The sequence below is a fragment of the Pelophylax lessonae genome, assembly GCF_965119305.1.
Source record: "Pelophylax lessonae genome assembly, chromosome: 3".
Lineage (NCBI taxonomy): Eukaryota > Metazoa > Chordata > Amphibia > Anura > Ranidae > Pelophylax > Pelophylax lessonae.
In genome coordinates, this window is record NC_138770.1 from 69,225,213 (window position 1) to 69,297,301 (window position 72,089).

The 72,089-nt window shown below is 43.6% G+C and overlaps 1 protein-coding gene across 2 annotated transcripts; it reads right to left on the reverse strand.

The window, feature by feature from the left end:
• Positions 1-1,737: 1,737 nt before the first annotated feature.
• On the reverse strand, positions 1,738-38,646 carry LOC309549329 (cytochrome P450 2G1-like). Of its 2 annotated transcripts, XM_082249525.1 has the most exons (10): positions 38,538-38,646; positions 38,271-38,380; positions 31,824-31,986; positions 24,417-24,566; positions 19,711-19,871; positions 18,434-18,610; positions 13,139-13,280; positions 10,111-10,298; positions 2,078-2,219; positions 1,738-1,988 (listed from the first exon to the last, which is right to left on the reverse strand). In XM_082249525.1, exons 1-10 carry the CDS (start codon positions 38,629-38,631, stop codon positions 1,759-1,761), a joined length of 1,557 nt encoding a protein of 518 aa, XP_082105651.1. In that variant the 5' UTR covers positions 38,632-38,646; the 3' UTR covers positions 1,738-1,758. The 2 variants fall into 2 exon arrangements, with proteins under 2 accessions (XP_082105651.1, XP_082105652.1); XM_082249526.1 differs by lacking the exon at positions 38,538-38,646 and having other exon boundaries at positions 38,271-38,453.
• Positions 38,647-72,089: the final 33,443 nt, after the last annotated feature.

Sequence of the window (72,089 nt, forward strand, 5' to 3'; positions counted from 1 at the left end):
TTTCAGCAGCCCCTGAACTCTCCTCTATGTTATCTTACCTGTCCCTGTACCCTGAGACTTTTATAGTCAATTAGAGGCAGTTGAGTTTGGTGGCATTTTTTTTAAAGCAAAAAAATGCGTTCAGACGGAAGTTTATTGGCATTTGAAAAGCCAAATGCTTGTAACAGCATGCAGACGCATCTAAACGCAGTAACTCGTGTTTATAAGCGTTTCGTTTTGTAGGTGTTTTCAATGAGGATACATTTCTGACCATTTTACAATGTGAAAATGCTTCTAAATGCAAACGCTGCTTAACGCACATAAACGCGGCATGTAAACACGGAAAAACTGATGTTTTTTTACCATCGGTTACTATCTGTCAAGTTCCAGCATTCAGGAGAGGTTTTCAAACATCCCGTTTACATGAAGACTAATAGTGCCTTCACACTGCCGTGCTGATGTTTGGTCACATTGCGGATGCAGCGCAGCATACCCATGGTTCTATAGGCTCTGAGGAAGAGGTACGGCCTCGAAACGCGTCAGCCCTCTGCTTTCATGAGATATCGGACTCCTGCAATGAGGCGGCTCTATGGAATTGATGTGCTTGATTTTCGCGAATGTTTGTGAGTAGCTGATTTTTATCTTAATATTATCAATAAACTCGCTGAGGATAATGCGCTAGGCTGGTGCGCCCTTTCTTTGTTTTGTATCTACAGTGTCTGGTCGACCGCCCCGGTCGTAAGGGGCAGCAAAGCCTAGCCATAACGGATGCCAAGTATGAGTACGAGTTCCGGGATTGAGGCAGCCTGAGGACCGGGTTCTGAGCGCAGGAGTGGGGTGCTGAATAGCATTTATCTCTTTTTTGGAATATACCCATGGTTCTAGTATGGGTCTCCCACTCTTTCCCTTAGACGTCTTAAGATCGAGCCTTTTTCTGAAAGTGCACCAAAGATGCAGCATGCAGAACTTTTGGTGCAATTTCTGAAAATGTGCTAAAAACACCCAATCTAATAGTTTTAGTAAGATCTAGTAAGTTTTTGGGAATGCGCAGGTAACCCTCACAAAAACCGCGTGTACACTGCACTACACTGCACTACACCTGTGCTGTGACCAGCAGTGTGAAAGCACCCTAATGCTAAAGTGTTTGAGCATGAGTTCAGTGGGACCATTCACTGCTAGAACTCAACCTGTAGTGTTAAGCCTCGTACACACGCAACGAATTTCCGCTGACCGGTCGTCCGTCTTTTGTCCAGAGTGGCGTCTGTTGGTTGGAATGTGCTCTAAACTGCACACAAATTTTCCCGTACGACAGAATTCTATTTTAGAAGTGATGTCATGTGTTGGATTGCTTTCTATGTGTTTTTTCATCTCTGAGCATGCCTAGTCTTGCTCATAAGATTTTTCCCCATCGAAATCTGTACTAATGAGACGAAAATCAGACGTGTGTTGACGGACAACAAAAATTATATAGTATGCACACCAGATTTTTTTCGGCCAAAAAGTCGGAGTCGGTTGTTGGAAGCACCATACTAACAAGTCAAAAATCGGCAGATCGGTCGTCGGACGAAATTTCCCAGCCGAATTTCTTATTGTGTGTACGTGGCTTTAGGCTTAGACAAGCTACAAACTACAATACTGTAAATTCATAGAATTATTAGCAATAAGACTTCTAGAGAAAGGTGAGGGAGTGGGAGTGTCCGTCTTCCAAGTAAAGCGTTTAAGATGTCTACAGAATCAAATGACTTTTGGAAGCGCTGGAAAAGATAATGTTCCGTTTTACTAGAGTGTGCCCTTGAATCTATGATTTGTGTGTCCATTCATTTTCTCCATTCTGGGATTGGCTCTTAAATTGTAGGAGAGCCCCTCTTTTCGGGTAGCACATCGTAGCACGTTCAGATCGAATGTATCAGTTGGGTTTTCAGGGTGGAAGGAGAACTTCTGGAGCAGAGCGGTGAGGAAGAGAAAGATCTCCATCCGAGCCAGACCTTCCCCAGGGCAGATCCTCTTTCCTGGAACAACCAGAAAGCAGCAGATAGAAGCATGAGCATATTACATGGCAGAGGAAACTACTACGATTATTTCTCTTTCAGTTTCTTACCTGCAGAGAAAGGAATGAGAGCTTCCTGTGGACAGAACTTCCCATTCTCATCCAGGAAATTTTCTGGATTAAATTCATAGGGTGACTTCCAGTATTCTGGGTCTGATAGTGCAGAACCAATCAGAGGAATCACTGTTGTCCCCTGTGACACAATGACATGAAAGACATTGATAGTATCAGCACATTTTGCTAACAGCACATGCAACAGATGATTTTTACACATTTGGCCCACTTAAAGATCTGAGTCCTGGGAACAAAGTCCTCAATTCTTATGTTGTATTTAGAATTGTGAAAATATAATAGTTTTGTATTCTTATGTGGCTTTGGTGAGGAATCTTGGGAGGTAATTTTGGATTCCCCTAGGAGAAGGCTTTTTCTAACATATGAGAAGCCCTGACCTTTGGATGGTAACCTGTAACAGGGATGGTGCAAGGTTGGTCTTTCCTGCTCAATTTCAGTCTATCCCAAAATACATATATGGTGGTCTGACTGAATGCAACAGGGCTGGCAGCCTACTAACAGGCAGGACAGATGCTATTGTGGTATAGGTTCTTAAAGAATCCCTTCTCGGCTTTAGTATCTGTTCTTATCAGTGCTCAGTAGGGGTGCTCCACTGTCATTGTGACATTATGGTCTGAGATGATCTGCTGGTATGATGGGGTCCTGATGGATCTTACATTGGAAACAGAAATTGGTGCACCCAATTGGTGAGATGGGAGCTGTGAGTGATTCCATTGTGGAAGATTCCAAGGTGCCATGTGCCTCCTGATTTGACTGTGCTACCTGGTCTGGGGCAGAGAAGGCAAAGAGGTTGCTGTGTTAAGCGCTCCTGGGAGTGGTGCCTTGGGGGTGCTGGAGTAGCACTATGGGTGTGGGACCATACTTTGTGAAACAGCACTAGGCCATGTCACCCAAGCTTGTATACTACACAACACATCATTGACTGGGCCCTTTGGCCAAGATTGGACCAATTTTGTTACAAGGTTGCAAGGCCTGGCAAATGCACATGCACTGGCACTTTGTTTTTTTTTTAATATTTATTTTCTATCCACGTGTGTCACTCACACTTATGGTTTTTTTTTTTTCCTTTCACTCTGGATTGTACGGTATGGGTCTTGGGGCCTACCTTGAGGTCTAGGGGGAGGATCGGTTCCCGTTATGTTCCTTCCTCCTTTGCCCTGGGGAGTCTCTTTTGGGAGAGGCCCCCGCCTAGTACTCTTTGGTTGGCTTAAGGAATAGAGGAGTCTAATGGGCCATTTGGCTAGGTGTACCTGAGTGTGCTTAACCCATGTCAGGATTCTTGCACCCCAGGAGCGTAGAGAAGGATCCTTACTTTTTGGAAGGGGAATATAAGACACATCCTACAGTAAGTGCATTTTTTTATTTGTGTTCACATGCACTTTTTTGCTCACTTCATTTTTATTTTTCGCACTGTGGGCTAAAAGAAGAAATTTTATAGAAAAAGAACAGGCTGCTGTGGGGGCACTTGTGCAGGCATGCCCCCCACTGTTAGAAATCATGGGGTCCCGTACAGCCTACCTGACAGACCCCTCCCCCGAAAATATCACACAATATTTTCAAAAAAATAAATTAAAATCATTATTAGCGGACACAAACATAGCATAACTTACAAATTTCCTGCTAAACCTATGACATGCAGTTAATAAATTAACTTGAGTGTAAATTAGATCTTGGGGCTCATTCACATAGGTGCTGTGTCCTGTACAGTGTGAATCAGTTTTTTTTTTAATGTGGCTATTGTTGTGCGCAGGCAGCCTTTGTTACTATATAGGGTCGTACCTAGCACCTCCCCATCCACAGCTCCCAACCCTCTGCACCTAGCACATCCCTCCCCATCCACAGCTCATGCCTCTGCACCTAGAATACCCCCCATCCACAGCTCTTACCCCACTGTACCTAGAATACCCACATTCACTGCTCTCACTCCTCTGCACCTAAAATACCCTCCCCATCCACAGCTCTCATCCCTCTGCACCTCGCACCCCATCCCCCCCTCCACCCTCATCCACAGCTCTTGTCCCTCTACATCTAGAACCCCCATCCACAGTTCTCACTCCTTTGCCCCTAGAATACCCCTCCATCCACAGCTCTTACCCCACTGTACCTAGCACCCCTTATCCACAGCTCTCACCCCTCTGCACCTAGAATACTCCCATCCACTGCTCTCACCCCTCTGCACCTAGAATACCCTTCCCATCCACAGCTCTCATCCCTCTGCACCTAGCACCCCATTCCCCCCTCCACCCCCATCCACAGCTCTTGTTCCTCTACATCTAGGACCCCAATCCACAGTTCTCACCCCTTTGCTCTTAGAATACTCCCCAATCTACTGCTCTCACCCCTCTGCACCTAAAATACCCTCCTCTTTCCTAGCTCTACTCCTTTTAACAGCCCTCCATCCACAGGTCTTACCCCTCTGCACCTAGCACCCCCTATCTACAGCTCTCACCCCTCTGCAACTAGAATACCTTCCATATCCACATCTCTCACTCTTCTGCACCTACATTACCCCCCCTCCCCCATCCACAGCTCTCACCCCTCTGCACCTAGAATACCCTCCATAATATCCACAGCTCTCACCCTTCTGCATCTAGAATACCCCCCCATCCACAGCTCTCACCCCTCTGCACCTAGAATACCCTCCATCTCCAGCTCTAACCCCTCTGCAACTAGAATACCCTCCATATCCACAGCTCTCACTCTTCTGCACCTGCAATACCCCCCCCCCCACCACAGCTCTCACCCCTCTGCACCTAGAATACCCTCCATATCCACAGCTCTCACCCTTCTGAACCTAAAATACACCCCATCCACAGCTCTCACCCCTCTGCACCTAGAATACCCTCCATATCCACAGCTCTCACCCTTCTGCACCTAGAATACCCCCACCCCCAGCTCTCACCCCTCTGCACTTAGCAGCCTCCTTACTTCCTATCCATAGCAATCCCTCCTATACCCATCATTCCTCATTCACTGCTCTCACCATTGGTGCTCACACATATGGCAGCACACTCCCTGCACTGCTTCCCATATGCAGCGGCAGTGTGCAATGGACCATGGCCAGCAACTGGTCTCGGCATCTGGAGCTCAAGTCAAAGGGGGTACACACACAGGGGGAATCAGATGTCAGCAGAACAGGGAGGAGGACCATTACCAATTACAGAACGATAACCTGTGTCTGTCTCTCCCTACAGCAGCTAAAAGCCGTCAGGAGGGAGAGAAAGCGGCTTTCATCAGCAGCTCACCATTGCCAGTGATATTGCAGCTCACCATCCGATTCCACACATCAACTAGTCCACTCTATACTCTGCACTCAGGTGACTCAGCATATGGGATTCTGCTCAGGCCGCCATTATGCAGCAGTAGTGGTGGACACTGAACAGTGATGTCCACTTTTCAAGCCCCCCATTGCAAGAGGAAGCTATTTCGTGTACACAGGTTCCCTTTCTTCTTCTGCAGGGTCTGGTGGGGACTGCAGTTCAGGCTCCTGCCCCTTCTCCCCCACCTGACCCCCCCCACCCTGTGATATCAGACAGGGTTTCTTCTCCCCGCATTCGCTGTCACTTTTTAAAAACAGTCCAGGCTATGCCCATACAGCCACATCATTCATTCACAGATTCCTGTGAATGAATAAACTACAAGTACCTTCTTTCACAATGGCAGATGGATTTGTAGTTTAATTGGGCTGCAGGGGTGCTAATGTGTGCATTAATAGTCCATTGAAATGCCCACTGGCTTAAAAAATGAAAGCCTGTACAGAGGTATGGGCTGAAAGTTGGAGGACATGTCTACAGGAGCCCACATTACACCCATGATCTACTGTTAATGGGTGCAATGCTTTCCAGGCTCTTGCAGGAAAAAAATAATAAATGTACATTTTTTTTCTGCAAAAATATGTACATTTATTATTTTTTCTGTAAAGATGAACTTAGCCTCTTAATTTGTTGTGCATTGCTGTTTTGTCATTTCTCCTGTCTGCACCACTCTGTATGCTGTATCATACATTAAATATTCCTAACCAACCCTGTCTGCAGATAGGGTATACCTTACATACATTGTATTGGCCCACTCCGTACTCTGAGCTGTATGTTAGCTACAGGTTTGATAAAAATGTGTGCAAATATCATGCAGCCTGAGGTTGATGTCAGGACTGGTGCGCAATCATGTTGGAACAGCAAGGGGCCATCCCCAAACTGTTCCCACAAAGTTGTCCAAAATGTCTTGCCCAACCCCTAAAAAACAACCCCACACCATAATCTCCCATCCACCAAATTGTTTGGAGCAGTGCACAAAGAAAGGTCCATAAAGACAAGGATGAGCAAGTTTGAGGTGGAGGAACTTGACTGGCCTGCACAGAGTCCTGACCTCAACCTGGTAAAAGACTATCAGGATGAATTAGAGCGGAGACTGCGAGCCAGGCCTTCCCGTCCAAAATCAGTGCCTGACCTCACAAATGTGGTTCTAAGGGAATGGTCAAACATTCCCATAGACACTCCTAAACCTTGTGGACAGCCTTCCCAGAGGAGTTGAAGCTGTTATAGCTGCAAAGGGTGGGCCAACTCAATATTGAACCCTACAGGCTAAGACTGGGATGTCATTAAAGTTCATGTTTGTATAAAGGTTATACAATAAAATCATAACATTATTGACCAGCAAGTAAAGCAATTAGAGAGTTCCTTCTATTAACCACTTTACCCCCGCTTACTGTGCCTCTACTGCGGCACAGTGGCTCGTTCCTGTCCAGCGACGTAGACCTACGTCGCTGGACTCCTCCCCTTGTGGGCGGCGCTCGTGTGCCGCCGGAGGCTCGCTCCCGCTGTATTCAGTCACCGCGGGAGTCGGGCCAGGCGAGGAGCGGCGGCGATCGCCGCTGCTCTTCCCCGATCGTTGGGGAATCGAGTCTGGAGATCCGCCCGCTTGTGTAAACAAAGCGGGCGGATCTCCTAAGTGACAGACAGGGTCAGATTGCAGTGTTCAGCATAGCTGAACCTGCGATCTGTCCTTGTGTCACTCAGTCACCTCCCCCCACACACGTTAGTAAGTACCAGGCATACATTAACCCCTCCCTCTCCAATAAAAATTAACCCCTTCCCGGCCAGTGTCATTTTTACAGTAACAGTGCATATGTATAGCACCGATTACTGTAGTAATGTCACTGGTAGCCCCAAAAGTGTCAAAAATGTCAGTCAAGGGTCCGCTCTGTCCGCCGCAATGTCGCAGTCCCGCAAAAAAATCGCAGATCGCCGCCATTACGCGTTAAAAAAAAAAACACCAAAAATGACAGAAATCTTTCCCTTAGTTAGTAAACGCAATAACTTTTGCGCAAACCAATCAAAATACGCTTATTGTGATTTTTTTTACAAAACATAGGAAGCAGAAAACAAATTGCATTTTTTGGGGGGAATTTCATATAAAAAAATGTGAAAAATATTGTTATTTTTTCAAAATTTACGCTATTTTCTCGTTTATAGCGCAAAAAGTAAAAATCGCACAGGTGATCAAATATCAAAAAAGGACGTAAATTTAGTTTGGGTATGGCATCGCACGACCGCGCAATTGTCAGTTAAAGTCGCACAGTGCCAAATCGCAAAAAGTGGCCTGGACGTAAGACAGCAAAATCCTCCGGTGGTAAAGTGGTTAAATATTACAAAAAATAGTCATGCACAGAAAACACATTAGGGTTTCCTTTTTCCTCTCGGCTGGTCAGTTATACATTACATTTAGATAGGCAGGTAAATTCTATCTTTTTTTTTTTTAAAGGTCAGATTGTTTAAAAGTTCATTGTTTACTAGAACATTCAGTATCCATATCCCGTACAGAGATACAACATGTTGACCGAGTGGTTTACCATATCTCAAGCCCTGTCCTTATTTATATAAAATCATCTAAAATTACACATACCTCCAGTAGATGATTCACCTTGTTAAAATGAATATAAAACCAAACCATGAACTTCTCTTATTTGCTCCATTTTGGTCAACTAAATATACTGTAGCATTGAAAGTGTTTTGTTATATCCGTTCATTATAAATGAAAAAAAAAAAAAATTAAGAAAAACTTGCCTGGTAATCTGTAGACAAATAACGGCTCTAAGGGTCCTTTCACACGAACGATCCGATCAGATTTTAGGCAGATCTGATCGGATTCTCCATGCTACCCTATGGAGCAGCGGATGTCAGCGGAGACATGTCCGCTGACACCCATTGCAATCCGCATCCGATCCTGTCCGTGAAATCCGGACGGATGGAAACCCTATTTTCCATCCGTCCAGGGGAACGAATCGGATGGGATCGGATGTGAGCGGACAGGCGGTCCATTCTCATCCGATTCCCCATATAGAGCAGCAGGGCTCTGACACCTCCCTCTCCGCACACAGTGCGGAGACGGAGCTGTCATCCGCCTGCTCAGCGGTGATCGGCGGATCGATCCCCGATGAGCAGAGAACGGACTGCAGCACGCAGCGCAGCGTGTGAAAGGAGCCTAATGCTCCTATCACTGGTATCAGCCAACATGATATGTAATGAACAGGTGCAGACTATAGAGAACAGCTTGTCAGGCTACAATATGCTGCAGATAAATGGCAACTGATCACACACAGGACAGCAACTCACTTAGACCAAGACTAAACTTACAGTAATGTAAGATGACTTCAGCTCTGCCCTCCCTCTGTAGGAGAGGTCCCTCAGATGCATTTTGTCCTTTAGTGGAAGTGCCTCATCAATTAAGCCCACTAGGAGGCAAAACACATCTGAGGGACCTCTCCTGTATGTGGAGAACAGAGTTGAAGCAATCTTTCATTATTGGTTTAGTCAGGGCTTTTTTTCAGCGGGAACGCGGGGGAACGCAGTTCCGGCACCTCCAGAACTGAATGTATGTAATGGCAAGGAGTGCTGGGGTGTGCTGGAGGGTCTATTGATGCTGGCTAATAGGGAATCTATTGCTGCTATTTTTGCAGAGGATGGGGGTCTATTGTTGTTGGGGAGGTTTTCTGTTGCTCATGGGGATGTATTGTTGCTGGGGTGAGTCTTTTGTGGCTGGTGGGTCAGTTGTTGCTGGGAGGGATTTATTGTTGAGGGAGGGATCTTTGTTGCTGGCTGCTGGAGGGTATATTGATGCTGGCTACTGGGGAATCTAGAGTTGCTGGAGGGGATCTATTTGCTGCTGGAGGGGATCTATTTGCTGCTGGAGGGGATCTGTTTGCGCAGATGGTCTATTGTTGTTAGGTAAGTCTGTTGTTGCTGGTGGGGTATCATGTTGCAGGGAATCAATCATTGCTGGGAGGGATCTACTGTTGAGGGAGGGGTCTAATGCTGCTGGCTGCTGGAGAGTCTATTGATGCTTGATGTTGGAAGTCCATTGTTGCAGGGGTGGATCTATTGTCGCTGGGGTGTCCATTGTTTCTAGATCTATTATATTGCCTTTCTTATTATCGGTAATTCTCTAAAAGGGGTGGTACTGGGAGGTGGGTAGGAGGTGAAACCAAGGAACGGTGCTCGGGGGTGGTAGGGGACGGAGTCAAGGGGTGACTCAGAAGGAAGGAGTTCCTGCACCTATTCTCTGAGAAAAAAAGCCCTGGGTTTAGTTTTGGTCACAATGGGGTTGATTTACCAACACTGGAGAGTGCAAAATCTGGTGCAGCTCTGCATAGAAACCAATCAGCTTCTAGGTTGTTTAATTAAGCTTTGACAAAAAAGAAATCTGTAAGCTGATTGGTTTCTTTGCAGAGGTGCACCAGATTTTGCACTCTCCAGTTTTAGTAAGTCAACCCCAATGAGGCGACATCCTGTTTGTGATCGGTTGCTTTTTTTCTCTTGCCTGTTGACATATTTATAAAGTTCCCAGTTCTCCTCTATCAACTACAGAACCCTCCCTCTGCCAACCCATGTTATACAAAAAAGTAGGGGGTATTCTGTAGTCTGAACATGCTTCCTGTTCTTCAGTGACAATGCTTTTGTCACCTTGAGACAGGAAGTATGTTATTGGCAGGATCAGAAAAATAAAATGGGTCTTACCTTGGGAAGGGTGAAGCCTCTGAAGTTTGTATCCTCGGTGACCTTATGTGGAAGTGCCATTGGGACGAGGTCTAAGTATCTCATGATTTCATGGATGACAGCATTGGTGTATGGCATTTCTAAGCGATCAGCGATACTGGGTAGTCTGTCTGGCCCAACGACTGAGTCTATTTCCTCCTGTATTCTCTCTAAGAAAAGAATAGAATATTCCAAAATGCAACATTACTTCAATAAAAATGTGCACCCTTAAAAATTCTCTATTTCCCTGTAAAATAAATATTTGGTAATAGAGAGAAAAGATTTAGGAGAATGTCACATGGTTGAGGAACAATTGTGATTGCTGAATGGCAGGATTATCTGCAGAATAAAAAAAAAAAGCTATTTGCCTATCTGTTATTGTGGTCAATGTGAAGTCACTTTTACGCTTTCATTTTCACTGTTGTCCATCAAGTGCTTCAAGTTTGAAGGACAGCAAAACCTTTTTGTGACTGGAGGTCGTTGATGCCTAGATGCTCAAGCCAAATTTAGCTTAACAATAACTTTATAACAAATCTGCGTAATTAAATTATATGTACTTTTAGGGACAAAAAAAGGCTTTTATTTTGGTACACTGTTTTATCATTATGATTATTAATAATGTAATTGTATCTGACAGTTACACTATTAAACATACACTGCTAAGCCATGACATTATGACTACTGACAGGTAAAGTAAATAACACTGCCGTGGTGATGCTGGCCTGAGTAGTCTAATCCAATAGAAGAACTACTGAAGCCCAACTAGCTGAAAAAGTGAACACTGGTTCCAACAGAAAGGTATCAGAACACACAGTGCATCACAGTTTGTGGTGCATGGGGCTGTGTAGCTGCAGGCTGGTCAGGGTGCCCATGCTGACCCATGTCCACAAGCACCATGGAACAATAGAAGAAGATGGCCTGGTCTGATTAATTTAAGAATGGTTTTAGAAACACAACAATAGGTTTGAAGTGTTGACTTGGCTTCCAAATTCTCCAGATCTCAATCCAATCGAGCATCTGTAAGATGTGCTGGAAAAACAAGTCCGAGTCACCTCAGAGCTGTGGATTTGGGTATGTTTCTACTTTAACATATACTAATTCTCTGCATTGCTCCATCCAACATTTCAATAAGAGACACTGGGATTGATTTACTAAAGCTAGAGGGTGCAAAATCTGGTGCAGTTGTGCATGGTAGCCAATCAGCTTTTAATTTCAGCTCGTTCAATTAAGTTTGACAAAAACCTGGAAGCTGATTGGGTTCTATGTAGAGCTGCACCAGATTTTGCACTCTCCAGTTTTAGTAAATCAACCCCAACGTGTCTGATAAAAAGGAGTTGATTAAATCTGCTCTGGCTCTTTAGCTAACCCAAAGTTCTCTGGAAATCCTTTGTCATGTATTAAATGTTTACTTTTATGTCAAATAATCTGTATGTATAAAAATCAGCATCAGTTTTAGGTCTCATTTACACTTGAATCTGGGGTGGCAGTAAAAATATGTGGTGGAACTGCAGTTTACCGTTCCCGATCGCCCACCTTATGCTAACTAGTGTTGGGCAAGCGCTTCGGACCGAGCATAAGTTAACCTGGAACATCACCTGTTTACCCGTTTAGCGAACACCTGAATTTGCGGGGTGCTGGGCGGGATGTTCGCCCACACAGTGCATTTTATGCCCTAATTGGGCAAAGCCAGGGCACAGTAAATTGCTGGTTGTTATGGAGCAGCCTGGGAAGCCGGCTGCGGCTTCCTTAACAACGAATGAGTCATCAGCTGTCAATGTGCTTCCCCACTGACAGCTTAATTAAAAAAAAAAAAAACATTGACGGCAATAGAAAAATGTGGAAAAAACAGCGTGGGGGTCCCCCCCAAAATCCATACCAGACCCTTATCTGAGCATGCAGCCTGGTCAGGAAATGGGGGGGGGGGCAAACGAGCACCTCCCCTTCCTCCTTCCTGAACCATACAAGGTCACATGCCCTCAACATAGGGGGGTTGCCCCTCCCCATGTGACGTCACCGACCTAGCATGCATCGATCAGTGACGTCACATGGGGGCAGTGCCATCAGGTGACAGTACCAGCTGGCTCTGTCCCTTACCTATTTAAGAACTGTCAGAAGGCAGAGCAGGCATTCAATGGTTAGCCTTCGTTGCAGGCTATTTTTTTTTTTCGGGTCCGGGGGTGGTGGCGTGCGTCATGATTGACGATCAATCTACATCAAGGGACAGTGTTTTTTATTTTTAACAAAGGAATTGTCAAAAACTGTGCGTATGTTTTTATTTCTTTTTGACACTTTTTTGGTAAATGGGTAGGGGTATTATGTACCCTATACTCATTCACAAAAAGAGGGGCCAAGATCTGGGGGCCCCCCTTGTTAAAAGGGGCTTCCAGATTCCGATAAGCCCCGGCCTGCAGACCCCCACGACTTCAGCCCAGGGTTGTCAGGAAGAGGCCCTTGTCCCCGTCAACATGAGCAGAGCTCCCCCATCCCAAAGCACCCTGCCCATCTTGAGGGCCTGGTATGGCTCAGGGGGGCTCACTCGTCCCCCTTCCTTTCCTGACCTGCTAGGCTGCATGCTCAGATATGGGTCTGGTAAAGATTTTGGGGGGACCCCACGCAGTTTTAATTTTGGCATGGGGTTCCCCTTAAAATCCATACCAGACCCCAACAACGTTTTTTTTTTTTTTAAACATTTCTGTATTGCCAGCAATGGTAATTATTGCTAGCAATTGAAACTCATTTAAGTGCAAAGCACATAAGAGAGCAACACAAGTGTAAACAATCCCCTAAACACCTGTAAATGTTAAACAAGAAACTACTAGTATAAAACTGATTCAAAAATATTATAATGTTTCTTATCAGTATAGATTGACAACGGCCACAGAAAAAGTGGACATTTCCCTGAGAGTTGAGTAGAGGGAGACAAATAGGTTGGCATTTGCTTTTGTTCTTCAATTCACCGATGTTTTGAACACCCCGTTATTGTTCCTCTGCTGATCATTGATCACCTTACCTTGAACCTTCTGGTGTTTTATCATCACCAGCAAGCTGAATTGTAAGGTGCTGGATGTGGTCCCGGTTCCGGCAATAAAAAGTTCAAAAACAGTAACCAGGAGATTCTCCTGGCAGAATTCGCTGTGCTTCATATCTTTTTCCTGCAATTTAGAAGAAGAATTGTAAGTTTTAGTCAGTTTGAGGCTCATTTATGGACATTTCCAGCAGTGGTATGCAGTGCCTCAAAGACTCAAAGACTCCCTGCCAGAGAAGTTTAAAGCTGGGAGACTAGTAGAACTGGGTAGCAAATGGAGGCATTAAGCATTAGGCTAATTGAATGCATGCCAAAAAAACTATTTTTAAAAGTTATAAAGGCCTGTTTTGAGTGTGAGAGAGGCCTTAGATTACCAGCAGCAGACCTACCTCCATATCAGCCCATGAGTTTGTAATAGGGCCTGGGTGGGTAAAGGGATAAAGTGACCCGGTGGAGCCCAGATGGAAAAAGGTTTTGGTTATTCAAATGGTGAGGAAAATGTGTTCAATAGGGGTACACTACTGTCATTCTGGCCCTCTGAATCTGTATAGTATCCCTACTGGTAAGATGGGGGCCTAAGGGATCTTCTCCTTGAGAATAGAAACCAAAGTGCCTACTGAATGAGGCAGGGGTCAAGAGTAATTCACTGGCATGGAGGATTTTGAGGGGCACAGTGCCCCCTGATTTGAACTGTGCTACTTTGCTTAGCTGAAGGCTGGGAAGGCAGAGCGCCTGCACTGTCAAGTCAGTGCCTCCTGGGAGTGGCGTTCTGGGGATACAGATATTTTTTAATGCACATGGGCTAGGTTTTTTGGCTGAGACTGGGGCAATTTTTTGTTACCAGGCCACAAGACCTAACCTGCATTGGCACCTTTTTTATTTTCTCTTATTTATTTTTTCTTCACATGTATGTCAGTTTGCACTTATATCTGTAATTTTTTTTTTCACCTGGATTGTAGAGTGTTTCTTCTGAACTACTCTGAAGACTAGATGAGGATGTGTGTCCCTTAGGTAGCCTCCTCTTTTGTCTCAGGGGGTCTCTTTTCAGGAGAGTCCATCCCCCTAGTACTCATTCAGCTTTAGCCGCTTAGTCTTAAATCTAGGTGGACGTAAGTGTGTCTTGCCCCCATCACTAGTCCAGTATATCCTGGGGGGTCAGGGAATTGTCCTTCCTCTTAAGAAGTGGACCATACAGTATGGCCCACCCTAAGAGCCTTTTTTTATTTTTTTAGTGTTTTGTCAAAAAAATTGTCACCAGAGTTATACTCAGTGTGCAAAACAATGTACCAGACCTCATCAAACATGCCCTTTTACTTCTTCTGTAATACAAGTACATGTTTAGGACATATTTCTGAGAGGTGTGGCAACCCACTATATGAGATGTAGGAGTGAACCATAATTCACTCTGTCAAAAGGACGTCGGTATACCTTTACTCAATGCCTCAGAAAAGATTTGAGCCGGCGCACTCCGTCTTGCAAGCCAGCTGGTTAACAGTGCAGAGGAAGAACTTGACTGCCATTTTACCAGGCTGTGTCTCTGGCCAAAACTATAGCCACACTTTTTTAATAGGCTATCAAAGGCGAGTGCATATTTGTTTTTAATAATTATTTGTCAAATAAATGTTTTTATTGGGCTAGTGGCACACGTCTGCTGTGGCCCTTTTTGTTTTGAATAAAATGCTCAAAGTTTCCCCCAATTTATTCACGTTCAAAACATGTATTTTACCATATTTCCAAGGAAAAAAACTGTCACAAATCATGACTTGTAAGGGATACAGGACTATGAAGAGATAAAATGGTTTGAGAGACCTCAACTGGGCTTTACCATAACATTATCTTAAAGCGGTAATCTGGCAAGGGACCCTCCCCATTAACTTTTGCATATTTTCTGTTAAGTGTCCCCTTAATTAAATACAATTTAAAAAGCCCACTTTCTAACCTTAGTCCATGGTGTAAAAGAAATTGTAAATTCTGTATATAACTGTATTTTATTTTGTATGCTTTGCCTATGTATTACACACTGCACTCATTGTGCACATGGCACAAATAATGTTTTATTTATGTTACATTTTTTCGAGTCCTTATAAGAAATTAGCCTGCCTACGTTACGCCCCCTTGTTACCATAAAAGAACAATTGTAATATATATGTGATCCCTACATAATCATGTGTATAAAAAAAAAAACTCAAATGCACCGAATAAACAGAACAGTTTTTTTGGAAAGATGCTGAGTGTATCTTTTGTGTTTCTTTCCTACTGCAGTAGTAATTAATTTTGAACCTCTAAACAATATGATAGAAGTTGTCTAGCTATAAAATTTCTAGAACAATGGTCATGTCACATGTTTAGTTACAATCCCCCTTTCTTCTGGACTACAGAGTGGTAAGGTCTTTCTTCAATTGCCTCCATTACTGTTTGGTGACATGTACGCTTCCCATTGGCTGCCTATTATTAGGTAGGCAATGGGAAGCGTTGCCTACCAAAAGGCTTAAAATTCTAATAATAGAAATAAAAAAGTGAGCAGCAATAGAGTTATATCAGAGTTTGTTTTCTGCAGAGGTCATACAAGTTGAATTGCTTTCCATAATTCTCTTTTTAAGTTTTTAATAGAGTTTGAAGGGTTAGGTAATCTACCATCTTTTTTTTGGCCATACAGAAAGTAAGGCCAGACAGACTATACAGAGTTCAAAGCCCGAATCAGGTTTTAACTCTTCCTGCCTGTCCTGAGCTAAAAACATATTGGCTGGAGTTTCACTTTAACTTATTTTCAATTTGACATTTATAACAATGTTATTTAACCAGAGATCCCTACAGTGTACACATGACTGTACCACATGAAATATATGTTACCCGCTAATAAAGTTGTGTGTTGGGGTACCATTCTAAATAAATAGCATAGCAATTTGCTGCAGGTTGTGTACATTTTCTAGATAGGCCCTCAGCATTAGAATATTAACTGATATCCTATGCTACTGCCTGATGTAAATCCAATAGAGAGAAAGGCACTCATGGGTCTAGAGAGGTGAATGCACAGTAAAGATTTTATTTGAAGTCTCAACGAGGCACAAACTCGTCTTCTTCAGGACAACAAATAAGTCAAGTAACACAACATACACTATATTACCAAAAATATAGGGGCGCCTGCCTTTACACACACACATGAACTTTAATGGCATCCCAGTCTTAGTCCGTAGGGTTCAATATTGTGTTGGCCAACCTTTGCAGCTATAAAAACTTTAACTCTTCTGAGAAGGCTGTGAGAATGTTTGACCATTCTTCCAAAAGCACATTTGTGAGGTCAGGCACTGATGTTGGAGAGAAGGCCTAGCTCGCAGTCTGCTCTAATTCATCCCAAAGGTGTTCTCAGTGCAGGTCAGTCAAGTTCCTCCACCCCAAACTCACTCATCAAGGTCTTCATGGACCTTGTTTTGTGCACTGGTCAAAATAATTTGGTGGAGGGGGGATTATGGTGTTGGGTTGTTTTTCAAGGGTTGGGCTTGTCCCCTTAGTTCCAGGGAAGGAAACTCTTAAGGTGTCAGCACACCAAGACCTTTTGGACAATTTCATACTCCCAATTTTGTGGGAACAATTTGGGGATGTCCCCTTCCTGTTCCAACATGACTGCACACCAGTGCACAAACAAGGTCCATATAGACATGGATGACCAAGGGAGGAACTTGACTGGCCTTCAGAGAGTCCTGACCCCAACCCAATAGAACACCTTTGGAATGAATGAGAGTGGAGACTGCGAACTAGATGCTTCTCCTCCAACATCAGTGCCTGATGTGCTTCTGGAAGAATGGTCAAACATTCCCATAGACACACTCCTAAAACTTGTGGACAGCCTTTCCAGAAGAGTTGAAGCTGTTATTGCTGCAAAGGATGGGCCAACTCAATGTTGAACCCTATGGACTAATGCCTTGTACACACGCATCGATTATTGGCTGGGAATTTTTGGCCAATGGCCGATTTTCTGCTTGTTAGTATGATGCTTCCGACAACCAACTCCGACTTTTCGGCCGAAAAAAATCTGGTGTGCAGGCTATAAAATTTTTGTTGGCCGTCAACACAACGGCCGATTTTCCGTCAGTCAGTACAGATTTCGGCAGACAAAAATCTGATGAGCAAGACTGGGCATGCTCAGAGAAGAAAAAACACACGAAAAGTAAACCAGCACATGACATCACTTCTGAAGTAGATTTTTATTGGCCGAGAAAATTTGTGTGCAGTCTAGGCACATTCCAACCAACAAAACACCACTCTGGACAAAAGTCGGACGATCGGTCGGCCGATAATCGTTGCGTGTGTACGAGGCATTAGAGTGGTATGCCATTAAAGTTCATGTGTGTGTGTAAAGGCAAGCATCCCAATACTTTTGGTAATATAGTGTATATACCCTAAAACCCCTCCCATCATTACTATCCATATGTGATGACATCAATAAGTGCAAATGTCAAGGTTCCAGCTAAACCCAATATTGGGCAAATGTCAAAATTTGGGACAACAGAAAAACAACAAAATAGCATACACAGTAGACATAAATAAAGGAAAAGGGAAAATCCAGGCACTATAAACAGATGTCAGAGACAGAAGAACTACATGACAGAGTACCATGCTGCCTAAGCAAGATGGGCACCCAAGCTAAGTCAGAACTGGAATAGAAGAACATGATGAACATGCTGTACAGTATGTATAGGAAAAAGTATAAAGGGGGCAATGCTGAGCAGCCTGCAGCACCAGGAATGTAGATTATGAGACAAGTCCAAAAAAACAAACATAAACCCAGTGTAAAGTCACCAAATGAGTGTGCTGAAGGTGGAAATAAACAGAAAAGTCATCCATTAAAAACACAAAAGAGTTTGAACTCTGAACAGGGAGAGCACAGAAGATGCCAACACCCATAGCAGAGTATTTCCACTGGTTGCAGAATAGTACATAGGGATGATAAGGAGGAGAAACTCCACAGACCTGTGACAGGTAACATCAGAAAGGAGATCCTGGAGAAAGTGGAGGCTGGACCCAGGGCTGGAGGGAAGGCTCCAAGGTGGACAGCAAGACTTACATCCCCAGGTACAGCCTTCAATCCTCACATGGTTCTCGGTTGTAGAAAGAAGGAAGAAATGGGTGGAAACAAAGTGTGAGACATAGTAAGGAAAGCAGAAAAATGCCTGCAAAAAAGTATACCGATCACATAGTAAAGGTACATAAACATATTAAACACAGTCAATAAACAGTATATACGACCTCTTCATAGAAAATCCAATGTATACAGCCCATTACCTTGTTGGCCTGAATGAGGAAGCAGTCTATTAAGTCTCGAGGGGACTCTGGGTCCAGGGATCTCCTGTGAGAGTTAATTTCCTCACTGATGAAAGATTTCACATGCTCACAGTCTGCAAACACCTTCTGATGGGGACCTGGAAGACGCTTCATTAGACTGTTAAATGTAGAATATGCCTGAAGAGGGAGAAGAGCAAATTTATATATAAGTTCTCTCTTTTTACTTACTGTACTTACTTACTCTTACTCCCAAGTGAACTTGTGCGCAGACTCAGAATAGTAAGGAATTTATACATTTTAACAGTAAAAGAGCTTTAACCACTTAAGGACCGCCCCACGTACATTTACCGTGGCAGGGCGCCCCTTAAGCGCGAAATCACATACCTGTACGTGATTATCATTGGCGGCCCTGGGGGGCGTGCGCCCGCTGCCGGAGCCACGCTCCCACTGTGATTGGACACAGCGGGAGCCAATCAGCGGGACCAGTGGATGCAATGGCCGCAGGGACCCTCCGATCATTCCTAGCAGAGACCGAATGGCGGTCTGCCTATGTAAACAAGGCAGACCGTCCTTCTGTCACAGAGGCAGAAAGAGATCTTCTTGTGTTCCTGCTAATCAGGAACAGAGATGACTCTCTTCCTCCAGTCAGTCCATCCCCCACACAGTTAGAAAGCACACCCAGGGAACACAGTTAACCCTTTGATTGCCAAAACAAACAGAGTAGAGAGCCGCTCAGGTGCAAGTTCAAAACCTGGTGCAGGTCGGATCCGCCGTCCAAGCACAGAAACTTCCAAAAAATAAAGACCACACTCAAGGTAGTTTAAGATGAAAACAATCTAACTCCTTTATTCTTCATAGATGAAGCAGACAGACAGTGCAATGCACAAACAGACGTGTCGGGTTGACGTGTTTCACAATGTAAATCGCTTACTCATAACCACACACGCGCCCTTGTCTTGCAGGTTTCCTCTACCCTTTGCTGTTTACAACAGCAGACCGTCGTTCTGGGGAGTGATCGTGGGTGCCGGGCGGCAATCACGGCTGCCTGCCCCGTGGATCGGCTTCCCCGCTGGCTTCGCAATTCGTGGGAACCTGCCGACCTGTTATACGGTGTCTGGTTGGCAAGTGGTTAAAGCAACACAGTCAAGAAGAGGGTAAAACCTTCCAGGGCTGAAGTAGTTAAAACAAGTCCTCACTGACCTATTTAGCTGAAGATGTACAATTTCTTTTGAACCCAGTAAAACTTTAAATAAGAAAAGAAAAAAAAATGCACTCACCACTCCTAGAGGCTTTCGGAGAAATTGTAACAGATTGTTGGAGATGCAGAGAAATTTCAGGAAGGTCTCGTCTTCATAGTCCCAGCGTCGGCCGAACACCACTAAGTTTATTACATTGTTTACTGCACGACTGAGAACCGTGTGAGGATTGAATACTTTTCCTGGGGAAGTAAGGAATAAACTTTAATACAATACGGGACCTTATTGCTTCTCAACATTTTGGCTAAGTTCAAGTATAGTATCTGTCATTATCAGTGCCAAGTAGGGGTACTCCACTGTAATTCTGGCCTTTTGGCAGGAATGGCTGACACAGGTTGAACTGGATGGACTGGTGTCTTTTTTCAACTTTCTGCTGGTATGGTGGGGTCCTGAGGGAACTTCATCAAAATCCAAATTAAGCATCCACTGGATAAGGTGGGAGTCAGTATTACTTTCCTAGTGTGGAGAGACTTGAGGGACTCAATGCTTTCTGATTTAAGTGGTGCTACCTGGTCTGTCTGAGGGTTGAGTATCAAATGTCCTCTGGTAGTGGCAACTCTGGCATGCTAGAGTAACACTGTGGGTGCGAGACCCCACTGTGTGAAACAGCACGTGGTCACAGACCACTCTCTTTTTGTCTGCACTATACCTCATAAGCTAGGCCTTTTGTCTGAGATTAGGGCAAGTTTGTTACCGGGCTGCAAGGTTTAGCCATTATATTATACAATGATGCCTTTTATTTTTCTCTCTACGTGTCACTTCACTGTTGATATATGTGCCTCCACTCCATAATGATGGTAGACTGTGGCCAAACCAGGCCTGCCCTGAAGTCTAGGTGGTGTAGTGTGGTGTAATGTAATGTATTGTAATGTCATATTGTGTCATATCTCATGTCTGTTTGGGAGAGACCCTAATACTTGATGATCAACTTTGGCGAGCCGTAAGGATAGGAGTATGCCAGGCCTTTTGGCTAGATGGCCTAGGGTGCTATTGTCTTTGCCGGGAATCTTGTCTCTTGGGGGGTCAGGGAAGTTCCATTCACTTTGGGAGATTCTCGGCCCCTTGACTAAGATTAGGTGTAGTGTCCAGTAGAAGTGCTCTGTCATCATACTGGCTTTCTTGCTGGGGTAAATGACTGTATAGTATCCCTGCTGGTGTGATGGGTGTACTAAGGGCGGGGTACTCAACCCCTGCGATGCTGACCGGTGCCTGTCTGTGGCCTGTTGGGGGCTGGACAACGGGGATGGGTGTGGGCGGCAGGCGAGCTAGTCAGCACAACCTGCACTGTCACCCTTCCACCACCAGAGGGTGCCCACTTCCCTTTTTCTAGCACCAATACTTCCTTTCCTCTCTGTGGTGACCTTACCTACAAGAGGAAGAGAGAGAGAGAGGAAGAAGGAAAATCATGCTGGCCCATAGGTGACAGGCTGCACATGCCCACAACCTCCGGAGGTGACAGGTTGTGCCAACACACGCCCTTCCTCCAGGTGACAGGCTGCATACACACCTGCCCATTGGAGGTGACAGGCAGTGCTCACACAAGGGAGGTGACAGGCTGCACACATCACCCCTTCCTCCCCGGAGGTAAAATGCAGCAACCACCCCCCCTCTCCTGGAGGTAACAGTCTGCACGCAACCCCCAAAGGCCCCCTCCCCCCCCAGAGGTAAAAGGCTGCACAGACCCCCAAAGGTAACAGCAGCATCAACCCCCTGGTCAGTGAAGGGGTTGTTGTTACTGAGGCCGATCTCTGGTGCCAGGGAGCAACAAAAAAAAAAAAAAAAAAAAAAGAAATTGAAAATACACAATTGAAATTGAAAATTGTAAATACACAAAAAGAGGAAAAGTCACAAATGCAATAAAACCCATTAAATTAAATAAACTAAACAGCCTTACATACACACAAAAAAAGCTAATCCTAATCTAAGCAGCTCAATAAGTGCAACTGATGGTTTCTACTTTGCAAAGTTTAATACTGTGAAATTGATAATATTTAGAATATGATATAATATAATATTGATAATAATTGATTGTATGCAATATTTGTACAAAGATTTATAAAAAAAAAAAAAAATACATGTTTCAATGGTTTTGGAAGCACCTAGTTCTTAAAGGTTGTAAAACTCTTTTGGGTGGTTTTGTCCTGTATTGGTAGCATGTAGGCAGGTGTAGCCTGCTGTCTCCACTGCAGATGGCGCTCAACTGCAGCGGCAATGAAGAGAGAGAGAGAGAGAGAGAGAGAGAGAGAGAGAGAGGAAGCCAAGAGAAACATGGTTCCTCTATGGTTTCCCGATTTACTTAGGCAGTGATCTGATTGGATGCTAGACGCCCACGTGACTCTGGCAGTCATCTTGGGTTTGGCAGAGTCTATTTAGGACCCTAGCTCCTGGGATTGGTGGACAGGTTAGGGATAGATCTCCCATCTGTCAGGGAAAGTGTCTAGTAGTAGCGAGAGGTTCCTGACCAGTAGGGACAGGCTAAGGGTGCACCATGCCTTTGTGGAAGCCTCTCCATGGGTCCAGGTTGGCCAGACAGCATTCCACCCTCTAAGACAGACTCTGTGGGTGCATCTGAATCCACTGTGATTGTTTTCCTGGCATGGTGCTCTTCCTTTGGTTTGTCAGTTCAGTTGAGCCTTTTTCTTCAATTCAAATTCTCCATTCTACAACCAGACTCTGTGTCATAAATTTTTGCACCGCGCTGCAGCTACCCACAAGCAGAGATGGGACTTTGGTGCAGAGCCCTAAAGAAAGATATCTAATCTTTCTGGAGTTCCTTACCGTTAGCTTTGAAAAGCCAAAAATGACCAATGTTTGCACAGGTAAAGCAATCTCAAAGATGTTCTATATGAACAGTCATGGAAAAATCTCCTCCTTAATATCCAGCTCTACATCTTTCACACCTAGCAAGAATGGCAAGATGTCTTGGCCAGCCTGTTACATCATACATATCATGACAAATTTTTTCTAATGCCCACCTAACTTCCTGCCCCCTGGACCCTGTTCCTTCCCAAATACTACGGTCACCCTCTGACTCTATCCTACACTCTTTAACTCATATCTTCAACCTCTCCCTCTCCACTGGCATCTTCCCCAACTCTCTAAATCATGCACTAGTATGTACCAAAAAAAGCCTCTCTGGCCCCCACCAATCTTAATAACTTAAGACCCATCTCCTTACTCCCTTTCACTTCCAAACTCCTTGAACGTTTAGTCTACAACCGCCAGAGCAAGCACCTCATTGAGAATAACCTTCTTGATCCCCTTCAGTCTGGATATCGCCGGCAACACTCCACAGGAACTTCTCTCCTAAAACTTACAAATGACTTACTAACAGCTAAAACCAATGGTCACTACTCAATACTCTTACTCTTGGACCTCTCTGCTGCCTTTGATACTGTTGACCACCCCCTCCTTCTCAAAAAACTCAGTTTGCTCGATCTCCGTGACTGTGCTCTCCATTGGTTCGAATCTTACCTATCTCACCGCACCTTCAGTGTCACTTACAATTCCGCTTACTCCCCTGCAAATCCTCTTACTGTTGGGGTCCCCCAAGGTTCTGTTCTTGGACCGCTACTATTCTCAATCTATACCTCCTCCCTGGGTCAGCTAATAGCCTCCCATGGCTTCCACTATCATTTATATGCTGATGACACCCAAATCTTCCTCTCTACCCCTCAGCTCACCCCATCAGTCTCCTCTCTCATCACTAATTTACTAATAGACATATCAGCCTGGATGTCTCACCACTTCCTCAAACTGAATCTATCTAAAACCAAGCTCATAATATTTCCTCCTCCACGTACCCCTTCCCCGGAATTCTCTGTCAAGATCAATGGAACAACTATCAGTCCTTCCACACATGCCAGGGTGCTAGGGGTAACCCTGGACTCTGCACTGTCCTTTCAGGCTCACATCCAATCCCTGTCCAAATCATGCCGCCTTAACCTCCGCAACATCGCTAGAATACGGCCCTTTTTAACCAATGACACCACCAAGCTTTTAATTCACGCCCTGGTTATCTCTCGCCTCGACTATTGCAACCCCCTCCTCATTGGATTACCCTGACATAGATTATCCCCCCTTCAATCCATAATGAATGCTGCTGCAAGACTCATCCACCTTACCAACCGTTTAGTGTCCTCCACCCCTCTCTGCCAATCCCTTCACTGGCTTCCACTCACCCAACGAATAAAATTCAAAGTGCTAACGATAGTTTACAATGCCATCCACAACTCTGCCCCCAGCTACATCACTAACCTGATCTCAAAATATCGACCAAGCCGCTCTCTTCGGCCCTCCCAAGACCTCCTGCTCTCTAGCTCCCTTGTCACCTCTTCCCATGCTCGTCTCCAGGATCTCTCCAGAGCTTCTCCCATTCTTCGGAACTCTCTACCCCAATCTGTTCGACTGTCGCCTAATCTATCCATGTTTGGATGATCCCTGAAAACCCTTCTCTTTAAAGAAGTCTACCCGGCTACTAACTAATAACACTGTTTCACTTTCTCCATCAGCTCATCCCCCACAGCTATTGCCTTTTGTATCAATTGACCCTCCATTTTAGATTGTAAGCTCTATTGAGCAGGGTCCTCTGATTCCTCTTGTTCCAAATTGTATTGTAACTGTAATGTCTGCCTTCATTTTGTTAAGCGCTGCAAACTGTTGGAGCCATATAAATCCTGTATAATAATAAATAATAATATCAGTGACTTCCTTCAGCTTGATCTTACCTCGAATATCCTCTATAGTCTTCATTAGGTGACGGGATTCCTCCTGCACTCTCTCCTCCATTGATCGCTTACCCATTCCAAAATTTCTCAGTGTGGTCACAGCAAACCGCCTAATTTGTTGCCAGCGTTCACCATTAGTGGTGATAATACCTAAATATGGAAAAAAATTATTCTATTTGATATTGTAATATACAGTATATTCTAAAATATTTTTAGCACTTCTCAGCAGAGAGTCAGCTCTGCCACAGCTGGAATGCCCCTCATTCATCAGATAGAGAATGTAGATGATGACAGCCTGAAATGTTTGCTTAGACTGGCTGGAGTTTGGTTAGCAGAGAGCTGTCTGAGGGACTGACAAGAAAGAGGGAACTCAGTAATGCTGGACCAGGGCCAACTTTAACACAGGGAAAAATGGGCAGCTGCTCCGGGTCCAGTCATAGTTGTGGGGCCCAAAGCAGCTGCCCCTTGAACATGCACTGCCCAGGATTGTCTGGGAGAGGGGAGACAGGTGTGATGTTCTGCAGGGCTGGAGAAAGGTGTGATGTTCTACAGGGCTGGAGACAGGTGTGACTGTCCACAGGGCTGGAGACAGGTGTGATGTTCTACAGGGCTGGAGACAGGTGTGATGTTCTACAGGGCTGGAGACAGGTGTGATGTTCTACAGGGCAGGAGACAGGTGTGATGTCTACCGGGCTGGAGACCAGTGTAATGTTCTGCAAGGCTAGAGACTGATGGGATGTTCTGCAGGGCTGGGAGAGGGGAGACAGGTGTGGCTTTCTGCAGGGCTGGGAGAGGGGAGACAGGTTGCAATGCCTTCATCCTATCACCCTTAACTCGTCAGGAAGTTTTCAGCGCAGCTCATTTATAGGGCAGTGTTTACACAGAGGTGGTCATGTGTACTGGTGGGAGGTAGGGGCCAGTGTGTGCAGAGGACTGGGGTGAAGTGATTTTGTTCAGAGAAGACCAGTGTGGACAGGGGACAATGTGTGCAGAGCGAAAGGGGGCAGTGTGTAGGGAAGGATAGTGTGTGTACAGGGGGAAAGGGGGACTGTGAGCATAATTGGTGAATTGAATTTGGGCTAAATCTCAGGTTTCTTCATTGTTTCTAATCAGAATCTACATTGTATTTAGCCACGCCCAATGTTCAATTTAATCCAGCCATGCCTGAGAGGATGGTGGGGGTTGAGGGTAGCAAAATGCACCTTTGCCTGTGTATACAAAAATACTTGCACTAGACCTGCCTCTAGCAGCCAAATCAGTAAACCTAAGTGGTCTGTTGTAATCTCTAACAACCAATCAGTAAAAAAATAATGATATTTAATAACATCTAGCAACCAATCAGTTAACGGTAATGATGTGCAGTAACCTCTAGCAACCAATCAGTTAGCGCTAATGATGTGCTGTAACCTCTAGTAACCAATGTAGTGATAAGCAGTAACCTCCAACAACCAATCAGTAAACAGTAATGGTGTCCAGTAAAAAAAAAGGTAAAAAAGATGCTCTGGTTAGAGCATGGATTGCTGCACTTAGTGATCCTGAATAATGGAGAATAAATGTGAAAATTTTAATAAAATACGCTATCCTAAGAAATGCATAGATGACATAGCATAACTTTTACAGAGTGAAAATATATGATATATAAAATATAAAGATAAAAAAATAATAATAATAATTGAAAATTGTGTAATATATACATTAAAAAAAAAAATACACAAAAATGAAAGTGATACGTGATTAAACACTTCTTTACAATATGTGAATTTGCTCTTAAGAAACAGTTAATAAAGAAGAAAAAAAGTCCAATCCCTTGTGTAGAAAGGAAAAAATGCTTCACTGCCCGTAATGCAGAGTGGGTTGATTAGAATGAACTGCTCCAGGTGCTCTTAAATCCACACAATTGTGGCGTAAAGTAATGGCCGCTTACCAAATGGCTGCGGGTTAACAGCATTAAAATGACCAAACTTTCCAGTGCAAGGTGATGGTCCCCTTCTGATCAAGCAAGGCAGCTAATGGGCATGAAAGGCTGCACAGCTTCTCTTCAGTCAGGCTACCCGTGTCTTGCTCTCTCTCTTTTCAGTGAAAAAGGTGAAAGGAGATCTGAATGCAATGATAGGCTGCAATGATGGGCACTGATGGGTACTAATAGGCTGCATTGATGGGCACTGATGGGCACTGTACACCCCTCAGATTTTTGTAAATTTTTTATCATATCTTTTCATGTGACAACACTGAAGAAATTACACTTTCATTTCTGCTACAATGTAAAGTAGTGAGTGTACAGCTTGTATAACAGTGGAAATTTGCTGTCCTCTCAAAATAACTCAGCACACAGCAATTAATCTCTAAACTGCTGGCAACAAAAGTGAGTACACCTCTGTGGAAAAAAGTGGAAATGTCCAAATTGGGCCCAAAGTGTCAATATTTTGTGTGGCCACCATTATTTTCCAGCCCTGCCTTAACCCTCTTGGGCATGGAGTTCACCAGAGCTTCACAGGTTGCCACCGGGGTCCTCTTCCACTCCACCATAACAAAATCACTGAGCTGGTGGATGTTAGAGACCTTGCACTCCTCCACCTTCCATTTGAGGATGCCCCAAAGATGCTCAATAGGGTTTAGGTCTGGAAACACACTTGGCCAGTCACCTTTACTCTCAGCTTCTTTAGCAAGGCAGTGGTCATCTTGGAGGTGTGTTTGGGGTTTATTATCATGTTGAAATACTGCCCTGCAGCCCAGTCTCCGAAGGGAGGGGATCATGCTCTGCTTCAGTATGTCCCGGTACATGTTGGCATTCATGATTTCCTCAATGAACTGTAGCTCCACCGTGCCAGCAGCACTCATGCAGCCCCAGACCATGACACTCCCACCACCATGCTTGACTGTAGGCAAGACACACTTGTCTTTGTACTCCTCATCTGGTTGTTGCCACACACGCTTGATACCATCTGAACCAAATACGTTTATTTTGGTCCCATCAGACCACAGGACATGGTTCCAGTAATCCATGTCCTCAGTCTGCTTGTTTTCAGCAAACTGTTTGCTGGGTTTCTTGAGCATCATCTTTAGAAGAGGATTCCTTCTGGGAAAACAGCCATGCAGACTAATTTGATGCAGTGTGCGGAGTATGGTCTAAGCACTGACATGCTGACCCCTCCCACTCCTTCAACCTCTGCAGCAATGCTGGTAGCGCTCATACGTCTATTTCCCAAAGACAACCTCTGGATATCACTCTGAGCACGTGCATTCAACTTCTTTGGTCGACCATGGTGAGGCCTGTTCGAGGTGGAACCTGTCCTGTTAAACCACTGTATGGTCTTAGCTACCATGCTGCAGCTCAGTTTTAGGGTCTTGCCAATCTTCTTATAGCCTAGGCCATCATTATGTAGAGCAAAAAAATGTTTTTTCAGATCCTCAGAGAGTTCTTTGCCATGAGGTGCCATGTTGAACTTCCAGTGACCAGTATGAGAGAGTGAGAGCTATAACACCAAATTTAACACACCTACTCCCCATTCACACCTGAGACCTTCTAACACTAAAGAGTCACATGACATTGGGGAGGGAAAATGGCTTATTGGGCCCAATTTGGACATGTTCACTTAGGGGTGTACTCACTTTTGTTGCCAGCGCTTTAGACATTAATGGCTGTGTGTTGAGTTATTTTGAGGGGACAGCAAATTTACACTGTTATACAAGCTGTACACTCACTACTTTACATTGTAGCAAAGTATTATTTCTTCAGTGTTATCACATAAAAAGATAAAATATTTACAAAAATGTGAGGGGTGTATTCACTTTTGTGAGATACCGTATATACACTGCTCAAAATATTAAAAGGAACACTTTGAAAACACATCAGATTTCAATGGGGAAAAATATCATGCTGGATATCTATACTGATATGGACTGGGTAATGTGTTAGATATGAAAGGATGCCACTTCGTTTGATGGAAACTCAAAGACAACCCCAAAAATCAAAGAGAAAAAAATTATGCAGCAGGCTAGTCCATTTTTCTGAAATTTCTTTGCAGCAGCTCAAAATGGTACTTAGTAGTTTATATTCCCCCCCCCCGCATGCTTGTATGCATGTCTGACAACGTCGGGGCATGCTTCTAATGAGATGACGGATGGTGTCTTGGGGTATTTCCTCCCAGATCTGGACCCGGTCACTAAGTTCCTAAACAGACTAAGGTGCAACCTAGCGGCATCAGATGGACCAAAACATAATGTCCCAGAGGTGTTTTATTGGAATTAGGTCAGGCGAGCATGGGCACCATTCAGGTGTATCAATTCCTTCATTCTCCAGGAACTGGCTGCATACTCTCGCCACATAAGGCCAGGCATTTGAAGGTAGGGTTTGAGAATGGGTCCAAGGATTTCATCCTGATTCCTAAAGGCAGTCAGGGTGTCAATGTCTAGCCTGTAGAGGTCTATGCGTTCCTCCATGGATATGTCTCCCCAGACCATCACTGACCCACCACCAAACCGGTCATGCTGAACGATGTTACAGGCAGCATAATGTTCTCCAGACCCTTTCACATCTGTCACATGTGCTCAGGGTGAACTTGCTCTCAACTGTGTAAATCACAGGCCGCTAGTGGCGGACCTGCCAATTCTGGTGTTAATGACAAATGCCAATAGAGCTCCATGGTGCCAGGCAGTAAGCACCACTAGAGGACATCGGGCCCACGAGCCACCCTCATGAAGTCAGTTTCTGATTGTTTTGTCAGAGACGTTCACACCAGTGGCCTGCTGGGGGTCATTTTGTAGGGCTCTGGCAGTGCTCATCCTGTTCCTCTGTGCATAAAGGAACAGATACCAGTCCTGCTGTTGGGTTAAAGCGGAGTTCCGGCCTCAGAAAAGTTTTTTAGAAAAAAAAATACCCCGGGACATTCAGGGCTAGTGCATTCCAGAATGATGGATAGACTCTGAACTGTCCTAGGTCGCACTTACCTTTTAGAAGAAATACTTACCTTGAAAATTTCTTGTCCAGTGCTGCCATCTAAGGTGTGGGCAGCTGAAGCCAGGGTGTCCTCTTCGGTGTCCTCTTCGGTGTCCTCTTCGTCCCAGAATGTGCCTGCACCGGCCCCGCTCGTCATTTCGGGTGCAGACGCGTCATCCCTGCACAGCTTCTGCGCATGCCCAGAAGCTGTTTAGCAGGGAATGATGCGCCTGCACCGGAACTGACGAGCAGGGCCGATGCAGGGGCATTGACTCCTGGGAGCGAGGACGTTCAGCTCCCAGGAGGCAACGCAAACAGGAAGTGACGGCGCGGGCTGCGGCCGCAGAGGAAGGAAGTAGAAGGAAGGTAAGTATACTTCCTTCAAAAATAAGGTAAGAAAAAAAAAATCGAGACTATCCATTTGTTTTTTAGGGCATTTAAAGCAGGCAGATGGCCCAAAGTCATTTTTGAGGCCAGAACTCCGCTTCAATGACCTCCTCTGAACCTATTAAGCTCTCCTAGAGTAACTGCCTGCCTCCTTGGAATCTCCTCCATGCTCTTAAGACTGTACTAAGAGACACAGCATACCTTCTGGCATCGGCACATATTGATGTGCCATACTGGAGGAGTTGGACTGCCTGTGCAACCTCTATAGGTATCGTCTCAAGCTATCAGTAGTGACACTGACCCTAGCCAAATGCAAAACTAGTGAAAAACAGTCAGAAAAATGAGTAGAGAAAAAAAAGTTTCAGTGGCCTCCACCTGTAAAACCATTACTGTTTTGGGGGTTGTCTCGTTGTTGCCCATCTAGTGCACCTGTTGTTAATTTTATTAACACCAAAGCAGCTGAAACTGATTAACAACCCCTCCACTGCTTAACTTACCAGATCAATATCCCTGGAGTTTAATTGACTTGATGCTGTACTCTGAATAAAAAGTGTTCCTTTAATTTTTTTGAGCAGTGTATATATATTTTGTGAGGAATTTATAGGGATTGTAGTCCCTTTAAGGGGATGAAAAAAAGCGCTGAGGAGTAAAGGGTGAGGAGTAGTGTTGAGCGAACACGGACTGTATTGGGGTTTGTACCGAATAATGATTTTTGTTACCCGAACACGGACCCGAAAACTTTACTGTATGTTCGGGTTTAAAATCTGTGTTCGGTCATTTTATTTCCTGTTTTGTATGTAATGGCGCGCTTTTAATGGCGGGCTTTCAACAGCCAATCAACAAGCGTTTAACTGGTGTGCGCCATCCCAGCCATGCCTACTAATGTATTAATAGCTGTGATTGGCCATCTGAAGCATGTGACCCATGTCTTTATAAGTTCGAGAGTCACAGTGCGGTGCGTCATTATGCTGTAGTATAGGGAGAGAGCACACATCATACGTGCTGGCTGCTGATTAGGGACAAACAGTGAAAAATTGTGTCCGAAAAGAATTAAGGGACAGGTCGGAGTGTAGGCAGGGAAAGTTTTTGAGCATTTTAGGGACAGGCTGAAGAGATTAGGCAGGGATAGTCTACATTGATTTTGCTGTGTGGGGGGTGGTGCAGTGAACGATCTTTTTGCCCTCACTTGAGCCCACTGAGGAGGAGGGAGAAAAAAATCTATTTTTATCAGTCTGTTGTGTGCAGCGTTCAGCTATATTTTACTACAGATTGCTGTTCTAATCTGCTATTAAAAAATTAAGTTAAAGGGGATTTCTTTTTAAGAGCACTTGCCATGCTCTTAACTACGTTTTGCTGCCATTTGCAGCACTCTAGCCCTTTCCATTGGTGTTTTAGAGCCATTTTAGTGCCTGAAAGTTCGGGTCCCCATTGACTTCAATGGGGTTCGGTGTCCGGGTAAAGTTCGGAAAAAGTCCGGGACACGGACCCGGACTTTTTTTTCAAGTTCGGCCGAACCCGCCGAACACGGACACCCAGGTGTCCGCTCAACTCTAGTGAGGAGTTTTAGGATGATACAGTAGAGAAGGAAACTTGATCTTCAGTTTTCCCAGGAATACCCAAAACCCAGAGATTTTGGATGGGAAAGAGCTTCCAACCCTTACTACAGGTACTGTGGTCATGAAAAAATTAACCCACCTACAAGAGGGGGCTGAAAAGGGCAAGAAGCAATCAACAGATTTTTGTGAGGTTTGATGTGGAGCAGGACACGCTTGTGAAAAGGAGCTGTGTACTGTGGGCTACTAAGACCCTGCTGAGCTGTGGTGACCTTTTCTTTGGATCCCTGGAGCAGGTGGGGACTTTAAGCCCTGTTATGTGACAAGGTTGCTACTGGTTGTGAGACAAAGTTTTGCTGTATACTTAAGGTTGATCAACTGTTTAATTTGTTTTCATGCTGGTTTTTGTTTACTTTTTGAAAATAAAGACTTTTTGCTTTTACTAATATGTCTGGCTGCTAATCCTGACTATATACATGTATATATAGATATACAGAACAGTGTATCCTAAAAAGCACAGATTTTCCTTACCATAACCATCTGCCAATCTTTCTGGTATCGGTATGGATCCACGAGCGCTGAATTGAGAAGAATTTTTGATCAGGGCCTCTTTAATAACTGCATATCCACAAAGCACCACCACTGGTTTAGAACCAAACCAGACGGTGAAGATAGGTCCATACTGCTTGGACAGCTGTAAGAGAACACATATACAGAACAGTTTATCCTTCTTTGTCTAACTTCTTTTTTTTTTTTTCACTTTTAAATTTTCTTTATTGAGTAGAGCAATGTTATAATGTTCCAATGCAACAAAGGGTGGAGAAAGGTGATACAATGACAATGGAGGAAGTAATGTAGGGAGCAATGTTGAAATAAACCAGGCAAATACAATTTCACAATTTATTACCCGATATATCGTATCAGAGTCGCCACCGGCGTGACGCACCACAAGACTATATATGCATAACGAAACAAGTATATCGGTCTTTGCCAGGAGTGTGGCATGCCCTTAGAAGGGTATAGGTATACTATTTGGGAATTTGGGGCGTTAAGTGTACATCTTGGGACTTACCTTCCTGACATTTCTAAACTCATGATTATTGTTTTACACCACAACTTTTATGTTCTAATTATCTCTTTTACATACAATAAAAAAAGTACCTTTACTAGTAACTACATATCAGTACTCATCCTAAAAATATATTTACCTTAGGCTTTCCAGGGGTCTGACAACCCCAAAGTCTCTTCCAGATTGATTGCCAATCCAGGAAACCAACATGCATGTCAAATTTAGGCAACCCAAAGAACCTCTCCCGGACCTCTTGTATGTCTAGGGAACCAACTCTGGTTATTCAGGGGTCAAAATAAACCCCAAAAACCTCATCCAGACTCCTTATCAGTCTAGGGGACCAATTCAGGTTATCCAGAGGTCAAAATAAACCCCAAAAACCTCATCCAGATTCCTTATCAGTCTAGGGAACCAACATGCATGTAAATATTCAGATTACACAGAGGGTAGCTAAACCTCTGCAGGGTTACCCTTTAACCACTTTACCACCGGAGGATTTTGCTGTCTTACGTCCAGGCCACTTTTTGCGATTCGGCACTGTGCAACTTTAACTGACAATTGCGCGGTCATGCAACGCCGTACCCAAACAAAATTTACGTCCTTTTTTTTCCCACAAACAGAGCTTTCTTTTGGTGGTATTTGATCACCTCTGCGATTTTCATTTTTTGCGATATTATTTAAAAAATGCGAAAATTTTGAAAAAATAACAATATTTTTCTACTTTGACAGTTAAAAAATATCCAATATGTTCAATTTTTGTCATATATTTAGGCCAAAATGTCTTTGACAAAAAAATTCTCAATGAGCGTATTTTTAACCGCTTTATGACCGGAAGGTTTTACCCCATTCCTGACCAGGCCATATTTGCGATTCGGCACTGCGTAACGGACAATTGTGCGGTCGTGCAACGCTGTACTCAAATTAAATTTATGTCCTTTTTTTCCCCACAAATAGAGCTTTATTTTGGTGGTATTTGATCACCTGTGCGATTTTTACTTTTTGCGCTATAAACAAAAAAAGAGCAACAGTTGTGAAAAAATAACAATATTTTTCAATTTTTTTTTATATGAAATTCCCCCCCCCCCCCCCCAAAAAGAAAATTTAAAAATCAAATGTTTTTTATCATTTCAGGCCAATTTGTTTTCTGCTACATATTTTTGGTAAAAAAAAAAATCGCAATAAGCGTATTTTGATTGGTTTGCGCAAAAGTTATTGCGTTTACTAAGGGAAAGATTTCTGTAATTTTTGGTGTTTTTTTTTTTAACGAGTAATGGCGGCGATCTGTGATTTTTTTTGCGGTACAGATCGGACCCTTGACTGACATTTTTGACACTTTTGGGGGTACCAGAGACATTACTACAGTAATCAGTGCTATACATATGCACTGTTACTGTAAAAATGACACTGGCAGGGAAGGGGTTAATTTTTTTTGAGAGGGAGGGGTTAATGTATGCCTTGTGCTTACTAACGTGTGTGGGGGGAGGTGACTGAGTGACACAAGGACAGATCGCAGGTTCAGCTATGCTGAACCCTGCAATCTGACCCTGTCTGTCACTTAGGAGATCCGCCCGCTTTGTTTACACAAGCGGGCGGATTTCCACACTAGATCCCCGACGATCGGGGAAGAGCGGCGGTGATCACCGCCGCTCCTCCCCTGGCCTGTCTTCCGCTGTAACTGAATACAGTGGGAGCGAGCCTCCGGCGGCGCGCGCGCGCCACTGAGGGAGGGGAATGTCTGGTGACGTAGGTCTACGTCTCCAGACGATAACGAACCACTTTGCCGCAGTACAGTCAACGTGACTGGTCGGCAAGTGGTTAATATTTTACAAAAACCTAGCACCCAGGGTATCTCATCCTTAACAATGCATCTAATACACCTATAGTTCAGAAGACCTAACCTTCCTTAACAGAAATCTGCCTGGTACAGCGGTACTCAGCAACAATCATTCTCTCCCCCTGTTGTTGAGAAGACATGGACAACACAATGCAGAACTTGCAATAAAAAGTGTTGAATCCATTGCCTTACCAGCATTGAGTTACCGTAAGTTAGAAAGCTACTGGTGTATGCTGATCTCGATGGGGCCTCCAAAATTATGTAGTAAAGTAACAAAAGACCAGGCAATACATTTCCAAAAAAGAAGGGAGATTTAATAAAAACAGATGCAGCTGGGAACAAATTCATTATTTGTTCAAAAAGTGAAAGGCACACAGGCCTTCTTATAACAATTTTTAACCATAGAATTACATGTGGAAAATATGATTGGTTGTCAAAACATATGTCAATGTAATTAACATAAATAAAAAAATAATGGACATCTGCAGTTTCAGACACCGATGTCTGAGACTGTCTGGCCTTTATACTAGTAAACTTTCACCCAGTAAACTTGTGACTGTCTTATAAAAATACCAGTATGAATCAGAGAGGTCACCTAGAGTTCAACTTTTAGATGGAGCTTTCTATATTATGAAATAATATAGTATATACATTACTAAAGACTAATATCTATTGCTTTAATATTGAATAATAATAATATTGATTGATAATAATAATTGATTGATAATAATATTGATGATAATTCCACTACTACTATGATAATAGTAATATCAATAATAATATAATTAATAATTATTATTATTATTATTATTATTATTATTATTAATAATAATAATAATAATAATAATAATAATATTGAGCTACAGAAGATGCTGTGATTGGACGGCGAAACGCGTCTAGCGATTGGCTGAGCGGACCTGACGTCATTCCCGGCCGGTGAGGCGCACGCTGCGGAAGCAGCAACCACCGAGCCGAGATCCTTATGCCTGTAACATTTTAAACATTTGTAAGTAGTTTTCTTTTTGGACAAAATAAATTTAATTTGATATACTTCACTATGGAGGGCCTTTTCTTTCCCACGAGGGGATTTCGGTTGTGAAAAGACCACCGTTAAGGATCTGTCCCATACGATCGAGGATTCCAGGGCAGCAGAAAGGTTTGACTACACTGCAAAAATATTCCTTGAATGCCTTTTACCGAGTGTGTTGTGGTAAGTAGACAACCACTAGGGGGTTATACCCATACATATACACAGTGAAGCACAGAAGCACCTTATTTTTGCACCTGATGGACACTATATGGACTTATAATTGATGATTTTCCTATTTTTATGAAGTTTTGATTATTTATTGTGTGATTTTGCGAAATTTTGCACAATATACATTTTGTACTAGTTTGCACATTTTGCACAAGGTTGCACGGAGATATTGATGTTTGTTTTATTTATATATTTATTGATTTAATTTATTAGCAGAGCTGCAATATTTGGTTTACAATAATAATAATAATAATAATAATAATAATAATAATAATAATAACAATAATACATATCCCAATAATTAATAATAATAATAATAATTATATTACCATATGAAAATCATTATGAAATACATGGGTTAATATGAAATTCTACAACAAGGTCCTAAACCGCATGGAGTCCATTAAGATTATTGAAAGGATAACCCATACAATCTTTGATACAATGCCTACCTTCCATGGGATGCAGGATTTCTGGTCCAATTAATAAAATTATTTTTAAATCTTTAAAGGTATACTATCTGCTTTTTGAATGTACTTATATGCATGGTACACTGTGTCTCCTTTTGTCTAACTCACCTTGGGATGCCTTGAGGTTTCTTCTGGGATGCCTTGGCTAAATAGCTAAAAATTGCCCAAAAATTTGTATACAGGTGGTGGGTGGATGAAGCCTGTCTTATAGTTACACAAAGCTACAGGTTTTCATTGTGCACCATTACGACCTTCTAGCTGCCAACCTTCTAACGACTAATTACATCATCAGTTGATAACGAGGATGTCAGTTGCCTGCATAGCATCCTTGTTCTGCCTTTCTTTGCCTCTCTCCATCAGCTTTGGGGACACCTTAGCTGAATGATAGAGAAAAACTGAGGAAGAAGAGAAACATTGGAGTACTGGTCAGTAGCAGTGTGCACCCCTAACCTTGTGCCTCCTACGTGTGTGTAGTTGTTGTTGCTGCAATATTTAAAACTATTAAAATAGTTTTTACATTTTAAAATGGGGCACTCCAAGACTGTCTGTAATTTTAAAGGGTGCCTTGAGATTGTCCATAATTTTAACCACTTGCCGTCTGCTCACATTGCTGCTACTGCAGCAATGTGGCTCGTTATTGTCTAGCGATGTAGTACTATGTCGCTGGACTCCTCCTCCTGTAGGCGGCGCTCGCGCACCTCCGGAGGCTCGCTCCCGCTGTTTTCAGTCACAGCGGGAGTTGGGCCAGGGGAGGAGCGGTGGCGATCGCCGTTGCTCTTCCCCGATCATCGGGGAATCGAGTTTGGAGATCCGCCCGCCTGTGTAAACAAAGCGGACGGATCTCCTAAGTGGCAGGGAGTGACAGATTGCAGTGTTCAGCATAGCTGAACATGCGATCTGTCCCTGACTCACTCAGTCACCTCTCCCCACACACGTTAGTAAGCACCAGGCATACATTAACCCCTCCCTCTCCAAAAAAATAAACCCCTTCCCTGCCAGTGTCATTTTTACAGTAACAGTGCATATATATAGCACTGATTACTGCAGTAATGTCACTGGTACCCCCAAAAGTGTCAAAAATGTCAGTCAAGGGTCCAATCTGTCTGCCGCAATGTCGCAGTCCCGCAAAAAAAATCGCAGATCGCTGCCATTACTCGTGAAAAAAAAAAACACCAAAAATGACAAAAATCTTTCCCTTAGTTAGTAAACGCAATAACTTTTGCGCAAACCAATCAAAATACGCTTATTGCGATTTTTTTTTTACCAAACATAGGTAGCAGAAAACAAATAGGCCAAAAATTTTTAAAAAATTAGATTTTTACATTTTTTTGGGGGGAATTTCATATAAAAAAATGTTAAAAATATTGTTATTTTTTCAAAATAAACGCTTTTTTTTGTTTATAGCGCAAAAAGTAAAAATCGCACAGGTGATCAAATACCACCAAAAGAACGCTCTGTTTGTGGGAAAAAAAGGACGTAAATTTTGTTTGGGTACAGCGTCGCATGTCAATTAAAGTCGCACAGCGCCAAATCGAAAAAAGTGGCCCAGACGTAAGACAGCAAAATCCTCCGGTGGTAAAGTGGTTAAAGGGTGCCTTGAGATTGTCCATAATTTTAAAGGGTGCCTTGACTAAGAAAAGGTTGAGAAACACTGGTCTAACGTTTGATTGTTACATTTGAGTTGCTGGTACTGATTTTATTCTTGTGAGTTTGTCACCTAAAATTCTTTTACCTGACGGATCCTTGTTATTGTGGTTCTAGATGTAATGCAAGAAGTGCATAATTGTCTAAAAAATTTTCGTGTGCTGTACAATAATAGTATTCTTCATTGGGATCACCTGAAATCATTCAATCAATATTGTTGGTACGAAGTTTACATGTTCAAAAACCTTTGGCCATGTTGTATATAAAAAGCCAGGTTACATTTTCCACCTTACTCCAAGTATAACTGAAATATCACTTTTGGCAACTGACTGATCCTTTACTTATGCATACAATCATCAAATGTGAATACTGCACTGTACGTTGCCAGCAGATGCCAGGGCAAAAGATAATAAAGTATAATAAATGTACAAATGAATTAATAACAGATAATAATTGTTTTCCACATGCAGGATTTGATAGCAGAGGTAAGCTCAGCAGTCTTATGAAGACCATGCTATTGGAGATGGAGAAAATGTTATCCTTATTAACAAAAGAGCAGCCAACTATTGAATCATATTTTGTTGGTCTCTGCTCGGGATGAGCAAAATGACCAATTTCTGAAATTGCAAAATTTTGGCAAAGAAAAACTTTTAAACTCTTAGTTTCACTAGCTATCTCTTCTACACCTGAATATTTGACTCACCTTGGGATAAAACTGATACAAAGCGAAGCTCACTTGAAGGAGATTACCGATAAATGGCAGCGGGGTAGGTCCTGGAGGAAGCCGGAGCCGCATCTTTTGTATTCTCCATACTGAGATAATAATGTAGAAGAGCAAAATTGAGCAGAAAGACAGAATGAGGACATCCATATCTGACAATCAAACTGTATGAAAGCAATAGTCTCTGTGTGTCTTTTTATTTTGCCAATAGTTGACATGTTAATGATTTGGAATATGTTGTTGCATAACCTGATGTTTTCCAAAGCTTAACTCCCTCCAACAGGTCAGGTTCTAAATTTCTCTTTTGAGAACAAAGGGGCAAGGAGATCAGCAGGAGTAACATTTCCTGACAAATCTAGAAAATTATCTGGCACCTGTTTCACAAGTATTGTGCCAGCGTCCCTGTAACATTAACTAAAGAAAGAAGGATGATGATATTACAGCTACTGTATGTTCCTAATCCAATCAAGGAGGGGTAGTATTGATATATGTTCATAATTCAGAATCTGAATAGACCTGTAGACCTAATTTAAAACGTTGCTGCTAATGAGTCTTTTGGATGAGGATCCTGTAGGCTTGTGGTTGTAGACAGCGCTGAGACAAGGGGTGGGCAGGAGAGGGCACTGTGGTGTCATGTGAGGTAGGGCGGTGCCACAAGGAGATGGGGAATTTGTGTTGGAAGGGGGGAATTTGGGGGGGCATCAGGGGGGGGGGTAAGTATGAGCTCATTATTTATTTGCATGTCACATGGTATTTATGAGGAGTGATCCAGTCACCATTCCTGTGGAGATCCGGAGCGGTTCTGTGATATGAAGCCCTACTATTGCGTATATATTATTGGTGTTATATCCCCCTGATTGAGGTACGTGGGCACTCCTTGGGGGGCATGCCGTTGCGGTGGTGGTGCATGTCTACATTTATGAACTGTTCGGATATACCACTTTGGGACTTTCTTGCCATTGATGCTGTGGTTGGCTGGACTTTTTCATCCACTATATTATACTTTAAAAACATGTGATGTTTACATTATCCTATAGCGCTGTTATTGTATACATGTGATTATATTTAAATTAGATGTACACACCTTTTTATTGTTTTATAACAGCAGCTGAGGTTGTATTGATTTTATATCAATTTAATTCTGGCATATTGATTTTATGATTTCTAGTTGTGATCATATCACTGAGCATCTTAGCACCAAGTGGGTGAGATAAACAGGCATCCCTTTGTTGTGTATATGCTAGTTTCCTTACTCGTTTTCTGGGGGGGTAAGTATTGTTCTACGAGGGCAGATGTTAACAGTGGTGACTTAGGGGAATTTGTGTAAAGAGGGGGGATGGGGGAAGAAGATTTGTGCTAGGAGGGGGGATTTGGAGGGAATTTGTGCTGGGAGGGGGAGATTTGAAGTGGGGGTAGAAGATTGAATAGACTCAGAGGTGTTAGAGGTGTGATTGATTAGAGGTGTTAGGGTTAGCTAATAGAGGGATTAGAGGTGTTATAGTTAGCTAATAGAGGGATTAGAGGTGTTAGCGTTAGCTAATAAGGGGATTAGATAGAGGTGTTAGGGTTAGCTAGTGGAGGGATTAGAGGTGTTAGGGTAAGGGATTAGAGGTGTTAGGGTTAGCTAATAGAGAGATTAGAGGTGTTAGGGTAAGGGATTAGAGAATCCCGAATGCGCACTCCACAATGCGTCTAGCCCTTGTAAGACGGTAGTTAAAAACCCTCTTTTCAATAGTAAGTGCATCATTGGCATAGGTTCTTTAAAGGTGCTCCCAGATGGAGAAGGCCTCATCACCAATAAAGACGTATAGAAGGGATGGCTGAGTTGTTCCTGGAAGGGGATAGCCATTTGGAAGGTCAAGATTGTTGTTCCGCAGTTTCTTTCCAAAAGTCGAATGAGCAAAAATCCTGGAGTCAGAGCTGCTGCCATATGAGCCAATGTCAATATATCTAAATTAATAATTGGCATCAGCCACACCCAGCAGGACAAATGAGAAAAATGTTTTATAATTAAAATACTTTGTGTCACTAGCAACTGGCTTCACTATCCGAATGTTGCTGCCGTCCACTGCACCGATGCAATTTGGAAAATTGCATCGCTCCCAAAATAATTCAGCTATATTGGCCCATACTTCTTTTGTAGGGTTTTTCATCACAATATCTTGGATTTCCCCATCTTAAATTAAAAGTGAAGGCTTGCAAACAAATTACCCGTTGCCAAGTACCTAATAAAAAAGGAGAATAATATTTATGAAAAACGAATAGATTGGTTTGGGGCAGTCCGGGTCAGACCAAAGAGAGGACATTAGACTGCAACCTCACCCAAAAGAAATGGGATTTTCTAGGGATGTAATATGTTCTGTAAAATTACAAACACATGGAAGACTCCATATATAAAAAGTATAACAATTTTATTGAAGTACAAAAAACATGCAAGTTAAAAATTGTGGCAAAAATTACAGATCAAACATTATATAAAAGGGAAAATGGTTGTTGGATAAACTAGTCAAATCTGGTATGAACTACCTCCAATCCCGAGTAATATGATAAAAATGTAGCGGGGATAGTGGGACACCCCCCCTAAAGGGCAAGGCCCCCACTATACCTTTAAAGGAAAAAGGGATGGTAAGGAGGTTGTCACAACCAGCTAGTTTAGAGCATCAAAACCGCTGTATTCCAGCAAATTAACAAACAATCTTGTATAAAAGTAAACATTTTTATTGATATGAATTACAAACATACAAAGAGATAAAAATGGAGCCAACTCCATAAACTGACATTGTTGTCTTGCATTGAGCAGTAGACATGACACTATTAATAACCGATAAGGATAGGTCTAACGCGTTTCGCATGAATGGCGCTTTTTCAAAGACCGTTTGTTAATCCTCGGTTAACTATCACAAAAGAGAAAAAGATAAGTTACATACAGTAGTGAAAGATACATGTATATCCATCTGAGCATACATTTATAATGGACTATATTTTACAAAAAAGTTATTTGATGCTCACCAAAGTGCTCGTGCTGCAAGTGCTTGGACAAGAGACCAGAGGCATCGGCTGTGCTAACCACCACGTATAGGACCATGTGCAGGAGGGATACAACCGAGCAAGGACCTCAGGGTGGCCACCCCTAAATCCTCACTCTTTAGAGACAGGGAAAGGTACCGAGTTCCGCACCCTCAGAGCACAGTCAAGGAGGTAAACTCCCTCACCACCGTACGCCCCCAGAGAATGCTAAGGGAATACCATCTGGGGAATAAATGAAGTAAAAAGGGAGATTAAGAGCTTCAAATGCAATTTAATATAAACTCACAATTAAATAAGGAGAGTAGCTGGGGAACTGTGTGTAGGCATCTGCCAAAACAGCATGTAACCCCCACCCTCCAAGATACAGGCAATTAAAGATATATATATATAGATAAATATGGTTGACCCAAGGCAAATCAAAAAATTGAGAAATTAAAGTACAGTCCTCCTATAGGGAGGACAAGGGAGGAGGAGGATAGACATATCCCCACTTACCCTATAGACTTGCAGAATGGTACCCCGCTGGTTCTATCTACTGATTCCAGCCTGATGGAATGATTCCCGGGATAAGGTGAGCCTCGGTGGAGAAGAACTCCCCCCACACACACGTGAGTCCAGAGGGGGAGAGAGACAGCCGCATGTACACGCCGGCCGCCTTCCCCCTAAAGTACGAGACTCCACCGGAAGTGACGCAGGCAGAAGCCGCGCCACCCCCGGCGGAAGTACTCAGACCCCACCGGAAGTGACGAAACCGGAAGCTGCGTCACCCTCGGCGCGGGCGCAATCGTGAGGAGGCGTATACCCGGACATGCAAGGTGCCCGAGAGGTAGCCTCCTCGTCGGCCAACCTAGATTAGCCAATCCGGGAGCCGGATGACAATTGCTCACCGGCTTTGTGCCCGGACACCTCCCTAATAGTCTCAGAATTGATCCCTTGGTCCCTCGGGCGTAGATTGCACAGCCCATACTTAGGTCGCCAATCCAGCATCTGCAGCAACAACGAACACAAACAAAAAGAAGTATACCATTGAAACAATAATTATAATAATATAACCATCATATAGCATTTCAATGAATCAAACAATTATCATTAGTTCATTGCATGAGGCATTTGTTACCCAAAAAAAAAAAAAAAAAAAAAGGAAGAAAAGGAAAAAGAGGAATTAGTAGCCAATTCCATTATTCATTTTAAGAAAGGCTGGTATGAAATGACTGAATTCAAGCCCGGAGAAGTCGTAGCATGCAGGTTATAAATCCATCTGGCTTCCAATTTTAAAATTTTGTTATCAACATCACCCCCCCGAATACTGGGGTTAACCACCTCCAGGACATAAAATGTGACTACTTCAGGGTTGAAGTTGTGGTGATTACCCACATGCTTGCAGATGGGGGTGTAAACCAACCCCACCTCCATGTAATATAGATGATCACCCACTCGACTGGCTAGGGACCTCTTAGTTTTGCCCACATAAAATGAACCACACTCGCAGAGAGCAATATAGACTACTCCAATCATTTGGCAATCTGCATAGCAATTGAGTTTATATGTAGAGCCATTCGGGAGAGTACAGGTTGGACCTGCCTGTATCCATGGGCAGATATCACACTGGCCACATGGATACGTGCCTTTCTGTGTCCAATTATCACTCTGCTGTACCTGCCGAAGATGGCTATGGACCATAGAGTCACGAAGTGACTTAGACTTGCGAAAAACTAACTCTGGATATTCGCGAACATAGTTGGACAATGTCCTATCCTCTGTCAAAAAATGCCAGTTTTGCCTCATGATTGCTCGAATCTGCGAGTGATGGTCATTATACGTGGTAATCAATTTAGTTGTGCCGGAACCTGGTGCTTTTTTCCTGAAATTAAATATTAATTCGTTCCTTGTACAGGCATTAGCCTTATTATAAGCCTTTCGAAGTACATTTTTGCTGTAGCCTCGTGATCTAAGTCTCTTCCTCAGGGCTGCAGCTTCCATTTCAAAGTCACCATCCCTGGCACAGTTCCTCCTGAGGCGGAGGTACTGGCCAAACGGGATGCTATTGATTAAGGGGCGGGGATGGCTGCTCGTGTAGTGCAAGATCTATTGCCCGCAGTTTCCTTGCGATACAGGGTAGTGCGGAGAAAACGATCCTCATCCACGAACAACCTAGTATCCAGAAATGGAAGACTTTCAAAACTGTGTTGCATAGTGAACTTTAAGTTAAAGGTATTTTCTGCTAGCAGATCCATGAATTGGTGCAGCTCCTCTACATTGCCAGTCCAAATGACGAAGACATCATCGATGTACCTGCGCCACAGGAGAATGTGGCGCAGGTACATTGACAAGGCCTCATCACGGAACACTGATCTCTCCCACCCCCCCAGGTACAGGGTCGCGTAAGACGGGGCACATGAGGTCCCCATCGCCACGCCCTGTACCTGGAGGTAAGCGACATCCTGGAACAGGAACACGTTTGACCGTAATATATGATCCAACAGGATAATGATAAAATCTGCAGATCAAACATTGGCAAAAAGAGAGCAGTAGTATAGATCACAGGTCCTATATGTTTCACAGAGGTATGACTCCTCATCTAGCGGCTTCTTCAGGGACCAATTGCATGTAATCCATCACTGATTCATTTTGTCAATAGTGTAACATCGGCTGAAAGAGAAGAAAATGGCATCCCAAGGCGAAGAGACACAGCCCGAATGCTAACCCGGTAGGGCCAGATGGTGAAATCCAGCGTACCCGGGGTACCCAATGGAATTGGTGGACACTGGACCGGGCCACGATCCACGGCTAGAGTGCTTAAGACCAAGGGATAAAGGAGTACCTTTTGATTTGACCAACTTTACACAGGATAAATTATGTTTAACGTCCCGAGGTCCGGCGTGCAAAGGGAGCCATGTACGTGTATATAGTCAGGAACCTATCTTCTACTTCACTTCAGTGGCAAGGTGAAGCAGCGGCCTTGCCGCACTCATTACAGTTAGTGTCCTCAGAAATTGTGCATAGTTCAAGTTGGAGTATCCCACTCATCCCTTCTCCCATCCAAGTTCTAAAATAAAACACAAAAACCAAATCCTCTGGACTGTTCATTGTCTGAGCCAAGTTTTAAAGTGATAAGTTTTACAGACTGTTGCTATGGGTAACCCAGGGGAATCAAGACTCAGCAGCTCCTAAGGGGGCAGTGCTACACACTTATTAGCGCAACTGAGTCATTTGTGCATAAAGCATATATTAATTTCCAAGACAGCACCCATGCAAGTTTGGAGGAGGAAGAGGGGGAATGTGATGAAGAAGTGGAAGAAGAGGCTGGCACACTAGCAAGCAGCAGTATTACAGATGTATCTGTAGAGAAGCATGCTCTTGCTCAGTCAGTGATACCATCATCTACACCAAATCTTCCAGAACTTGATGAGGCAGAGGCTTCAACTCCGATCAGCAGAAGCCACAGTTCGAGTGGACGCAACAGATTTTCTGCTACCAGACAACAAACAGTGGAAGACACCGAAAGTACTTCAAGACTGTTGGATATTGTGTCTGGGATTTCTGCCCAAATACAGTGCCTTGCGAAAGTATTCGGCCCCCTTGAACTTTGCGACCTTTTGCCACATTTCAGGCTTCAAACATAAAGATATAAAACTGTAATTTTTTGTGAAGAATCAACAACAAGTGGGACACAATCATGAAGTGGAATGAAATTTATTGGATATTTCAAACTTTGTTAACAAATAAAAACACGGAAAAATTGGGCGTGCAAAATTATTCAGCCCCTTTACTTTCAGTGCAGCAAACTCTCTCCAGAAGTTCAGTGAGGATCTCCGAATGATCCAATGTTGACCTAAATGACTAATGATGATAAATAGAATTCACCTGTGTCTAATCAAGTCTCCGTATAAATGCACCTGCACTGTGATAGTCTCAGAGGTCTGTTTAAAGCGCAGAGAGCATCATGAAGAACAAGGAACACAACAGGCAGGTCCGAGATACTGTTGTGGAGAAGTTTAAAGCTGGATTTGGATACAAAAAGATTTCCCAAGCTTTAAACATCCCAAGGAGCACTGTGCAAGCGATAATATTGAAATGGAAGGAGTATCAGACAACTGCAAATCTACGAAGACCTGGCCGTCCCTCTAAACTTTCAGCTCATACAAGGAGAAGACTGATCAGAGATGCACTCAAGAGGCCCATAATCACTCTGGATGAACTGCAGAGATCTACAGCTGAGGTGGGAGACTCTGTCCATAGGACAACAATCAGTCGTATACTGCACAAATCTGGCCTTTATGGAAGAGTGGCAAGAAGAAAGCCATTTCTTAAAGATATCCATAAAAAGTGTTGTTTAAAGTTTGTGCAGCATTTGATTCATTCATTTAATTTCCCCTGTCCGGTCCCTGTACAACCCGAGGAAGCAACATATGCACAACCTGTAATTCCCCTTCCTTCTGCTCCCAAAGCAACAAACAACCCATACCCTTCCAGCTTTGACTTCCCCACCGGCATTTATGAGACAACACATTTAAACTTTCATTATCCCATTCCTTCTCCAATTTCATCTATAATCCCCCCCCAAAAAAAAAAAACAAACCTCCTGAAAAACATCTACTCCTGCTTCACCTGCATCCCAATACCCCCCCCCCCCCCCAAGCAGACCACCACAGCTCCCAACCTCTTTACTGTACACTACAACGCAATATCCCCCCCCCCCCCCTGGCAGACCGCCTCAATTACCCACAACTGTACGTCCACCTTACTCGCAATATCCCATTACAAGCAAAATTCTGGAAACTCCACGGATTGAAAATGATCACCTGTATCCAGTCCCACCAAGCAAACTTCCAGTAAAACAACCAGCAACTTCAACCTATGACCCAACTGCAACCCCCCCCCCCCCCCAACCACCAGACCTCCAGAAAAATATACAGAGCTGCCTTTGAGTCAAAATTCCTGCAATATCCATCTGCAAACATATGGTGTTCCAGCTTCAAGATCGGGCTATGTTCCCCAAACAAGCAAGAACATTCACATGATTGACGATCAAGATGGCCAGAATTTATACACTATAGCTGATTAAAAAATTAACATATTTTCAGCTTTTCCTAATTGTTATCTAATTTTTTGTCTGAAATGTTTTAAAGTTTTGGTATTGTTGTCATATTTATTTCCTACATATTACAGTAATAATTTTATTTTTGCAGAATGTCGCAATTTTTTATTTTTGTTATTAACCACTTGCCGACTGCCTAACGCCGATCTACGTCGGCAGTCAGCCCCTCACAGGCAAAGTGACGTAGGGCCACGTCACTAGCTTGTGAGGGTCTAGGGAGCGAGCGCGCGCCCCCGGAGGCGCGCTCCCGCGTGGTCACGGACCCCCCCGCGCGTGTGACCAGCGGACCCGATTTCCGCCGGTCACTCGGCGATCGGCGGGGGAGAGGGAGAATGTCAGGCAGCTTGTGTAAACAAGCTGCCTGTCATTCTCCTCGCTGTAAAGACACTGATCAAACGGATCTAGTATGTAGATCCGTTGATCAGTGTCCTTACAGCTCAAGCCACAGCCAATCACAGTAGAAAGCACGCCCCTAGGGATACACACAGCCCCTCCCTTCCAAATAAAGTTAACCCCTTCACAACCAGTGTATTTTTACAGTAACAGTGCATATGTATAGCACTGATTACTGTAGAAATGTCACTGGTAACCCCAAAAGTGTCACAAATGTCAGTCAAGGGTCCGATCTGTCTGCCCCAATGTCGCAGTACCGCAAAAAAAATCGCAGATCGCCGCCATTACGCGTTAAAAAAAAAAAAACAACAAAAATGACAAAAATCTTTCCCTGTGTTAGTAAACGCAATAACTTTTGCGCAAACCAATCAAAATACGCTTTTTGCGATTTTTTTTACCAAACATAGGTAGCATAAAACAAATTGGCCGAAAATTTAAAAAAATTTTGATTTTTACTTTTTTTTTGGGGGGGAATTTCATATAAAAAAATGTGAAAAATATTGTTATTTTTGCAAAATTGACGCTCTTTTTTTGTTTATAGCGCGTGATCAAAAAATCGCACAGGTGATCAAATACCACCAAAAGAAAGCTCTGTTTGTGGGAAAAAAAGGACGTCAAATTCGTTTAGCTACAGCGTCGCACGACCGCGCAATTGTCCGTTAAAGTCACGCAGTGCCGAATCGCAAAATACCCCCTGGTCAGGAAGGGGGTAAAATCTTCCGGGGCTTAAGTGGTTAAAAGGGTTGTGAAAAAAGAGTTAAAGAAAAAGTTGGCATAACGATATTTGGAGTGTGCTCATTTCTCTTTAACAACTGTATTTTTTTTATCTGAGTCAATAGATAAAAAGTTACATCACCTTAACCACTTAAAGACCGAAAGGTTTTACCCCCTTAATAACCATTGTTTGCGATACGACACTGTGTTACCAACACTGACATTTGCGCGATCGTGCGACGCTGTACCAAAATAAAATGAATGTCCTTTTTTTCCCCCAACAAAAAGAGCTTTCTTTTGGGGGTATTTGATCACCTCTGCGTTTTTTTTTTTTTTTGTGCTATAAACAAAAAATGAGCGACAATTCTGAAAAAAACTATATTCTTTACTTTCTGCTATAAAAACACAGCCAATTTAAAAAAATCAAATGTTTTCATCAATTTAGGCCAACATGTATTCTGCTACATATTTTTGGTAAATAAAATCCTAAGAAGTGTGTATTGATTGGTTTGCGCAAAAGTTATAGTGTTTACCAATGATGATGAATAAGCCAATACGAATTAGGCTCCTTTTTTGGAATTATTCCTAATGGTGAAATTTTGAAATTATTAAAAGGTGGGTTTTTAAAAGGACCTGGAGGCGACCTTCCTGAATTTCTTTGTGCAATTTTTCTTTAACAATATGAGTAACTTAAAATACTGAAATCTAATTTATAACTGGTGTACAGCCAATGCCACCAAATGAAGATAATGGAACATCTTGTGACAAACCATTAACAAAAAACTCAGCTATCTCCTTGTCTGGGTATATTTCTAGCCACTGGAGCGTGTTTGCCAAATTCACGGGCGTAGGTGGTTTTGGAATTATCTCTTTGACTTTAAAAAAAAAATATTTTTAAAGCATTTAATTATGGAGTGTGGACCTGAGCAGTGGAGCATCCATGCTTGTCTTTGCATGCTCTGCCCCACTTACATTGATTTTAATTGAATGCATAACAAAGACCTTTCTTATAAGGTGATATGGCTGTTGAAGGCTGAGGTTTGGGAAATGCAGGTCTTTGTGGCAATATCAGATTCCGCCACACACAGGCCCGGACATGCTATAGGACACACAAGCACTTAGCCGTTGGGCCGGGGCCGCCGGGCTGCATGTCCTTGTGGGGCCAATGCAGACCACTCACTCAGCCTCTCCGAGACCAGCTGGCTGGCCGCCGATTCAGCTCGGCCATCGAGCCGGGGGGCAGAAACTACAGGTCAGGTGACCTGTGACCATGAAGAGGGAGGGGATCTGGAGGAGACGCCTGACAGGAGGGAAAGTAAGTACAGCTCCCCATGTGTGTGCCTGGATAAGAGGACCATCTCCATTTACAGTAGAGGAATCAATCTCTCAATTTTTCCCCTGCAGCCCCTGAAAGCCTTCCTCTTCTCTCCCTCCTACAGGCATTCAGAGGCTGCAAGAGGAAAATTGAAAGATTGATTCTTCTACTGTATATGAAGCTGGTCCTCCTATCCTTCTACTGCCCCCCCTGGCTCTCCCACCCTACTGTGCTCTCAGGCCCCGCCCCATGCTCTCAGGTCCCTCCCCACTGCTCTCTGGCCCCCAACTGCTCTCCAGCCCTCCAGTGCTCCCCCCCCCAGTGCTTCCCAGCCCACAGTGCTCTCCCCCCTCTGTGTTCTCAGACTTCACCCAGTACTCTCCACACCCCCCCACTATGCTCCCTGCCCCCCCTGTGCTCTCTACCCCTTCAGTGCACTTTGCCTCCCCCCATGTTCGCCGCCCCCACAGTGCTCTCCACTCCCTCTCAGGGCTCTCAAGCCCCCCCAGTGCTCTCCGATCCTACCCATGTCTCCCCAGCCCCCTAATGCTCTCTCCCCCACTTGTCTCTCAGGCCCCACCCTGTTCTCTCCTTCTACCCCCCCCCCACTGCTCTCTGGCCCCCAACTGCTCTCCAGCCCTACAGTGCTCTCCAGCCCCCCGTGCTCTCAGGCCCCTCCCCACTGCTCTCTGGCCCCCAACTGCTCTCCAGCCCTCCAGTGCTCTCCGCCCCCCCCAGTGCTTTCCAGCCCACAGTGCTCTCCCCCCCTCTGTGTTCTCAGACTTCACCCATTGCTCTCCACAGCCCCCACTATTCTCTCAGCCCCCCCTTCTGTGCTTTCAGGCTCCCCCACTGCTCTCTGGCCCCCAACTGCTCTCCAGCCCTACAGTGCTCTCCAGGCGCCCCCCAGTGCCCTTTAGACCACAGTGCTCTCCAGCCCCCCTACTGCTCTCCAACCCCCCCCCCCAGTGCTCTCCAGCCCCCGTGCTCTTGAGGCTCCTCTGTGCTCTCAGCCCCATGCTCTCCCACTCCCCTGAGCTCTCCGCCCCCCCTAGTGCTCTCCAGCCCCCCCCAGTGCTCTCTCCAAACCCCCCGTGCTCTCTGACCCCTGTGCTCTCCTGGCCCCCTTTATGCTTTCCGCCCCCCTGTGCTCTTCACCCCCTTGTGCTCTCCGCCCCCTGCGCTTTTTCAGCCCCCTGCACTTCAGCCCCCCCACATTCTCCACCCCCCCATGCTCTCTGTGCCTCCCGGTAAATATGTCAGGGGCAGCGCAGTCTAAAATGCCCTGGCCTTTTTTTTGTCCCTGGCCACACACCTACATCCTTCATACTCCATTTTAACAAATCAATATCTCCCCCCCCCCCAGACTGCCTCAATTACCCACAAATCTACGTCCACCTTACCCACAATATCTCCCATTACAAGCGAAATTCTGGAAACTCCAATGATTGAAAAGTATCACCTGTATCTAGTCCCACCAAGCAGACTTCCAGTAAAACAACCAGCAACTTCAACTCATGACCCCCCCCCCAACCAGACCTCCAGAAAAATATACAAAGCTGCCTTTGAGTCAACATTTCTCGCATACCCATCTGCAAACATATGGTGTACCAGCTTCAAGATCAGGCTATGTTCCCTCAACAAGCAAGAACATTCACATGGTTGATAATCAAGATGGCCAGAATTGATACACTTTATAGCTGATTGAAAAATTAACATATTTTCAGCTTTTCCTAAAATGTTATCTAATTTTTTGTCTGAAATGTTTTGAAGTTTTGGTATTGTTGTCATATTTTTTGCCCTAAATATTTCAGTAATTATTTTATTTTTATAGAGTGATGCAATTTTCTATTTTTGTTATTAAAAGTGTGTATTGATTGGTTTGCGCAAAAGTTATAGTGTTTAGAAATGATGATGAATAAGCCGATACGAATTAGGCTCCTTTTTTGGAATTTTCAGAAATTATCAAAAGGTGGGTTTTTAAAAGGACCTGTAATACGACCTTCCTGAATTTATTTATGCAATTTTTCTTTAACAATATGAGTAAATTGAGATACTGAAATCTAATTTATAACTGGTGTACAGCCAATACCACCAAATGAAGATAATGGAACATCTTGTGATAAACCATTAACAAAAAAACTCAGCTATCTCCTTGTCTGGGTATATTTTCAGTCACTGGAGCGTGTTTGCCAAATTCACGGGCGTAGGTGCTTTTGGAAATATGGCTTTGACTTTAAAAATTGTTTTGTAGCATTTAATTATGGAGTGTGGACCTGAGCAGTGGAGCATCCATGCTTGTATTTGCATGTCCCACTTACATTGATTTTAATTGAACACATAACAAAAACCTTTCTTATAAGGTAATATGGCTGTTGAAGGCTGAGGTTTGGGAAATGCAGGTCTTTTTGGCAATATCAGATTCAGCCACACACCTACATCCTTCATACCCCATTTAACCACTTATCGACCACCCACGAAGAGCTACGTCGGCTGACTTTAAGTGGTTGTACCAGGGTGATGCCTCTAGCAAATTAAATCGCTGTTCAAACCACACATGTGAGGTATCGCCGCGATCGCCTTTGCGAGAGAAATAGTTTTAAAAAAAAAAAGAGCTACACTCTAACTCTAAACTGGTAACCGTTAGAAATTTTTAAAGCGTCGCCTATTTTTATTGACCGTAGTTTGTCGCTATTCCGCGGGTGTGCGCAATTTTAAACTGTAACATGTTGGGTATCTATTTACTCGGTGTGACATCATCTTTCACATATATATATATATATATAAAAAATGGGCTAATTTTACTGTTTAGTTTTTTTTAAATGCAGTGTAATGTAATTTTTCCAAAAAAACGGCATTTGAAAGACTGGTGCGCAAATACAGCGCGACAAAAAATTATGCAATGACCACCATTCTATTCTCCAGAGTCTTTGCTAAAATATATATATATATATATAATTCCTTTAAAAAAAAATGTTGGTAACTTTTATTCCTGTTACAAGGAATGTAAACATGTAAACATTCCTTGTAATATAAATAAGCATGACAGGTCCTCTTTAATTTGAGATCTGGGGTCAAAAAGACCTCACATCTCACATCTACAATTAAAAGAAAAAAAAAAAAAAAAATTTTTTAAGTCCAAAAAATAAATAAATAGGCCCTTTAAGGCTGTTGGGCGGAAGCGACGTATTTGCCCTCACTCGACTTCCTGGCTGGGACTTGGAAGGAGTGGTTAATTTTCCCCGCTATGGACGGCTCCGGAAAGCAGAGAAAACGACCGGGAATCAGCGGGAGGGGGTGAGAACCTCTCCCGCTGCCCATGAAAATTATCCCTCTATTATCTAATCCTAATACCTCTAATCCCTTATCCAGACACCTCCAATCCCTCTAGCTAACCCTAACACCTCAAATCCATTTTTAACTAACTCTAACACCTCTGATCCCTTATCCAGACACCTCCAATCCCTCTATTAGCTAACCCTAACACCTCTAATCCCTCTATTAGCTAACTCTAACACCTCTGATCCCTTATCCAGACACCTCCAATCCCTCAGATGCATAACCCTAACACCTCTAATTCCCCCATTAGTTAACCCTAACATCTCCAATCCCTTTATTAGCTAACCATAACACCTCTAATCCCTCTGTTAGCTAAGCATAACACCTCTAATTCCTTATCCAAACACCTCTAATCTCTCCATTAGCTATCCCTAACACCTCAAATCCCTCTATTAGCTAAACCTAACACCTATAATCCCTCTTTGAACTACCATAACACCTCTAACCCCTTATCCAGACACCTCCAATATCTGATACACAACTCTGACACCTCAAATCCATTTTTTAATTAACCCTAACACCTCTAATCCCTTACCCTAACACCTCTAATCCCTCTATTAGCTAACTCTAACACCTCTAATCCCTTATCCAGACACCTCTAATCCCTCAGATGCATAACTTTAACCCCTCTAATTCCTCCATTAGCTAACCCTAACACCTCCAATCTCTTTATTAGCTAACCATAACACCTCTAATCCCTCTATTAGCTAACCCTAACACCTATAATCCCTCTTACCCCCTAGGAGGAGGGATTGATAGGGACAGAGTGGGAAGGAGGAGATACTCCCTCTCATATATACTGTATACTCACCATAACACCGCTAACCCCTCTATTAGCTAACCATAACACCTCTAATCCAGACACCACCAATCCATTTAAAACATAATTCTAACACCTTCAATTCCTCCATTAGCTAACCCTAACACCTCTAACCCCTCTTACCCCTAGGAGGAGGGGGTGATAGGGACAGGGTGGGAAGGAGGAGATACTCCCTCTCATATATTTACTCACCGTATTTACTCACTGACATTCGTGTGTAGTTAAAGAACTTTTCTTCATGTGCACGGAGGTCATGATACATAACCTTGGACTGTCCACGCTCCTCCTTATATGTTATAAGTGGATGGTCCCAGTATCTTCTCCTCATCCTCCTCCTATTTCCCCCCCTTTCTATAAAGACTGCAGCAGTAGGAGTAGCAACTTCTGCCATAACCAAGGGCATAGAAGGCTGAAATATGCTGATCCATACACCAAACAACTCTACCAACACACCACAACACTACTCTCCACAAAACCAGGAAGTACACAAGAAGTTAACACCTTTTGTTTACGTCAGACACGTCAGATTCCATTGATTTGAACAAGAATCACAGCTGTGTCCAAAACACTTGTTGTTGTAATGCAGGTCAGTGACCAGATCTGAACCTGGTTGCTCTCCTCCAACATGGTGGCATGGTGTGCACTGGAGCATTTGCAGCGGCAAGGCAGTGTAGGCCAGAAGAGGGATTACTTTGATGCAGTTGGTCAACCGGTAACAGATTTACCTGACTTCCTGTTCCTCGTTCCATGTTACTTGACTTCCTGTTCCTTGTTCCATGTGTGGCCCCACCCATCCTTTACTTAAGGAGTGAACTTCATTCCTTCAGTGTCTCAGCAACACATCAGACGCCGATGATCTGCTCCCTCAAGCCGTTCATCTCCTGTGACTGTACTTAGACTGCCTCCGTCCTTCCTCCTTTCTACACGACTTCTTGGATCACTGTTCCATCTACTGGCAGAACAGTGTACTACAATTTCAGCTAAACTGCAGTTCCCATTATCTCAGCTAAACAGCAAGTATATTGAATAAATAATATTGCTGCGCTAAGTGAATTGGGACTATTTATTTTATCACAGTTTACCTTTTGATTTAATATTTGATATCACAGCTTATTGATCGTTTTGGTTTAGATTTGGTCACTTAATATTATATTACACTCAACGATTATTTATTCACTTAGCGCAGCAATATTATTTATTCAGTTATCTTAGGTGTTTTTGTGTTTGGCACTGATTGTTTGCAGCTTTGTGCACATTACTTGTATCATTTAACTAGGGCTTGCGCTGATTATTTTTATTGTAAAACAGCAAGTATATTGCCTTGAGCTAAATTGTTTCCTCTGCAAAAAAAGTCTCACTGTGATGTTACTGTAACCTGTATGACCAAACCTCAAATTGGTAAACATAGCTCCGTTACTGAGTGGTTGACTTCCGCAGCTGAGATCCACACTGGTAATTACGTGATTGTTACAGGTTGCTGAGACCTTTAAAATGGATCCAGCGGAATTAACCGCACATGTAATGAACCTGAATCAGAGGTTAGAGACTCTTACCCAGACAGTAACTGAGTTACAACAGGAGAACCAGACTCTTAAAACCTTGCTAGCGGGTCGCACAGCCCTCCCCATAAATTCTGAACCCAAGATCAGTCCCCCTGACACTTTTTCTGGGGATAGGAGGAAATACCGGGAATTTATAACTTCCTGCCACTTACTTTTTTACCTCAAACCACACACTTATTCTACCGATAGAATTAAAGTTTGCACAACCATCTCTTACTTAAGGGGGGAGCCCTGAGCTTGGGTCAACATTTTTCTTGAGAAGAATGACGTCATACTAGAGTCATTTCCTGCTTTTTGTACCGCCTTGGCGCTTCTTTACGATGTCCCCAGTAAACAATCCACTGCAGAAACTGCACTTCGTTCCCTAAAACAGGGCAAGAAACCTGTTGAGGTTTATGTTGCAGAGTTTAAATGCTGGGCTACTGATTGTCAGTGGAATGACTGTGCGCTTCGAAACCAGTTCCGAATCGGACTTTCAGAAACCATTAAGGACGAACTAGCCCACATTGATATATCTCCTTCCTTAGAGGCATTGATTAAAATTTGCATATCAATTGACAGGCGGATTAGACAAAGGAAGACTGAGAGGGTGTCTGCTTCCAAATACATGCCATTTAAACTTACCTACGTTGAATCTGAAGTACCTATGGAGATTTGCTCCGTTCTCGTGAGCCATTGACTCCCATGGAAATGGCTAGAAGAAAAGAATTGCATTTATGCATGTATTGTGCAGCACCTGGGCATAAGGTAGCAGCATGTCCAATCCTTAACCTCCCTGGCGGTATGATTCTGTCAGGAATTATGTACCAAAAGCGGTACAATTTTTTTCATGGAAATTTGGCGTTATGTATTATAGGCCTACAATTCTTAGTAATTACTGACTTAAACCTGACCAAAACAAGAGTCTAGTAGACATCCCAGATGGGATAAATTTGAAACACAAACGCATGAATTATAATCGAATCAATAATATAATTTTATTATATAATATATATAATAAAATTATATTATTGATTAGATTATAATTCATGCGTTATATATTATATATATATGTGTGTGTGTATATATATATATATATATATTATAAAGCGCATGAATTATAATCGAATCAATAATATATATATATATATATATATATATATATACACGTGTGTATGTGCATAAATATATATACACGTGTGTATGTGCATAAATATATATATATATATATATATATATATATAATATAAAATGTGTTCTGTGTTTGTGTTTTGTGCAAAGTTTTTTTTTTTTTTTTTTTGAATTTCCCTCCCTAGTTCCGCTCACATGCAGCATTGCTGCTGCAGGGACCAGAACTAGGAAGTCATCGGACCGACAGACGAGCGGCGGGACTCTCGGCTGGCGGTCACAGCAATGAGAGATCATCGCTGGATCGCCAGGAGAAGGTAAGAGACACCGCTGCGCTCTCTGCACATCTACCCCGAGCGTGACTCAGGGATACCGATCCTAACCTAAAAAATCCACCCCGAGTCACGCTCGGGATTACCGCCCAGGAGGTTAAACAAAAACCTAGGGGTGAGTTACTCTCTGTTAGTCAGTCTGATACATCACATAGTATGCAGCCTAACTACATTACTATTTTCTTAAAGTGGAGTTCCACCCATTTTTGGAACTTTAGATCTTTGTAATCCCCTTTAAAATGGCTTTTACCAATGGAAACTTTTTTTTTTTTTTTTTGCTAGTAAATACCTTAATTTTGGCTTTATTCCTCCTCTCCTCACTTCCTGGTCCGATCGGCGATGACGTCATTCGGCGATCCGCAGTGTCTGCTGGGATGTATTCTACTTGCAGTAGCTGTATCTGTACTGAGCCGTGCCTGCCCCGCCTCCGCCCCGCCTCCTCTCATTGAATTGCATTGTATGAATGTATTAAGGCTGTTCTCTGCCCAGCCTCCGCCCCGCCTCCTCTCATTGAGTTGTATTGAGAGTAGGCGGGGCGGAGGCTGGGCAGAGAACAGCCTTAATACATTCATACAATGCAATTCAATGAGAGGAGGCGGGGCGGAGGCGGGGCAGGCACGGCTCAGTACAGATACAGCTACTGCAAGTAGAATACATCCCAGCAGACACTGCGGATCGCCGAATGACGTCATCGCCGATCGGACCAGGAAGTGAGGAGAGGAGGAATAAAGCCAAAATTAAGGTATTTACTAGCAAAAAAAAAAAAAAAAAAGTTTCCATTGGTAAAAGCCATTTTAAAGGGGATTATATACAGCTATGTATTCCAACCTATTAAAAATGGGTGGAACTCCGCTTTAACTTTACAGTGGGATCAAAAAAGGATTAATGTCAACGCTCTGGTCGATACAGGGGCCATGGGGAATTTAATTGATACCACTATAGTATCATGTAATAAAATTCCATTTATGCATGAGATAGTGCCTGTGTCCATGAGGGTTATTGATTACACAGTATTAAATACAGGTCCTGTCACAAAACAAACACAACCAATCCTGACTATAATCATGAACATCCACAGGGAATTGATATCATTTGACATCATATCTTCTCCCCGCTTCCCGATCATTTTAGGTCTACCCTGGCTATTAACACATAAACCCACTTTTCTCTGCGAGTACCTCAGCTTGCAATTCAATTCCTTGTATTGCAAGGAGACCTGTTTAATCTCCCTCAACACATACCCCACATATGCGTTAAACAACGCAGAGACAAAACCCTCAATACCACCTCCCTATATGGATTTCAGTGACGTCTTCTCTAAAATGAAGGCTGAAGCACTACCACCCCATAGGACCTATGACTGTCCCATAGAACTTCTACCAGACAGTAAGATACCATTCAGACATATTTACCCCCTTTCACAACCTGAGTTGGTACATTTAAAACAATACCTTGATGAGAACTTGAAGAAAGGGTTTATACGGCCCTCCACTTCACCTGCAGGGGCCGCAATGTTTTTCGTCTGTAACATGGATGTAAGTCTGAGGCCTATAATAGACTACAGACAATTGAATAAAATTACAATTAAGAACAGGTACCCACTGCCATTAATCCCTACAGAAAGTTACAGGAAGCTACAATTTTCACAAAGCTTGATTTAAAGGGTGCTTACAATCTCATCCGCATCAAAGAAGGTGATGAATGGAAGACAGCTTTCCGAACTCGGTAGGGCTTATATGAGTACTTAGTGATGCCATTTGGCCTCTCCAATGCCCCCGCAATTTTCCAATATTTCATCAATGATGTTTTTCGAGACCTCCTAGACATCTGCGTGGTTGTTTATCTTTATGACATATTGATTTATTCCAACAACCTTCAAGACCATCGCAGACACGTTAGATGGGTATTGGCTCGGTTAAGAGCTCACAACTTTTATGCCAAGCTTGAGAAATGTATCTTTGAAGCTGAAAAGATCTCCTTCCTTGGTTACTCCATTTCCAGGGAAGGAATTCAGATGGAAAACAACAAGGTTGATTGTATATTGAATTGGCCAACACCAACCAGTAGAAAGGCAGTTCAAAAGTTTCTGGGATTCTCCAATTTTAATAGGAATTTCATACGGAATTTCTCCCACATTGCTAGACCTTTGACCCTCTTAACCAGTAGTAAAACCAAATTTCTATGGAATAGCCAAGCCCAAGAGGTGTTCCTAGAACTTAAAACCAGATTCTCTTCTGCACCTATTCTCAGATTCCCTTATCCGAATCTGCAGTACATACTTGAGGTTGACGCCTCTCAGGTTGCAATCGGAGCAGTACTATCCCAAAGACCCAACTCTTCCTCACCACTACATCCAGTTGCATTCTTTTCCCGCACATTAACTGGCCCAGAACAGAATTACCCAATTGGCGAAAAATAACTTCTAGCCATTAAGGCGTCTTTAGAGAATCGGCGTCATTTATTAGAGGGTACTGTACTTCCGATAATTATCTACTCCGATCATAGTAACTTACAGTACATACAGCGATGTAAAACTTTATCCGCCAGACAGATAAGATGGGCATTCTTTTTTGATAGATTTAATTTCAACATTATGTATAGACCAGGAACTAAGAATGGTAAGGCTGATACCCTATCCAGACTAGTTGAAGGGTCATCCTCCAATTCCTCTTACAATAACATAATACCACAAGAGAAATTCATTAACGTTTTGGACTCACTCAAAGAAGAGTTTAGACAAGCCCTCTTACAGGAACAACCCAAAATAAAGTTACAGAGTGATGATGAAGGGCTTCTTTATAAAGGGTTGAAACTCTATGTTCCCACAACACTCCGCAGTAAGATTTTTCATATCAACCATGATCTCCCTCTCGCTGGACATCCCGGGGTACGGAAAACTTTGGAATTAATACGAAGAGATTATTGGTGGCCTGGGTTGTATCAGACTGTTTGAGATTATGTTGGTTCCTGTGAAACCTGTGCACGGCCCAAACATGACACTGGTTTACCATTTGGTTAGCTTATTAACTCACCCATACCAAGTGGGTGGCTCTTTCCATGGATTTTGTTGTGGATTTACCCTCTTCAGGCGGTTACACCACAGTGTTTGTTGTGGTGGATACCTTAACTAAAATGGCTCATTTCATTCCGCTTAAAAAACTTCCCACAGCAAAGGAAACTGCTACAGCCTTTATTGGAGAAATCGTGAGATTACATGGTCTCCCATTCTTTTTTTGCATTCAATAAATTTTTATTGAGTTTTTCAAAAGAAAATATAAACAAAACAGATAAAACAATGGATTGAAATATTCAACAGGTTCCAATGCATGTACACACTCATATAGTGAGAGCAACAAATGAATAGTGCAAAAGCAGACAATCAGAGTTATCAGGAATATCATATAATATTCAAAGCATCACATGTTATACAACGGTATATCATATGGTAGGAAGGTGGCATAACGTAGCATAAGAAAGATAAAGTATACAACTGTACTTTGGATGTAGTATGGGGGCGAGAAGCCCCTCCACCCCGGACCCAGAGCCCTAAGGAACAATGTCGCCAGGTCCGGTTTGAGGGAGCCTTTCCCCCACCACACGGGTCATTAGGAAGGTACAATTATTTCAAGAGAGCCTAAGTGTCTGATTCAGATAAGGCCAGCATTCCCATGACTTTTGGAATTTTTTATACGACAGGGAGTTAAATGCTAGGGATTTCTCTAAGAGATAGTTATCATTCACGAGCGCAATCACTTCGGACAGATTAGGAGTGGTAGTAGATCTCCAATTCCGGAGGATCAGGGTCTTGGCTGCTAATAATATGTGGGTCACCATTTGTCTATAGTTAGGAGGGTAAATATCGATGTTGATTTTCATTATAGCCAATTCTGGATTCGGGGGTGAAAGTACTCCTGTGCAGGAGGAAATACACCGGAAAATAGTATGCCAAAAGCTCGTGAGTGATGCACAATCCCACAAAATATGTTGCAAGGTTCCCGTTTTGCCACATTCCCTCCAACATAGAGAGGATATCGATGGTGCCATCTTAGCCAACCTGTAGGGCGTATAATACCATCTATTGACAATTTTAATTGTAGTTTCCCAGTGATTAGTGCACTTTGAAAATCTATATATGGAACGTAGAGCTGTCTGCCACTGTTTAAAAGTGGAAGTTGTTTTCAGGTCTTTCTCCCATTTCAACATATTAACCGTCTTCTGGGAAGAGGTATCCCCTGATAGGATATTGTAGAGGGTAGATATACCTTTGTTAACTGGGGGGTTTGTTATCAGGAAGTTCCATGTAGGTAAATTGATATGGGTAGAGGATAAGGAGTATTTCCCTATAAGAAAGAGTATTTTTGAAACAGTCATCGATGTGTCGGGCGGTAGGTTAAATTCTGTCATTAAGTCTTCTTTACACTTGGGGCCTAAAGGTGACCGGAGTTGTGAAATCCGAGTTAGTCCCAGATCTTTCAATTTGGAGACGTTTAGGTTGGTATAGATAGTCGTGAGGATGGATAAGGGTAGTTTGTCAATGTCGGAAGGTATCACTCTTGGTTCAATTTTATTGACCGTTCTCCATGCTTGGAGGGAAGATTTCACAGTAGGAGGGAGCTTAGCTAAGTTCCATGGGATCCAAAGATCTCTCAGGAGCATTAGATTAAGGTCAGAGGTGGGTACTAGATGTTTTTCAAATTGTGACCAGAGAGGTGTTTCGTCATGGGGGGTCCAATGTTTAAGCTGATCTAGTCTGGTGGCCCAATAATAGGCGGAGATATCGGGTAAGCCCGCTCCTCCTAGGTATTTGTGGTTTGTTAGTATATTATATGCAACTCTCGCTTTCTTACCCATCCACAGGAATTTCCTCAGCATGGTTACTAGAGTATGCAATTGTGCCTGGGTAAAGGGAACTGGGAGGGCTCTGAATAGGTAAAGAATTTGCGGTAAGATGTTCATCTTAATCGCCGAGATTCTAGCCCCCCATGATAGGTTCAGGAAAGCTATCCTTTCTAATTCAGTTGTCAGTTTTTGTCTAAGGGGGCCTAGATTGTTCTTGACAAGGTCATTGGTTTTGGAGGTGATAAAGATTCCTAAATACGAGATCTTATCCACTGTCCAGGGGAAGGGACAGGTGTTAGTTAGATTTTGTTTAATTTCTGGGGGTATTCCTAGGTCCAGGATCGTCGATTTTGTGGTATTAATTTTGTAAAATGAGATTTTACTAAATTCAGTTAAAATTCGGTACGCAGTGGGTAATGAGATTTCGGGTTTTGTCAGCATTAAAATAATGTCGTCAGCGAACAAATTTATTTTATGTTCATAACCGTCAGTGTTAAATCCATGAACATGTCTGTCAGAGCGTAGGGTTGCAGCAAGGGGTTCTATAATTAAATTGAAGACTGTTGGGGACAAGGGGCACCCCTGTCTTGTGCCATTGGATATGGTAATAGGTTTGGACACTGCGCCTGAGGCAAGGACCCTGGCAGAGGGTTGTGAATAAAGGGCCATAATGGCAGAAAATATATTTCCTTGAAGACCAAATTTGTGTAGGGCGGCCATCATGTAGTTCCAGTTGACTCTGTCAAACGCCTTCTCTGCATCCAGGGAAAGGAGGAGAGAAGGTGTTTTACTTTTTTCGGCCATGTATAGCACATCTACTATACGTCTAGTGGCGTCTGACGTTTGGCGGCCCGGTATGAATCCCATTTGGTCTTTCCCTATCAGGAAAGGAACCATCTCTTGTAGGCGCCCTGCAAGCATTTTGGCAAAAATTTTTATGTCTGTATTCAACAGAGAAATAGGGTGATAATTGCCCGGAAGAGATGGGTCCTTTCCCGGGTTTTGGTATGGTAACGATGTATGCTCCCAACATCTCTGCAGGAAAACTAGTTTCGGCTGTAGCTTTATTATAAACATCCAATAAATGCGGGATTAGAATATCACTGTATAGTTTATAATATTCGCTCGGAAACCCGTCTGGTCCTGGGGATTTACCGTTGGGAAGTAAATTTATAATTTTTTCAATTTCGTCTCGTGTGAATGGGGCGTTAAGTGTAGACAGTTGATGTTCAGTAAGGGCTGGTAGTTCTAGTTTATCCAAGAATGTAGATATTTCAGATATGGTTGGGGTGTGAGTAGTGTTGTCTCGGTCAAGATTGTATAGTGAGTGATAGTAATTTGCAAATTCATTTGCTATATCTTGGGGATGGGAAAATATAGTATTTGTCTGAGGGTTAGTCATGTGGGAGATTTTGGATTTTGTCTGTTTGGCTTTAATTCTGTTGGCTAATTTTTTCCCTGGCTTGTTAGCGTGAGCGTAGTATGTTGTTTTAAGTTTGCGGAATATTTTGTCATGTTGTGTTAGAAGAAGTTGACGTAGGTCGTGTCTCAGGTCATACAGGGTATTTCCTAGTGATGGGTCGGGTACGACCTTGTGTTTTTGTTCTAGGGTATTAATTTGGGACAGTAAATTGGAGAGTTTTAGATTATATAATTTTTTCAATTTGGAATTTTGTTGGATGCATATGCCCCTTATGAAAGCCTTATGGGCACCCCACAAGGACCATGGATTGGAAACCGAGTTTTGATTATGGTTAAAGAATTCCTGCAGGTGTTGGGACACACACTTACCAACCTGTTCCATCTGAAGGGTTCCTGATGTTGCATCTCCATACTTGCCCCGCTGGTCTCGGAATTCCCTCATCAACAGTCCATTCGATTGCTGCATGGTCAGACCATGTAATGTTTTTGATCTCTGCAGAAGAAGTTCTTCACAGAAGGTGCCAGTCCACCAGAAAGAGGTCAATCCTAGAATAAGATTTGTGACGTGCAGAGTAAAAGGTAAAGTCTCTTTCTGATGCATGAAGGCACCTCCAGGTGTCGTAGAGATGTTCACAGTTCAGTAGCTCGAGCAGAGAAATCTTGCGCCCTGTAGAGGAGGCGGAAGTATCCATGTCTGGATTGACCGTGAGATTAAAGTTTCCACATATAACTAAGTTTCCATACTTCTTCTTGGCAACGATTTTGAGAAGTCTACGTAGAAATCTGAGTTGATGCGTGTTAGGCGCATAGATCGATACAAAGGTCATTGGCATGTTGTTGAAGTCTCCTGTAATAATCAGGTAACGGCCTTCTGGGTCTGCACACTGATCTTTCAATTGAAAGTTGATGGTATTTTTTATGGCGAAAAGGATGCCTTTCTTCTTAGCTGGGGATGTTGCTAGGAAAATGTTGGGAAAGTCCTTATGAGAGCACTTTGGATGGTTTGCAGTCTGGAAGTGCGTCTCCTGGACTGAGAGAATGTCGGCTTTTAAGGTTTTCGCCTCCTTCCACATTGCGAATCTTTTAACTGGATGGTTTAGCCCATTAGCGTTGATTGAGATGCACTTGAACGGCATTACGGTGGGTAATTGGCTTCATTCAGGAGTGATGTGACACAAGTGAAGTTTCTAGCCCGCTTGGCGGCTAGGCTAATCCTTTGAAACAGAGGAATAGTAATGAGGCTGTTGTGTACAGGTTGTGCATTGGAAGAACAAAACAAAAACGAACAAGGATAAGGGGTTTGAACCAATAAAAAAGGGGACCACATTATAGGTCTGTGATTAACTGAAACAGTTAATAACCGTTCTGGGTGAGGGGCCATACGGACTTAGGAAGATCCATTGGCCTGGGGCCCGTGATGATGAGGATGTGTGGTAGGAAAACCATCAGCATGGGTAGTTTTATTTTGTTTTTCTGACCTTTTCCTGGATACCACATGCCACTCTTCGGGTACATGAGAGGGGCCAGGGCCCCTGTGGTGGAGGTCCTCCTCAGGGAGGAGTATTCCCCATTTTCGAAGCAGGGCAATGCCTTCTTCAAGCGCTGTGACTGTGGTGGAATTCCCATTGTAGGTGATGATCAGGGAAGCGGGATACTTCCACTTGTGTGGAATTTTATGGTTCCTGAGCGCCTTAGTTATAGTTGCTAGGTTACGTCGTCTCTGTAGGGTATGACGTGATAAATCTGGCAGTATTTGTAGGCCTGCGAACTCTCCCGACATGTCATTGGTTTGGCGAGAAGCTGACATAATTTTTTCTTTTGCGTGAAAAAAATGTATTCGCAGTAGGACGTCTCTCGGTATTTCTGCTGCCAAAAACGCAGGTTTTGGCAACCGATGTATTCTGTCAATGACAAGTTCTTCAGCAGACAGTGAGGGGACTAAGGTGGTAAAAAGACGAGTCGCATACTGCATCAGGTCAGGAGCTTGAATCGTTTCAGGGATACCACGCAACTTGACGTTATTGGGCCTGGACCTATCCTCCAAGTCAGCCACCTTGTCCTTCAGCCATGCAATATCCTCGGAGTGGTGGTTGTGGGCATCCACCATAGCATTGAAGGACAAAGCCTGGTTCCCTAGTGATTCTTCAACTGTGTGAATTCTATTCCCCATACTGGACATTTCTTGTCTGATCTGATGCATACAGGACATCATGTCCGCATGCATTGAAGCTTTTAGTGAATACAGCATGTTCTTCAAAGTAGTCTCTGAAGCAGGCTGACCTCCAATGGGGAAGGATTCAAAGGGATCCTGATTGTGTGGCACAAAGCAATTGTTAGGGCCTGTTTGCTGTAAGAAGTTACTGTCCATGCCATGCCATGGTTTGGCTGGGGAATTGATCCTCTGTTTAGTTTTGGCAGGACTCTTGGATGACGGAGAGACAGGGGATGACGAACCAGATGAGCCCTCACTATCTGGGTTGCCCACTTTGTAGAGCGGGTGGATGGATGGAGCTGTGTTGCAGTGCTGTGAAGAGCTGCCTGAACTGTGCTGTGTGGAGCTGTTACCCTTTTGGAGAGATCCAGTACTCAAATGTGGCACAGGGTTGCTCATTTTGCTGATCTTTGGTGTTTCTTTGGTCTCCCATTCTCTTTACTCTCTGATAGAGGTTCACAATTTGTTTCAAAATTTTGGAGATCTCTCTGTTCTGCTCTTCAAATTGAACATCCATACTCCAGTGCGTATCATCCCCAGACAAATGGGCAGACAGAGCGACTTAATAGAGTTTTGGAACAATACATTCATTGCTATTGTACTCATGTACAGGACGATTGGCATATATTCATTCCTCTTGCGGAGTTTGCGTACAATAATACGATTAGCTGCACTACAGAACAAACCCCTTTCTTCGCAAATTATGGGTACCACCCATCGTTTTTTCCATCACAAATGTTACCCTCCAACAAACCAGCTTCTCAGGATTATCTGCAATCCCTACAGGATATCCATGACAGCTTAAAAAAGAGTATTTCCCAAGCCCAACTCCATCAAAAAAAGTTTTATGATACTAGACGTAGACCCGCTCCTCCTTATAAAGTTGGAGACTTGGTGTGGCTATCCACTAAGAATTTATGCCTCAATACACCTTCTAGAAGATTCAGCAGTCTCTTTATTGGACCGTTTCATATTCAAAAAATTATTAATCCATCAGCTGTACGGTTACATCTACCCACTCACTTAAAGATTCATCCGACATTCCATGTTTCACTACTCAAACCTCATAAAGCAAACAATTGTCCAAATAGAACATTACCCCCAGAACCCCCTGTACTAGTTGCTGGACAGGAAGAGTTTCTTGTTCACTCCATCTTGGATTCTAGAATTAGAAGAAGGAAATTACAGTATTTAATTCGCTGGAAGTCCTATGGTCCTCACGAGGATTCATGGGAGGATGCTTCTAACGTACAGGCTCCCATACTGGTTTGTCGGTTACATTCACGTTACCCTCATAAACCAAAGACACCTTAACCCCCCGAGGTGGGTTCCTTTGGGGGGTCCTGTAACAGACTTACCTGACTTCCTGTTCCTCGTTCCATGTTACCTGACTTCCTGTTCCTTGTTCCATGTGTGGCCCCACCCATCCTTTACTTAAGGCGTGAACTTCATTCCCTGAGTGTCTCAGCAACACATCAGACGCCGATGATCTGCTCCCTCAAGCCGTTCATCTCCTGTGACTGTACTTAGACTGCCTCTGTCCTTCCTCCTTTCTACACGACTTCTTGGATCACTGTTCCATCTACTGGCAGAACAGTGCACTACAATTTCAGCTAAACTGCAGTTCCCATTAACTCAGCTAAACAGCAAGTATATTGCCTTGAGCTAAATTGTTTCCTCTGCTAAAAAAAATCTCACTGTGATGTTACTGTAGCCTGTATGACCAAACCTCACATTGGTAAACCTAGCTCCGTTACTGAGTGGTTGACTTCCGCAGCTGAGATCCATACTGGTAATTACGTGATTGTTACACAACCTAAACATGTATTGCAATATATGTGAACTAAATATCCCTGTTTTTCATTGCATAGTTTTTTGGAAAGGGTGTAGCAGTGCGCAGAGGGTCCATCCAGAATTTGTAGCAAAGCACTTGAAATTCACATCAAATTCGCACTGAAAATCGCACTTCAAACAGGACAAAAAAAACGGATCAAATTTGTAGTACATCGCATCGCATAAGTGTGAACCCAGGCTTAATGACGAACCTTTAGGGTAAGAGGGATGATGAATAAGCCGATACGAATTAGGATCCTTTTTTGGAATTATAATGGTGAAATTCTGCAATTATCAAAAGGTGGGTTTTTAAAAGGACCTGCAATACGACCTTCCTGAATATCTTAATGCAATCTTTCTTTAACAATATGAGAAAATACTGAAATCTAATTTATAACTGGTGTACAGCCAATCCCACCAAATGAAGATAATGGAACATCTTGTGATAAATCATTAACAAAGAACTCAGCTATCTCCTTGTCTGGGTATATTTCCAGCCAGATTCACGGGTCTGAGTGCTTTTGGAATGATCTCTTTGACATTGTTCTTTATGAAACATTCATTTATTTATTGTGGACCTGAGCAGTGGAGCATTCATACTTGTATTTGCATGCTCTGCCCCACTTACATTGATTTTAATTGAATGCATAACAAAAACCTTTCTTATAAGGTGATATGGCTGTTGAAGGCTGAGGTTTGGGAAATGCAGGTCTTTGTGGCAATATCAGATTCAGCCACACACCTTCATCCTTCATACCCCATTTAATGTAGGATAGATTGATCATTTTTGCCGAAATGATTCGTCATTATTATACCAACCTAAATCTCCAAACTTTTGATATGCCTCCAAAACATGTTCCATTTGCTGGAAGAGTCCACTACATAATTTAGGGTTTTATAACCTAAAACACTTGCAAAAATAACAAAAGATTGCAACCAATTGTGGAACGATCTCGCCATTGGCCTACGCCTATCTTCCCCATATTTCTCATCAGATTTTTTTAACCACTTTAAAGGTAAATTCTTTAGATGATGGGAGTAGTGACAAAATACTGACAAATTCGCTTTTCCATATTTTCCTTTTTATCTTTTCTTTTACCTTTTTGTACACCCCTCACATTTTTGTAAATATTTTATTATATCTTTTCATGTGACAACACTGAAGAAATGACACTTTGCTACAATGTAAAGTAGTAGTGAGTGTACAGCTTGTATAACAGTGTACATTTGCTGTCCCCTCAAAATAACTCAACATGCAGCCATTAATGTCTAAACCGCTGGCAACAAAAGTGAGTACACCCCTAAGTGAAAATGTCCAAATTGGGCACAAAGTAATATTTTGTGTAGCTACCATTATCTTTCAGCACTGCCTTAACTCTCTTGGGCATGGAGTTCACAAGAGCTGAACAGGTTTCCACTGGAGTCCTCTTCCACTCCTCTATGACGACATCAGAGAGCTGGTGGATGTTAGAGACCTTGCACTCCTCCACCTTCCATTTGAGGATGCCCCACAGATGTTCAATAGGGTTTAGGTCTGGAGACATGCTTGGCCAGTCCATAACCTTTACCCTTAGCTTCTTTAGCAAGGCAGTGGTCATCTTGGTGGTGTGTTTGGGGTTGTTATCACGTTGGAATACTGCCCTGCGGCACAGTCTCTGAAGGGAAGGGATCATGCTTTGTTTCAGTATGTCACAGTACATGCTGGCATTCATGGTTCCCTCAATGAACTGTAGCTCCCCAGTGGCAGCAGCACTCATGCAGCCTCAGATTATGACACTCCCACCACCATGCTTGACTGTAGGCTGTTCCTTCTGGGATGACAGCCATGCAGACCAATTTGATGCAGTATGCGGCATATGGTCTGAGCACTGATGGGCTTACCCCCCACCCCTTCAACCTCCGCAGCATTGCTAGCAGCACTCATACGTCTATTTCCCAAAGATAACCTGTGGATATGACACTGAGCACGAGCACACAACTTCTTAGGTTGACCGTTGCGAGACCTGTTCTGAGTGGAACTTGTCCTGTTAAAGCGCTGTATGGTCTTGGCCAATGTGCTGCAGCTCAGTTTCAGGGTCTTGGCACTCTTCTTATAGCATAGGCTATGTTTATGTAGAAAAACAATTCTTTTTTCTAGATCCTCAGAGAGTTTTTTTTGCCATGAGGTGCCATGTTGAACTTCCAGTGACCAATATGAGAGAGTGAGAGTGATAACACCAAATTTAACACACCTGCTCCCCATTGACAGCTGAGACCTTGTAACACTAACGAGTCACATGACACCAGGGAGGGAAAATGGCTAATTGTGCCTAATTTGGACATTTCCATTTAGGGGTGTACTCACTTTTGTTTCCAGCGGTTTAGACATTAATGCCTGTGTGTTGAGGTATTTTGAGGGGACAGCAAATTTACACTGTTATACAAGCTGTACACCCACTGGTTAAGGCATGTCTCAGGAACAGTGGGATTAGGAAAATAAATGTTAGTATTATAAACAGGATTTACTGAGTTAGTATTAGGAGTGATGCTGGAATTTATTGCATTATCTAATAAAGGAACTATCCCTGCTGTATTATTCCATAGCTCAGTAGGACTCGGCTGAGCAGCTGTAGGTGTAGAAAAGTTAGTATCTAATTTAGAAATAGAAGAAGACAATGGAACATCTTGTGATAAACTATTCACAAAAAATCTCCTTGTCTGGGTATATTTCCAGCCATTGGAGCGTGTTTGCCAAGTTCACGGGTGTGAGTGCTTTTGGAATTATCTCTGACTTTAAAAATTGTTCTTATTGAAGCATTTAACCAGTTCTGGACCGGAAGATTTTCCCCCTTAATGACCAGGCCATTTTTTGCTATTCAGCAAACTGGGTTATTTAATGGACAATTGCGCGGTCGTGTGACGCTGTACCCAAATAAAATTGATGTCCCCTTTTCCCCACAAATAGAGCTTTCTTTTGATGGTATTTGATCACCTGTGCAGTTTTTATTTATTGTGCTATAAGCAGAGTTGAGCGGACACCTGGATGTACGTGTTCAGTGGGTCCGGCCGAACTTGGAAAAAAAAGTCTGGGTCCGTGACCCGGACTTTTTCTGAAATTGACCCCGACACGAACCCCATTGAAGTCAATGGGGACCCGAACTTTCAGGCACTAAAATTGCTCTAAAAAAATAATGGAAAGGGCTATAGTGCTGCAAATGGAAGCAAAATGTAGTTAAGAGCATAGCAAGTGCTCTGCAAACAAATGTGGATAGGGAAATAACTTAAAACAACAAAAAAAAACAAAAAAATAAAACAATTTTCTTCATCTGTGAAGGACAAGGCCCATATGGAGTAGGAGGGAGGTTGAGGTGGCGGTGGATGTGGTGGTGTAGGTGGAAGCGGCGGTGGAGGGGGACGAGGTAGCCAACACTGCTTTTTTTTAGTCATTTTAAATTAGGGTACACCCCAAAAGAGTGAGAAAGATCAAAAATATAACAATGGCTGGGTAAGGCCGGTATCCATGTCTATTCTGCACAAGGTACGGACAAGTTCCGTGGGATACATGCCTGGTTCATTTTAATGAATGTGAGCTTGTCCACATTGTCTCTGGACTGGCGGCTGCACTTGTCTGTGATAACGCCCCCAGCCGTGCTAAATACACGTTCAGATAATACACTGGCTGCCGGGCACGCCAGCACCTCCAAGGCGTAAAGGGCAAGCTCAGGCCATGTGCCCAATTTGGAGACCCAGAAGTTGAAGGGGGCAGACCCGTCATTCACTACATGTAGGCGTGTGCACACATACTGCTCCACCATGTTGGTGAAATTCTGCCTCCTGCTAAGACGTTCCATATGAGCTGCTGGTGCTGCTGTTTGTTGTGGCGTGCTGACAAAGCTTTTCCACATTTCGGCCATGCTAACCCTGCCTTCTGAGGTGCTGGGCGGTGCCCTGGTTGCGTTGGCGACCTCTTCCTCCTCCTCCTCTGCCTTGGCCTTGTGCTTCCACTGTGGCCCCGCAGTCAGGTGGGAATGCCAGCAGCATCTCGTCTACCAGCGTGCGCTTGTACTCGTGCATCTTGCGATCACGCTCCAGTGAGTGAATTAAGGACGGTACGTTGTCCTTGTAACGGGGATCCAGCAGCGTGGCCACCCAGTAATCAGCACAAGTTAGAATGTGGGCAACCCGGCGGTCTTTGTGGAGACACTGCAGCATGTAATCGCTCATGTGTGCCAGGCTGCCCAGAGGCAACGAAAGGCTGACTTCTGTGGGAGGTGTATCGTCTGTGTCCTCTGTATCCCCCCAGCCATGCACCAGTGATGGCCATGAGCTGGCCTGGGTGCCACCCTGCTGTGAACATGTTTCCATCTCCTCCTCCATCTCCTCCTCCTCATCCTCCTCATCCTCCAGAACTGCTGGACAATTGTGTACCTGGGGTTTGTGGGTGCAGGAACCCACCCTCGGAGCCACTTGTGAATGACTGCCCTGAAAGCCTTGGAAATGATCCCTCTTCCTCCTCCTCCTCCTCCTGTGCCACATCCTCTTCCATCATCGCCCGAATCATTTTTTGAAGGAGGCATAGAAGTGGGATAGTTAAGCTGACAACGGCGTCATCGGCACTGGCCATGTTGGTGGAGTACTCAAAACAGCACAACAAGGCACACAGGTCTCACATGGAGGCCCAGTTATTGGTGGTGAAGTGGTGCTGTTCCACAGAGCGACTCACGCGTGCGTGCTGCAGCTGAAACTCCACTATGGCCTGCTGCTGCTCGCACAGTCTTTCCAGCATGTGCAAGGTGGAGTTCCACCTTGTGGGCACGTCACATATGAGGCGGTGAGCGGGAAGGCAGAAGTTACACTGCAGCGCTGACAGGCGAGCAGCAGCAAGGTGAGAACGCCGAAAGTGCGCACAGACGGCCCGCACTTTCTGCAGCAGCTCTGATATATCGGGGTAATTTTTAAGGATCCTCTGCACCACCAAATTCAGCACATGCGCTAGGCAAGGGATGTGCGTCAATCCGGCTAGGCCCAGAGCTGCTATGAGATTTCGCCCGTTATCGCACACCACCAGGCCGGGCTTGAGGCTCGCTGGCAGCAACCACTCATCGGTCTGCTGTTTCATGCTCCTCCACAACTCCTGCGCGGTGTGTGGTTTTTCCCCCAAACAGGCAAGTTTTAAAACTGCCTGCTGTTGTTTACCCCTGGCAGTGCTGAAGTTGGTGGTGAAGGTGTTACGCTGACCGGATGAGGAGGCGGTAGAGGATGAGGAAGCGGAGTAGGAGGAGTTAGGAACAGGAGGCAAACTGAAGCGCCCTGCAATCCTCGGTGGTGGAAGGACATGCGCCAAATTGCTATCCGCCTCAGGTTCAGCCACCACTTCATTTACCCAGTGTGCCATTAGGGAGATATAATGCCCCTGACTGTGCTTACTGGTCCACGTATCGGTAGTTAGGTGGACCTTGCCACAGATGGCGTTGCACAGTGCACACTTGATTTTTCCCCCACTTGGTTGTGCAGGGAAGGGATGGCTTGCCTGGAAAAGTAGTGGCGGCTGGGCACGACGTACTGTGGGACAGCCACCGACATAAGGCTTTTAAAACTGTGCGTCTCCACCAGACAGAATGACAGCATTTCAAAGGCCAAGAATTTTGAAAGGCTGGCATTCAGGGCCAGGGATCGCGGGTACTTCTTCTTCCTCTGAAGTGTTTGATGGAAAGCTGAACGCTTCCACGGGACATTGTGGAGATGGTTGGTGACCCAGGTGGTGGTGTTGCTGACAGATCCTCTTTTTGCGGGGTGGCAGGTGCCGGTA

What these genes read in the sequence shown, in the direction of transcription:
- LOC309549329 (XM_082249525.1), bottom strand. Translation starts at nt 38,631, where the DNA reads ATGTTACTCCTGCTGATCTCCTTGCCCCTTTGTTCTCAAAAGAGAAAT. An exon ending in TAAGCTTTGGAAAACATCAG is followed by an intron (nt 38,381 to 38,537) that starts GTTATGCAACAA and finishes TTATTATCTCAG; the next exon opens with TATGGAGAATACAAAAGATG. An exon ending in TCCGAAAGCCTCTAGGAGTG is followed by an intron (nt 18,611 to 19,710) that starts GTGAGTGCATTT and finishes CTCCCTCTTCAG; the next exon opens with GCATATTCTACATTTAACAG.